Source organism: Triticum urartu, chromosome 7, assembly GCF_003073215.2.
Source record: "Triticum urartu cultivar G1812 chromosome 7, Tu2.1, whole genome shotgun sequence".
Taxonomy (NCBI): domain Eukaryota; kingdom Viridiplantae; phylum Streptophyta; class Magnoliopsida; order Poales; family Poaceae; genus Triticum; species Triticum urartu.
The window spans coordinates 136,381,704-136,453,792 of NC_053028.1; the positions used below are offsets into that span (position 1 = coordinate 136,381,704).

Here is a 72,089-nt window from a genome sequence, read left to right on the forward strand (position 1 = left end):
GAAATAGAACACCCGAACTGGCTGGCAAACCTGGTGATGGTGCCAAAGAAAGACAAATCCTGGCACCTATGCGTCGATTTCAAAGACCTCAATAAGGCTTGCCCCAAGGATCCCTTCCCCCTCACCCGCATCGACCAGATCATTGATGCTACTGCAAGACATGACTCATTGTGTTTCCTTGATGCATATTCCGGATACCATCAAATTAAAATGAAGGAGTCTGATCAAGCCGCAACAGCATTTATTACCCCATATGGGTCATTCCGCTTCAACACCATGCCCTTCGGGCTCAAAAATGTCGGTGCCACCTACCAATGCATGATTCAAACATGCCTGGAGAAACAGATCGGCAAAACAGTTGAAGCATATGTGGATGACGTCGTCATCAAAACTAGGCACGTTGAAACACTCATAGACGATTTACGTCTCACATTCGACAACCTCTATGCATATGACATCAAGCTCAATCCGGAAAAGTGCGTTTTCGGCGTCCCCGCGAGAAAACTACTGAGCTTCATCATTTCAAATAGAGGAATTGAAGCAAATCCAGCCAAAATCCGAGCTTTGTCACAATTGGCTACGCCAACGGACCTTAAACAAGTCCAAAAACTCGCCGGTTGCATGGCAACTTTAAGCCGCTTTATCTCCAGATTGGGAGAAAAGGCATTGCCACTCTATCGCCTTCTGTGGCACACCGATCACTTCGAGTGGACGGATGCGGCAACGGCCGGACTGGAAAAAATAAAAACCCTTCTAGCAAGCAACCCAATCCTGGTTGCGCCTAACATCGGTGAACCTATGTTATTATACATATCGACAACACACCAGGTGGTGAGCGTCGTGCTCATCTTTGAGCGAGAGTAGGACGGACACAAATTTCCGCTTCAGAAGCCGGTATACTATGTATCCACTGTCCTCACACCATGCAAATCCCGGTACCCTCATTATCAAAAGATAGCATACGCGGTCTTCATGGCATCTTGAAAGCTACGACACTACTTCCAGGAGTGTTTGATCACGGAGCTGGGAGCGTCAGCCATGTTGGAATGGATTTTCCTGGCGTGCTCAGAGGATTTTTCCGTGTGGTGCTGAATGGATCTGAGATTCAATCTCTTTAAATAGAGGCTCCTCCTTAATGACCGGGGTGTTATGTGTAAAATCACCCTGACCTCTCGCCTTCGCTCGACATGTGGAAACTAAAGTTGTTGATACACAGAAACCGAGGGGTGCGACATTAACTGGGAGGCCGAACACATCACTCTGAAGTCATCGGAGGAAGAACCTGCCTTGCAATGCCGAAGACAATCTGCGCGCCGCACACCTCGTCATTGAAGCCTGGTTTTGGGGCTAGTGAGGGAGTCATGGACTAAGGGGTCCTCGGGCATCCGGCCTGTTGGACATGGGTCGGACTAATGGGTTGTGAAGACTCAAGACCGAAGACTCTCTTTCGTGTCCGGATGGGATCCTCCTTGGCATGGAAGGCAAGCTTGGCGACCAAATATGAAGATTCCTTTCTCTATAACCGACATTGTACAACCCTAGTCCCCTCCGGTGTCTATATAAACCGGAGGGCTTAGTACGGATCGATGAACAATCATAATCATAGTCATACAGGCTAGACTTCTAGGGTTTATCCATTACGATCTCGTGGTAGATCAACTATTGTAATACTCATATTCATCAAGATTAATCAAGCAGGAAGTAGGGTATTACCTCCATAGAGAGGGCCCGAACCTGGGTAAACATTGTGTCCCCTATCTCCTGTTACCATCGACCTTAGACGCACAGTTTGGGACCCCCTACCCGAGATCCGCCAGTTTTGACACGACAGTAGGGAGTTGTTTCGGGCCGGTGAGGCGGCCGGTGGTGGCTGGCGGCTCAGGGGGGTGTAGGTTGAAGATGAACTGCAGGCCCTCCCTAAACTACATGTGAAGTGCCTCTCTGCTACCATTGCCTTCAGTTTCGACAGTAACATTCAGATTCCACAGTAAATTCCAGTTTCGATAATTAAGTTTAGAGTCAATAGTTTTTACCTCATCTATTGTAGTCAGGTGGTTTTTGGTGGTAATGTATTTTACATCATCTATAGGAGATGCTATTAGAATCCCACTTGAGATTAACGATGTCTGTCTTGTGCTACTTCAGCCTCGACGTCTTATGGCTCACCGGAGCTGCTCCAATGATGGAACGATCCATCACAACAGAGCAGTGCCCTGGACGCCGTCTACGGATTCCTTAGATCTTCCTCCACACCTCCGACAGCCACCTCTACCTCAACTTCTTCAGCGACCAACCCAATGATGCTGAGGTCGACACGGCTACGGTAAAGAGGTTGTACACACTACAAAAAAAGACACATCCGTGACATTTTGGGCCGAACAAAAAAATTGTCATGCTTATGACACTTCTAGGACGATAGTGACAAAACCCGGTATCATCATAGATGTGGTGGGATCCTACTTCCATGACAGAAAATGGGCTTTTCGTCCTGGGCGGGCTTGAGACGCGGCTGTGTGACATTCTTTGGGCCATCCATGACAGAAAAAACCATGCTAGAAGCGAGGGCGAGGAAAATAACGGGGGAGTTCCCGGTTATGGTGGGTGGTCGGGGGCCGAGCGATGTGCATTTCTCTCGTATGTACGCGCATGCGTGCGAGGCGTTGGGCTCTAACTGAACCCGAGCGAGGCGTTGGGCTCTAACTGAACCCGAGCGATTGCACTAGCTACGGTACTGAACCCGAGCGATCGATCCCTTGCTGAGGGAGTCCTGGATTAGGGGGTCTCCGGACAGCCGGACTATCTACATTGGCCGGACTGTTAGACTATGAAGATACAAGATTGAAGACTTCGTCTCGTGTCCGGATGGGACTCTACTTGGCGTGGAAGGCAAGCTAGGCAATATGGATATGGATATCTCCTCCTTTGTAACCGACCTTGTGTAACCCTAACCCTCTCCGGTGTCTATATAAACCGAAGTGTTTTAGTCCGTAGGACAACAACCATAACATACAATCATACCATAGGCTAGCTTCTAGGGTTTAGCCTCTCTGGTCTCGTGGTAGATCTACTCTTGTACTACCCATATCATCAATATTAATCAAGCCGGACGTAGGGTTTTACCTCCATCAAGAGGGCCCGAACCTGGGTAAAACATCGTGTCCCCTGCCTCATGTTACCATCCGGCATAGAGGCACAGTTCGGGACCCCCTACCAGAGATCCGCCGGTTTTGACACCGACATTGGTGCTTTCATTGAGAGTTCCTCTGTGTCGTCGCCTTTGGCTTGATGGCTCCTACTATCATCGATAGTGATGCGGTCCAGGGTGAGACTTTTCTCCCCGGACAGATCTTCGTATTCGTCGGCTTTGCACTGCGGGCTAATTCACTTGACCATCTGGAGCAGATTGAAAGCTACGCCGCTGGCCATCAGGTCAGATTTGGAAGTTTGAACTACACGGCCGACGTCTGCGGAGACTTGATCTTTGACGGATTCGATCCACAGCCGGGCGCGCCGTATTGTCACGATGGGTATGGCCTAGCTCTGTCGCCGAACAGTACCCCAGAGGCCGCACCCGCATCAGCTCTGACCCTTAGCTCGGAGCCAACTGCGTCAATCGAGGATGGATGGTTAGACACTGCCTCAGGGGTTGCAGTCTCAACGGTGATCGAGCCGAACACCAGCCTAACCCTCTGCGCAGCCCATGACTCCAAGGTGTCGGACTCTTCTCCGGACTCCGAACCGCCCGCGCCCCTGCCAATCGAATCCGATTGGGCGCCGATCATGGAATTCACCACCGCGGATATCTTTCAGCACTCGCCCTTCGGCGACATTCTGAATTCACTGAGGTCTCTCTCTTTGTCAGGAGAGCCCTGGCCGGGCTATGGCCAACAGGATTAGGATGCGGACGATGAAGAAATTCGACTCCCACCCACCACCCACTTCGTAGCCACTGTCGATGATTTAACCGACATGCTCGACTTCGACTCCGAAGACATCGACAGTATGGACGACGATGTAGGAGACGAACATGAACCAGCACCTATAGGGCACTGGAAAGCCACCTCGTCATATGACATATACATGGTGGATACACCCAAAGAAGGCAATGGCGACGAGATAGTGGAGGATGACCCCTCCAAGAAGCAACCCAAGCACCGACGTTAGCGGCGCCGCTCTAAGTCCCGCTAAAGCAAAAGTGGTGATACCAGCACAGGAGATAATAACACTCTGGATAGTGCCGAAGACAACAACAATCCCCTCCAGCATGATTTAGAGCAGGAGGATGGAGGAGCCAGCTCTCCTAAGAGAGCGGCATACGGAGAGGAGGAGGATGACAATCACATGCCCCCCTCTGAAGACAAGGCAAGCCTCGGCGACGATGAATTCGCCGTACCAGAGGATCCCATCGAACAAGAGCGCTTCAAGCGCCGGCTTATGGCCACGGCAAATAGCCTGAAGAAAAAGCAGCGGCAGCTTCAAGCTGATCAAGATCTGCTAGCTGACAGATGGACTAAAGTCCTCGCGGCCGAGGAATATAAACTCAAGCGCCCCTCCAAGAGTTACCCAAGGTGCAGGTTACTACCCCGACTAGAGGAAGAAGTGTATGATATGGCTGATCGGCCACCTCATGGCCGCGATAGAGAGGCATTCCAGCCATAACTCAGCCTCCACCCCGACGCCATTCAAATAAAAAGGCATGGGGAGATACGCTAGACCTGCGAGACATATTGGAGGACAAAGCAAAGCATGCAAGATCGATCTACGGATCACGAGGGTGCACTACTCTGCGAGACGATAAACGTCATGCCAGATACAGTAAAAGCAAATCCGACCGGGCCGAACACAGCGGGCAAGACCCATTCGAGCTGCGTCGCGACATAGCCCAATACAGAGGCGCCGCACACCCCTTATGCTTCATAGACGAAGTAATGGAACATCAATTCCCAGAAGGTTTCAAACCTGTAAATATTGAATCATACGATGGCACAACAGATCCCGCAATATGGATCGAGGATTTCCTCCTCCACATCCACATGGCCTGCGGTGATGACTTACACGTCATCAAATACCTCCCACTAAAGCTCAAAGGACCAGCGCGGCATTGGCTTAACAGCTTGCCAGCGGACTCCATTGGTTGTTGGGAAGATCTGGAAGCCGCATTCCTCGACAACTTTCAGGGCACTTATGTGCGACCACCAGACGCCGATGACTTGAGCCACATAATTCAGCAGCCATAAGAGTCGGCCAGGCAATTCTGGACTCGGTTCCTTACAAAGAAAAATCAGATCGTTGACTGTCCGGATGCGGAGGCCTTAGCGGCTTTCAAACATAACATCCGAGACGAGTGGCTAGCCCGGCACCTTGGTCAGGAAAAGCCGAAATCTATGGCAGCTCTCACGATGCTCATGACCCGCTTTTGTGCGGGAGAGGACAACTAGCTGGCTCGCAGTAATAACATATCAAAGAACCATGGTACCCCGGATACCAAGGACGGCAATAGCAGGTCACGTCGCAACAAACATAAGCGCCGTATTAACAGCGAAAATACTGAGGATACGGCAGTTAATGCCGGATTCAAAGGCTCTAAACCCGGTCAATGGAAAAAGGCATTCAAACAAAGTACGCCGGGTCCGTCCATCTTGGACCGTGTACTCGATCGCTCGTGTCAAATACACAGCACCCCAGACAAGCCAGCCAATCACACCAACAGGGATTGTTGGGTGTTCAAGCAGGCCGGCAAGTTAATTACCGAAAACAAGGACAAGGGGCCGCATAGCGATGACGAGGAGGAGCCCCGGCAGCCGCACACTGGAGAACAGAAGAGGTTTCCCCCGCAAGTGCGGACGGTGAACATGATATACGCAACCCACATCCCCAAGAGGGAGCGGAAGCATGCACTCAGGGACGTCTATGCGTTGGAGCCAGTCGCCCCAAAGTTCAACCCTTGGTCCTCCTGTCCGATCACCTTCGATCGCAGGGACCACCCCACTAGCATCCGTCATGGCGGATTTGCCGCACTGGTCCTAGACCCAATCATTGACGGATTCCACCTCACTCGAGTCCTTATGGATGGCGGCAGCAGCCTGAACCTGCTTTATCAGGACACGGTGTGCAAAATGGGTATAGACCCCTCAAGGATCAAACCCACAAAAACGACCTTTAAAGGCGTCATTCCAGGTGTGGAGGCCCATTGCACAGGCACAATTACACTGGAAGTGGTCTTCGGATCCCCGGATAATTTCCGAAGCGAATAGTTAATCTTCGATATAGTCTCGTTCCGCAGTGGTTATCACGCGCTGCTTGGGCGAACCGCATTTGCTAGATTCAATGTGGTACCACATTATGCATACCTCAAGCTCAAGATGCCAGGACCTCGCGGAGTTATTACAGTCAATGGAAACACAGAGCGCTCTCTCCGAACAGAGGAGCACACCGTAGCCCTCGCAGCAGAAGCGCAAAGCAGCCTCTCAAGGCAATCAACCAGTTCGGCGCTTCAAAGCACGGACACCTTCAAGCGCGCTCGGAGCAATCGGCAAATCGACCGCCTGGCGCGATCTAAGCTCGCGTAGCAATGCGGCGCCACCCCAATCCCAGCCCAACGGCGAAACTCGTGCCGCGCGTACATAATTACGCATTAAAAATACCATGGGCACAGGTGGGGAGGGGGGGCACAACTGTGGCACGCCCCAAGACGTGGCTTAAACCGCACTAGGGGCTTCCCGTTTGGTTAATTTTTTTCTCTTTTTTTCAGGACCTTAATCTCTGGAAACACTGTCCGGCAGCGCTATTGCCGAACACATGATGCAGCAACCAAGGAGGCAGACAGTTACGTCGTACCAAGGAATTCCCAGGTGGATTACAGTAACGAGCAAAATATTCGATTTAATATCATTCCTCATCTTGCCCTTTGAAGGGACATAGTCCTACTCTTTGCTTATCGCACTATCTATATCACTCTGCCTTAACGCAATTTTTTGAATAAACAATGCATGACATTACGATTATTATTGCATTCTTGTTATATATATATATATATCTTTGTGTTCATTAATGACGCCTTGCAACCGTACACTTTGGTACGGCCAATACACCAGGGGCTTATGTACCCCACAATGCGGTGTGAAAAGTCCGAACACTTTCACAAGTGCGGCACCCCGAACTTATAGCATTATATGCATTAGCTCCGAATCATGTCTTTGGTCAAATGTTGGGTTTGCCCGGCTCCTATGTTTTGGTACCTTACGTTCCGCTCTATCGGCTAAGGTAGCTCTAGGAGAACTACTGCGATTGTGCCCCGGTTCTGCTGGGTTCAGCACCTCAGTAGAGAAAGCTAAAACTGACTGTCATGATAAGGCGAGAGACTGGTCGCTGTTCGGCGAGGTTTTCAAGTCCCTAAAGACTTATGCCGCTTAGAGCGAGGGGCCGGCCCTGTCCGGCTTAAAGGGGTGTATCGTGCCCCGAATTCGGCCTTCCGAATACCAGGGGCTTGGCCAAAATTTAAAATTATAGAATTCTATGGCTAAGTGAGAGTGATAAAGCATTATTAGTCTGGTTGCCTTGTTCGTTGTGCTGAGCACCTCCCTCGAAGGACCCAAACATGGGAACAAGAGTGCTCAGGTTTATCCTAAACACCCCAGCACTCATGGCATGGGGGCAGAAGCCGAGGACTAGCCATCTCTCAGATTGGATAAACAGCCAAACAGAAGGTAATATTTTAAATTCTAACAAGCGTTGCATAGCGCATATGAAACAAGTTTTCATACATACAGGATAAAACGAGCAAGTCTCATTCAAATATTACATCTTTTGAACACTCGTCCACGATGAGATGGGCACCCGGCAGAACACCCTCGTAGTACATCTCGGGGTGGCGATGCTCCTTGCCCCCCGGTGGCCCCTCCTTGATCAGCTTCACGGCGTCTAGCTTGACCCACTGCAATTTCACACGGGCGAAAGCCCGGCGTGCACCTTCAATGTAGACGGATCGCTTGATGACCTCCAGCCGCGGGCAGGCATCCACAAGCCGCCTCACCAGGCCGAAGAAGTTGTTTGGAAGGGTGTCGCCAGGCCACAGCCAGACTATAAAGCTCTTCATGGCCTGATCGGCCGCCTTATGTAGCTCAACCATCTGCTTTAGTTGGTCACTCATTGGCACCGGGTGTTCGGCCTCAGCATACTGAGACCAGAACAGCTTCTCCGTTGAGCTTCCATCCTCGGCCTGGTAAAATTGTGCGGCATCGGACATGCTGCGGGGCAAATCTGCGAATGCTCCTGGAGAGCTCCGGATTCGGGGAAGTAATCAGTAATTTACTTTTACATGCTTGATTTGCATATAGAAAGCCTTACCCGCCGCTATCTTCTTCATCATGTCGATCTCTTGGAGAGCCTTTTGGGCTTCGACCTTGGCACTTTTTGCGCTCTCGAGGGCCGCGGCAAGCTCAGACTCCCGCGTCTTTGAGTCAAGCTCCAATGCCTCATGCTTCGCCACGAGAGCCTGGAGCTCTTGCTGCACCTCGCCCACCCGAGCCTCGTGCTTCTCTCACTCGGTGCGCTCCTTGGCCGCTTTATCTTCGGCCTTGGTCAGCGCTTGCTTCAGGGTCGCCACCTCAGTCGTGGCCCCTGGCAAATATTCGATGATCCTGTCATTTTGCAATCGCGTCTTCTTTTATATATACATAACTATAGACAGGGTATTACTTACCCTTGTTCTCCTCGAGCTGCCTCTTGGCGAGGCCGAGCTCTTTCCGGGATCCCTCGAGGGCCTGCTTCAGTACGGCGACCTCCGCAGTCAGTGCGGCAGACGCCAGCAGCGAAGCCTGCATATGCATATTGACTCACTTATATTAGACTCCTGCGATGTTATTTGATCCTCTGTTCGGCTTTTCTTTGTGAACACCGAACAAAGCATCAGGGGCTACTGTCTATGCGGTAATATTCCTACTACATTTTAAAACACTTACCTCGAAGCCTGTTAGAAGGCTGGCACAGGCTTCAGTCAATCCGCTCTTGGCGGACTGAACCTTCTGGATCACCGCACTCATGATAGTGCGGTGCTCCTCGTCGATGGAAGCGCTGCGAAGCGCTTCCAGCAGATTGTTCGGTGCCTCTAGATGGACAGAGGTCACCGGCATAGGCGTCTTGCCCCTCCTAGAAGGAGGCCACCTGCCCGAGCCTAGAACCGCTGGAGGTTCCAGCGCGGTGTTCGGCTGAGTGACGAACTCTGAGCTCTCAGGGGCCCCGTCCCCTCGGCTCCCGGAGTCCGGAAGGTCGCCTTGAGGCGCCTCCGGGACTGTCTCCCCTCGATCCGGTGCCTCTTGAGACAACACCTCGGTGTCGTCGGCAGGATGAGGGGAGGTGGCGGTCGGGACTAGATCACTGTCCATGTCCGACGAGCCCAGGGAGCCGTCCGATGATACCTCGATATTGGCTCGTGGCGGCCTGCATAATTATGTTCGGTGTTAGGGAAACCAGTGCGACAAAGGAATCATATGAGTTACTCTGATATCCGAATACTTACGATCTCCCCGGGGGCTTGGCCCTGGGCAACCACTCATCTTCGCCTTCGTCGGCGGCGGTGGAACTGTCCGGAAGGAGAGTCCTTCCCTTCTTGGACACTTCGGCCCCCCCAGTTGGGGCGGCTTTCCTTTTCCTGTCTCCCCCAGTCGGTGGGGGAGCATCTTCTTCTTCTTCTTCCTCGTCTTTGGGGGAAGAGTGCGCCGCAGAGTCATCGGACGGTGAGTCCGGCGACGCCTGGCGTCGGGAACTCTTACAGGTTCCCTTGGCCTTCTTGGTCTTCTCCGACACCGTATAAGGGGCCGGAGTCAACATCTTTATCAGAAGAGCGTCTGCGGGGCCTTTGGGCAAAGGAGCCGGACAGTCGATCTGTCCGGCCATCTTCTACCAGTCCTGTCAAAGGTATGGGAGTTTAGATCCCGCATAGAGTCAATCTATAAAAAAATAAGTATCCTGTGAAAGGTAAAGCAGCTTACCGCACTGGCTTGGCGCTTCGCGCTGAATCCGCGATCCTTAGTAATAGGAGGGGGGACCTTGGCACTTTTGAACAGCACCCTCCAGGCATCTTCATGAGTCATGTCGAAGAGCCTGTTCAGAGTTCGGTGTTGCGCCGGGTCAAACTCCCACAAGTTGAACTCCCGTTGTTGGCACGGGAGGATCCGGTGGATGAGCATAACTTGGACTATGTTGACGAGCTTGAGCTTCTTGCTCGCCATACTCCGGATACATTTCTGGAGTCCATCCAGCTCCACCGACGAACCCCACGACAAGCCCTTCTCTTTCCAAGAAGTGAGCCGCGTAGGGAATCCGGATCGAAACTCGGGGGCTGCCACCCATTTGGCATCGCACGGCTCGGTGATGTAGAACCATGCCGATTGCCATCCCTTTATTGTCTCCACGAAGGAGCCTTCGAGCCATATGACATTGGGCATCTTGCCCACCATGGCTCCGCCGCATTCTGCTTGTTGGCCTCGTACCACCTTCGGCTTGATATTGAAGGTCTTTAACCACAGGCCGAAGTGGGGCCGGATGCGTAGGAAAGCCTCACACACGACCATGAACGCCGAAATGTTGAGGATGAAGTTCGGGCCAGATCATGAAAGTCCAGCCCGTAGTACAACATGAGACCATGGACGAATGGATGGAGGGGAAACCCTAGTCCACGGAGGAAGTGGTGAAGGAAAACTACCCTCTCGTGAGGTTTCGGGGTAGGACGATCTGCCCCGCAACGGGCAGCCGATGTGCGATGTTTGCGGCTAAGTATCCGGCTCCGCGCAGCTTCTTGATGTCTCCCTCCGTGACGGAGGAGACCATCCACCTACCTCCCGCTCCGGACATGGTTGGAGAAGGTTGAGGTGGGAAGTGTGGACTTGGGCACTAGAGCTCGAGTGTGCGAAAACGGATGAGCAAGGGAGGAAGAAGGCGTGGATAGAAAGGTGAATCCTTATCCCTTTATATGGGCGGACGAAACTAAGCGTCCCCACTTGCCTGATAAAACTCGCTTATCCCCCAAGCGCCGTAATTAATGGCGCAGTTGGGTTACCCACGCCCGTATTGATGAGAATCCCATAATAAGGGGACATGATCTCTGCTTTGACAAGACGTGTCGAAAAACTGCCTCGCGTTATGTGCGGGGCTGGTTGAAGGAAACGGTTCGAATAATCATCGGGCCATGACATAACGTCATGCTGCCAAAACAAGCCAGCAAACTAGATCTGCGAAAATATTATTCTCTCTATGGTGGAATGTGGAACTTATTTTGCAGGGTCGGACACTACCCTAGTATTCAAATTCTTCTGTGATGTATTCAGAGAAGGAACCCGCCTTGCAATGCCGAAGACAATACTGCACACCGGACTCATCGTCATTGAAGCCTGGTTCAGGGGCTACTGAGGGAGTCCTAGATTAGGGGGTCTCCGGACAGCCGGACTATCTACATTGGCCGGACTGTTAGACTATGAAGATACAAGATTGAAGACTTCGTCTCGTGTCCGGATGGGACTCTACTTGGCGTGGAAGGCAAGCTAGGCAATACGGATATGGATATCTCCTCCTTTGTAACCGACCTTGTGTAACCCTAACCCTCTTCGGTGTCTATATAAACCGAAGGGTTTTAGTCCGTAGGACAACAACCATAAAATACAATCATACCATAGGCTAGCTTCTAGGGTTTAGCCTCTCTGATCTCGTGGTAGATCTACTCTTGTACTACCCATATCATCAATATTAATCAAGCAGGACGTAGGGTTTTACCTCCATCAAGAGGGCCCGAACCTGGGTAAAACATCGTGTCCCCTGCCTCCTGTTACCATCCGGCCTGGACGCACCGTTCGGGACCCCCTACCCGAGATCCGCCGGTTTTGACACCGACACTTGCTGTTAACTGAACCCGAGTGATTCCTTCGCTGCTACTGCTAACTAAAGTCGATCGATGCTGCCTCTGGATGAACATTGAGCGTTGTTGGGGGGTTGGATGAACAGTTCCCGGTGGGGGATTGGATGAATAGGACCCTGTGGTAGTAGAGGCCGTTGCCGCTGGATGAACAGGACCCCGATCGAGCCGATTGGGGGTGGATGAACAAAACCCCATGGAGGGCTGGATGAACAGGACGACCCCATGGAGGGCTGGTTGGACAGTAGCCGGTGGAGGGCTGGATGAACAGTGTCCCATGGAGGGGTGGTTGAACAGGACCCCATGGAGAGGGATAGTTGAACAGTAGCCGGTGGAGGAGCGCGCGGTGAAGGCTGGATGAACAGGAGCCCGTGGATGAATAGTCATAGGTGGAGGCTAGAGGAGGTCGACGGTGGATGAACAGTAGCCCGTGGAGGCTGGATGAGGTCGACGATGGAGATAAACAGTATCCCATGGAGTCCCGTTTTGTGGTACGCCACACCCCTCCCGGTCAACAGGACCCCCGTTTCGACCATAGCGCTCCAACACAAGTCCATTTCCTCTGTTTTGCGGTACGCCACACCCCTCCCGATCAACAGGACCCCGTTTCGACCGTAGGAGGTCCAAGAGAAGTCTGTTGCCTCTGTTTTGCGGTATGTCGGACCCCTCCCGATGAACAGGATCCCGTTTCGACCGTGGCCGGTCGAACACAAGGACGTTTCCTCCATTCTGCGGTACACCGGGCCTCGTTTCCATTGGCTATTCCATCCAAGCCGGTTGGCTCCCGATGAACAGCACGCGTTCCGTTGCCTCCCGTTGAACACGACGCATTCCGTTGCCTCCCCATGAACACGACGACGCAGTTTCTCCATTCAGACCCAGCCATGTACACGAGCCCTGGCCGTATGTATGCGCAAGTAGGCATTCGAGACCTCACCCGTATGTACATACGTGATCGTATTTTCTTTCTTGCACCCTGGTTGTACGTACGTGTACATGCTACGTGCGCGCCTCTACTACGACACGTGCGCGCCTCTACATCGACCAGTATGTACGTACACGTTCGCGACCAGAATGACAACCCTATGTACGCTTTTACCAGGTGGGTCCCGACTGTCAGGCAGTTCCTTGCATGTGAAGATGTAGCTGGTGGGTCCTAGCAATCAGGGGGGGATGTTTTTTTCACAAAATACGGTGGCTCGTCTGGTGGGTCCCTGCTGTCAGGTGGAGGAATCATTATTTTGCGCATAATGAGGCACTTCCTTGCTGCGGCCGTGGACCCAGCTATCAGCCTCTCCATGTACAATACTCTTCCGATGGAAGTCGTTCCTTGGCCACGTTGACCACGCCGCGCCGAGAGCACTAGGGCGGTAGAGGACGACGAGGCCTAGGAAGGGGATGACGCGGAGCCGGGGAAGACATGGCAATGGATGCCCACGCGGAGAGGAGTACGATGGTTCACTGCTTCGGCTGCGGTGTGAGGCTGCCATCACCGCAAAATAATAGGGGATGTGGGTGAGTAGAGGGATGGCCTGGCCAGCGGTGGGAGTAGTAGGGGCCGGTGAGGCCTCCGTGGCAGCACAGCAGGCCACGGGAGGCAGGAACAGGCGGCACGACCGGCGCTGCTTGGGGCGGCTGGAGCAAGAAGACCAGAGGTTGAAGAAGCACTACGGCCGTTGGATGGACATCGTACGGTCACTAGAGCTAGAATCGTTCATATTGACTAAGTTGACAAAACCCTCCGTCCGCGTCAACTTAGTAGGCCCACAAGTCAGCCTCCCATATGGTGGGTCCTAGCTAGTAGGGGGGTATTCTTTTTTTCTGCGTAATAAGGAAGCACTTCCTTGTGTGCAAAGATATAGCTGGTGGGTCCGAGCTGTCAGCGGCGGGAACATTTTTTTCACGAAATACGAAGGCCCTTCCGGTGGGTCCCAGATGTCAGCAGTGAGACCACGCTCGAGTCACCTCGTACCTATACAAACAAATAAGAACCTCGCAACCAACGCGATAAAGGGGTTGTCAATCCCTTCATAGCCACTTGCAAGAGTGAGATCTGATAGAGATGATAATAATAAGATAAATATTTTTGGTGTTTTTATGATATAGATTGAAAGTAAAGATTGCAAAATAAAATAGATTGGAAACTTATATGATGGAGAATAGACCCGGGGGCCATGGGTTCCACTAGTGGCTTCTCTCAAGATAGCATAAGTATTACGGTGGGTGAACAAATTACTGTCGAGCAATTGACAGAAAAATCGAATAATTATGAGAATATCTAGGCATGATCATGTATATAGGCATCACATCCGAGACAAGTAGACCGAAACGATTCTACATCTACTACTATTACTCCACACATCGACCGCTATCCAGCATGCATCTAGAGTATTAAGTTCATAAGAACAGAGTAACGCCTTAAGCAAGATGACATGATGTAGAGGGATAAACTCAAGCAATATGATGTAAACCCCATCTTTTTATCCTCGATGGCAACAATACAATGCGTGTCGTTTCCCTTTCTGTCACTGGGATCGAGCACCGCAAGATTGAACCCAAAGCTAAGCACTTCTCCCATTGCAAGAAAGATCAATCTAGCAGGCCAAACCAAACTGATAATTCGAAGAGACTTGCAAAGATAAACCAATCATACATAAAAGAATTCAGAGGAGATTCAAATATTGTTCATAGATAAACTTGATCATAAACCCACAATTCATCGGATCTCGACAAACACACCGCAAAAGAAGGTTACATCGAATAGATCTCCAAGAGAATCGAAGAGAACATTGTATTGAGATCCAAAGAGAGAGAAGAAGCCATCTAGCTACTAGCTATGGACCCGAAGGTCTGAAGTAAACTACTCACACATCATCGGAGGGGCCATGGAATTGATGTAGAGGCCCTCCGTGATCAATGCCCCCTCCGGCGGAGCTCCGGAAAAGGCCCCAAGATGGGATCTCTTGGGTACAGAAGGTTGCGGCGGTGGAAATAGGGTTTCGTGGTGCTCCTGGATATTCTCGGGGTATATGAATATATATATATAGGAGGAAGAAGTAGGTCGGTGGAGCAATGAGGGGCCCACGAGGGTGGAGGGCGCGTCTAGGGGGGTAGGCGCGCCCCCTGCCTCGTGGACTCCTCGATTGTTTCTTGACGTCCACTCCAAGTCCCCTAGATCACGTTTGTTCCAAAAATAACGCTCCCAAAGGTTTCATTCCGTTTGGACTCCGTTTGATATTCCTTTTCGGCGAAACACTAAAATATGCAAAAAAAAACAGCAATTTGGGTTGGGCCTCCGGTTAATAGGTTAGTCCCAAAAATAATATAAAAGTGTAAAAATAAGCCCACTAACATCCAAAACAGATAATATAATAGCATGGAACAATCAAAAATTATAGATACGTTGGAGACGTATCAAGCATCCCCAAGCTTAATTCATGCTCGTCCTCGAGTAGGTAAATGATAAAAATAGAATTTTTGATGTGGAATGCTTCCTAACATATTTCTCAATGTAATTTTTCTTTATTGTGGCATGAATGTTCGGATCCGAAAAATTCAAGATAAAAGTTTAATATTGACATAAAAATAATAATACTTCAAGCATACTAACTAAGAAATTATGTCTTCTCAAAATAACATGGCCAAAGAAAGTTATCCCTACAAAATCATATAGTCTGGCTATGCTCTATCTTCACCACACAAAATATTTAAATCATACACAACCCCGATGACAAGCCAAGCAATTGTTTCATACTTTTGATGTTCTCAAACTTAATTTTCACGCAATACATGAGCGTGAGCCATGGACATAGCACTATGTGGAATAGAATGGTGGTTGTGGAGAAGACAAAAGGGAGAAGATAGTCTCACATCAACTAGGCGTATCAATGGGCTATGGAGATGCCCATCAATAGATATCAATGTGAGTGAGTAGGGATTGCCATGCAACAGGTGCACTAGAGCTATAAGTGTATGAAAGCTCAACAAAAGAAACTAAGTGGGTGTGCATCCAACTTGCTTACTCACGAAGACCTAGGGCAATTTGAGGAAGCCCATCATTGGAATATACAAGTCAAGTTCTATAATGTAAAATTCCCACTAGTTTATGAAAGTGACAACATATGAGACTCTCTATCATGAAGATCATGGTGCTACTTTGAAGCACAAGTGTGGTAAAAGGATAGTAACATTGTCCCTTCTCTCATTTTTTTCTATTTGGGCCTTCTTCTTTTTCTGGCCTCTTTTCTCTTTATTCGTCCGGAGTCTCATCCTGACTTGTGGGGGAATCATAGTATCCATCATCCTTTCCTCAATGGGACAATGCTCTAATAATGATGATCATCACACTTCTTTTTACTTACAACTCAATACTTAGAACAAAATATGACTCTATGTGAATGCCTCCGGCGGTGTACCGGGATATGCAATGAATCAAGAGTGACATGTATGAAAAAATATGAACGGTGGCTTTGCCACAAATACGATGTCAACTACATGATCACGCATGGCAATATGACAATGACGAAGCATGTCATAAAAAACGGAACGGTGGAAAGTTGCATGGCAATATATCTCGGAATGGCTATGGAAATCCCATAATAGGTAGGTATGGTGGCTGTTTTGAGGAAGGTATATGATGGGTTTATGGTACCGACGAAAGTTGTGCGGTACTAGAGAGGCTAGCAATGGTGGAAGGGTGAGAGTGCGTATAATCCATGGACTCAACATTAGTCATAAAGAACTCACATACTTATTGCAAAAATCTATTAGTTATCAAAACAAAGTACTACGCGCATGCTTCTAGGGGGATAGATTGGTAGGAAAATACCATCGCCCGTCCCCGACCGCCACTCATAAGGAAGGCAATCAATAAATAAATCATGCTCCGACTTCATCACATAACGGTTCACCATGCGTTCATGCTATGGGAATCACAAACTTCAACACAAGTATTTCTCAAAATCACAACTACTCAACTAGCATGACTCTAATATCGCCATCTCCATATCTCAAAACAATTATCAAGTATCAAACTTCTCTTAGTATTCAATGCACTTATATGAAAGTTTTTATCATGCCTAAAAGCAAATTGCCATGTTGTGCTAAAGGACTCTCAAAATAATATAAGTGAAGCATGAAAGATCAATTATTTCTATAAAATAAAACCACCACCGTGCTCTAAAAGATATAAGTGAAGCACTAGAGCAAAAACTTTATAGCTCAAAAGATATAAGTGAAGCACATAGAGTATTCTAATAAATTCCGACTCATGTGTGTCTCTCTCAAAAGGTGTGTACAGCAAGGATAATTGTGTTAAACTGAAAAGAAAAGACTCAAATCATACAAGACGCTCCAAGCAAAACACATATCATGTGGTGAATAAAAATATAGCTCCAAGTAAAGTTACCGATGAACGAAGACAAAAGAGAGGATGCCTTCCGGAGCATCCCCAAGCCTAGGCTTTTTGGTGTCCTTGGATTTACCTTGGGGTGCCTTGGTCATCCCCAAGCTTAGGCTCTTGCCACTCCTTGTTCCATAATCCATCAAATCTTTACCCAAAACTTGAAAACTTCACAACACAAAACTTAAAATAAAGTCTTCGTGAGCTCCATTAGCGAAAGAAAACAAAACACCACTTCAAGGTACTGTAATGAACTCATTCTTTATTTATATTGGTTTTAAACCTACTGTATTCCAACTTCTCTATGGTTTATAAACTCTTTTACTAGCCATAGATTCATCAAAATAAGCAAACAACACACGAAAAACAGAATCTGTCAAAAACAGAACAGTCTGTAGTAATCTATAACCAACGCAAACTTCTGAAACCCCAAAAATTCTAAAATAAATTTATGGACGTTAGAAATTTATCTATTAATCATCTGAAAATAATAATTAACTAAATAGCACTCTCCAATAAAAAATGGCAGCAATTCTCGTGAGCGCTAAAGTTTCTGTTTTTTACAGCAAGATCAAAAAGACTTTCCCCAAGTCTTCCCAACGGTTCTACTTGACACAAACACTAATTAAACACAAAAACACAACCAAAACATAGGCTAGATAAATTATTTATTACTAAACAGGAGCAAAAAGCAATGAATAAAAATAAACTTGGGTTGCCTCCCAACAAGCGCTATCGTTTAACGCCCCTAGCTAGGCATAAAAGCAAGGATAGATCTAGGTATTGCCATCTTTGGTAGGCAATTCTTCAATAAGACACTTATAACTCCTAGGAGTTTCTTTATTTTTATTAATTATTAAACTCCTAGGCACGAAATCGAGAAAATATTTGTAGCAAAAGGTTCCTTAAGGATAGTGAGAAAGTTGGGGTGAGCACTTATGGATTTGAGGTCCGCATTTTCCTTACTAGAAGTTTCACCCTTATTTTTAGGAACATACATCAAATTGGCAATCTTAGCATTAGAATGAGTATTTTTTACGGAAGAAAAGGCAGACCCTAGGTTGGTAATAATATCCTCAATTTTATCAATTCTAGTGGGATCTTGATCTATCTTTTCATTAACCATAGGTTCCTTTTCTTTAAAAAATTTAAGAGCAACTCCTACCTTAGATCCGTATTGGGTAATTTGGTTATGGATATTTCTATCCAAATTTTCAATCAACACTACGGTGGCAACTTTATTTTTAATAATTTCAAGCCGTTGCATCACATGTTCCAAAGTTAAAATAGTTCCATTAACCAAAAGAGGTGGTGGGCCAAAAAAATCTATCATAGCATTATAAGAATCAAAAGTATGGCTACCCAATAAATTTCCTCCGGTAATGGTATCAAGAATATATCTATTCCAAGGAGTGATGCCTACATAAAAATTGCGAAGAAGAACAGAAGTAGATTGCTTTCTAGTAGATATATTTTGCGCATTGCAAATTCTGTACCAAGCATCTTTTAGATTTTCTCCCTCCCTTTGTTTAAAATTAAGAACTTCAATCTCGGGGGACAAAGGAGTAGATAAAGGACTAGCCATAATGACGGAGCAAGCGGAAAAGGGGCGAACGGAAAAGAGGGCGAATAAAACGACAAGGGTGATGTGGGGAAGAGGAAAACGAGAGGCAAATGGCAAATAATGTAATGCGAAGGATAAGAGTTGTGATGCGTACTTGGTATGTATTGACTTGGCGTAGATCTCCCCGGCAACGGTGCTACAAATCCTTCTTGCTACCTCTTGAGCATTGCGTTGGTTTTCCCTTGAAGAGGAAAGGGTGATGCAGTAAAGCAGCCACTAGTAGAAAACAGAGCTTTAGTGCCGGTTCGTAAGGGCCTTTAGTGCCGGTTCCATAACCGGCACTAAAGGGTGGGCACTAAAGCCCCCCCCTTAGTACCGGTTCGGCACGAACCGGCACTAAAGTGCCACCACGTGGCGTGAGCTCGCGCCCTGGTATGGGGGACCTTTAGTACCGGTTGGTGTTACCAACCGGTACTAAAGGTTTTTTTTTGAATTTTTTTTTGAAAATTTTGGAAAAAAATGATTTTTAATTTTTTTGAATTATTTGATGATTTAGTCTCTAATCACCTCTCTTAACTGCTCAAGTGTGGATCACTCATTCCAAATCATCTAACTTCCCGACCGGTCACCCATCCCTCTCACTACTCCAGCCCAAGCACGCTTAACTTTCGGGTTCTATTCTCCTTCGTTTCCGAGTCTGCACTTGTTGTTTTCCTGACAATAGTAAGATGTCAATCCTATTAACCCTCAGGAGTTTGGCTTGAGCATGAAGTCACACATTTCACCGTTTGAGTTTGAAACTATTATTCTAAAAAACAGTAATTATTTAGTAACGCTAATATTTCTTCAATAAGTTTGACCATAGTTTGACTAGATTTGACCAAAATTCAAAAAATTGAAATAATTATTTAGTAACACTAATATTCTTGAATAATTATGTAGTAACATTAATACTTCTTGAATAAGTAGTTTGACCAGATTTAACCAAATTTTTTTAAACAAACAGAAATTTGACCATATCTTTTTTTCCTTTTGGAATTGAGGATCTAAAAAATTCCAAACAGGCCATAGGCCGTCTCCATCGGATGCGGATTTTCGTGCTGAATTTTTTAATATATTATATGTTTTTTTCCGACATCGTATGCAAAAGTTATAGCCGTTTTACATTTTCCCTACACTTTTTGCAAAACATGTCCAAATTGTAGTTTTTAAATTTTCCTAACTAGTAGATGTAGTAATATAACTACCTCTCGAAGGATTTTATTTTTTGAAGTTTTTATTATTTTCTTTTGATTTTTTCAGAACTGAAATGGCGACACACGGGGGGGTAGAGTTTGAAAATTGCCCTATAGTGCCGATTTGTGTCACAAACCGGTACTATAGGTCAGACCCCTTTAGTACCGGTTCATGGCACGAACCGGTACTAAAGGTTACCGGTTCATGACACGAACCGGTACTAAAGGTGATCGTGGGGCCCCGGCCTGACGCCAGCCTGCCACCACCCCTTTAGTACCGGTTCGTGCCACGAACCGGTACTAAAGGTTCAACACGAACCGGCATTAATGCAAATCTGTTCGAACTGGCACTAATGGTACCATTAGTACCGGGCCAAAATCAAACCGGCACTAATGTGCTTCACGTTTGACCCTTTTTCTACTAGTGAGCGTAAGTATTTCCCTCATTTTTTGAGAACCAAGGTATCAATCCATTAGGAGACCACGCTCGAGTCACCTCGTACCTACACAAACAAATAATAACCTCGCAACCAACGTGATAAAGGGGTTGTCAATCCCTTCACGGCCACTTGCAAGAGTGAGATCTGATAGAGATGATAATAATAGGATAAATATTTTTGGTATTTTTATGATATAGATTGAAAGTAAAGATTGCAAAATAAAATAGATTGGAAACTTATATGATGGAGAATAGACCTGGGGGCCATAGGTTTCACTAGTGGCTTCTCTCAAGATAGCATAAGTATTACGGTGGGTGAACAAATTAGTGTTGAGCAATTGATAGAAAAGCGAATAATTATGAGAATATCTAGGCATGATCATGTATATAGGCATCACGTCCGAGACAAGTAGACCGAAACGATTCTACATCTACTACTATTACTCCACACATCGACCGCTATCCAGCATGCATCTAGAGTATTAAGTTCATAAGAACAGAGTAATGCCTTAAGCAAGATGACATGATGTAGAGAGATAAACTCATGCAATATGATGTAAACCCCACCTTTTTATCCTCGATGGCAACAATACAATACGTGTCGTTTCCCTTTCTGTCACTGGGATCGAGCACCGCAAGATTGAACCCAAAGCTAAGCACTTCTCCCATTGCAAGAAAGATCAATCTATTTGGCCAAACCAAACTGATAATTCGAAGAGACTTGCAAAGATAAACCAATCATACATAAAAGAATTCAGAGGAGGTTCAAATATTGTTCATAGATAAACTTGATCATAAACCCACAATTCATCGGATCTCGACAAACAATCCGCAAAAGAAGGTTACATCGCATAGATCTCAAAGAGAATCGAGGAGAACTTTGTATTGAGATCCAAAGAGAGAGAAGAAGCCATCCAGCTACTAGCTATGGACCCGAAGGTCTGAAGTAAACTACTCACACATCATTGGAGGGGCCATGGAGTTGATGTAGAGGCCCTCCGTGATCAATGCCCCCTCTGGCGGAGCTCTGGAAAAGGCCCCAAGATGGGATCTCTTGGGTACAGAAGGTTGCGGCGGTGGAAATAGGGTTTTGTGGTGCTCCTGGATATTCTCGGGGTATATGGATATATATAGGAGGAATAAGTAGGTCGGTGGAGTAACGAGGGGCCCACGAGGGTTGAGGCGCGTCTAGGGGGTAGGTGCACCCCCTGCCTCGTGGCCTCCTCGATTGTTTCTTGATGTCCACTCCAAGTCCCCTGGATCACGTTTGTTCCAAAAATAATGCTCCCGAAGGTTTCATTCCGTTTGGACTCCGTTTGATATTCCTTTTCGGCGAAACACTAAAATAGGCAAAAAAACAGCAATTTGGGTTGGGCCTCCGGTTAATAGGTTAGTCCCAAAAATAATATAAAAGTGTAAAAATAAGTCCATTAACATCCAAAACAGATAATATAATAGCATGGAACAATCAAAAATTATAGATACGTTGGAGACGTATCAGCTATGCATGAATGTTGATCAGCATGATGTTAAGTGGCTGGTAGTTCCATTTTCGACCATGAATAAAACTTCCAACATGATGTTATCCCTGTTTGAAAAGGACGTGTTAATATAAATGCTCTGCCTCTGAAAGTTGCAGTTTCTTATCTGAAACTGAACTTGCGGTTTCTTCTCTGAGAATCACATTGTCTGCACTTTTATGCTCCTATGAAACTACATTTTTAAGTGCTAAAAATAGATCTCTAGAATTCATAAAATACTTCATATGTTCAATACTGCAAATCTGAAATTCAAAATACATTCATATCTGAAAGTACTCTAAAAATACACAACACAATTCACAACCTGCAAATACTGACAACCCTAAGCTCCTTCTGAAAATTCATAACCTGCCTGACTATTGGGCTGGGGGGCAGTCGCCTCCTATTCCTCGGCGGTAGACAGTCGCCCCGTGAGATGATGTGAACGGCGAGGGAGAGGATGGTAGGGAAGCGTCGTCGGGCCAACTGCTTTTCTCCTCTTGCAGTTGGGTTCGGTTGACGAAGACTCCACCGGCTCGCTCTGGCACGACACCCTCACAAACGGCACCCTGTAGATGCTCGATCCTTCAATCTCTGGTGGATGCTCCATCTGGGATCGATACTCCCACCCCCGCTCCCTCATGATCGGATTTGGTGAATCTATTTGCTCCATGGCCCAGTGGAGCAGCTCTATGTACTCCCGCGTGACTCCCTTCGGGAGTATCGCCGCCTTTTCGCTCTGTTGCAGATATTTGGCCATGGATGTCGCCGTCGCTGCTAGTTGGTCCTTGTTGTCAAACCAAGACTGTATCTCCAACATCCTAGCTAGCTTCACAGGGTCGTCGTCTGTGATCCTCACGTATCGGTTGTACTCCTCCATCGATCTACTTCTCCACAACACCTTCACTCGTCGACGGTGGTTTTTGAATGGAAGAGGAGAGGAGCAGCGCTGGTTTTGGATTAGAACGGGAGAGGAGCGACGCTGGTTTTGGATTGGAATAGGAGAGGAGGGGTGGTGGTTTTGAAATTGAAGAGGAGAGGAGCGACGCTGGATTTAGATTGGAACAGGAGAGGAGCGGCGGTGGTTTAAGAGGAGAGGATTGGCGCTGGTCTTGGAAGTATTTTTTTGTTTTGTGTATTTTAGGTCAAAGTTTGACCACGTACTGTATTTTACAAGCAAAATGTGAATGCATGTGTATCGTTTGGTTCGTATCTGAATGTACTTTCAAAATATATTATTTTTGCAACGTATAACATATATTTTATTTGTGAAAATCATGGTCAATTATGACCCATAATAAAAGGGAGACTAGTTAATGTGGGGTCGCTTTCTTAATTGAAGGGTAAATTGATTTTGATTTTGATTTTGATCCAGTCACAGCGCGTCGGCCCTCTCGTCCAATCCTAAATCATTGTTGCACGCTCCTCTCCCTCTTCTCCATTGCAAAACCACCTCCTCTCCTCTCCATCGTCTCCATTCCAAAACCACCGTCTCACCTCTCCCTCCTCTCCATTGCAAAACCACCCCCTCTCCTCTCCATCATCTCCATTCGAAAACCATCGTCTCGCCTCTCCCTCTTCTCTATTGCAAGACCACCGTCTCTCCTCCCATCTTCCAAAGCTAGCACCGGACCACTCAGAAGGACATCTATGGAAAGGATGCAGCAGCGAAGGCAGATCGCCAGCGGCGACCAGGCAAAGTTAGCCAGGTTGAATGAGATGCTTACTTGGTTTGACAATGAGTGGGAGATTTCGAGGACGGTGAGGGCCATGTGGCAATATATTCTCCAGAAGATTTTGACCTCGACAAAGACTTTGAATTACTACCCGAGTTCTTTTTTGAAAACTGATTCTTTTTCAGAAACTGATTCTTTTTCGGAAACTGGTTCTTTTTCGGGCAGCATTGCAAATGCTTAGTTATCTGCACAAGATCTTTGTTGATGCTATTAGGGTCATCAGAATCTTCATCAACATTATTTTCAGCGTCTGAAGAAGAATCGGCAGCAGCTTTGAGAGCATGATTCTTTCGGTAGCGAGCGCCATACAGATCTCTTTTCTCTTCTTGTTGTTCTTCATGGATGTTTATCCTCTCCATAACATCAGCATCATCGAGACTTTTGAAGTCACGATTTTCCTTGATAATCAGCCCAAGGGTATTCAAAGAACTATTTAGGGACCGAAGCAACTTCTTCACAATCTCATGATCGGTAATGTCTTCAGCACCAAGACCTTGCAACTCATTTGCGATATCATTTAGACGATCAAAGGTTTCTTGAAAGTTTTCATTCTCGAGCCTCTTGAAGCGGTTGTACATGGCCCAAAGAATATCGATTTGTGTTTCTTTTTGAGTTGAAACACCTTCATTGATCTTCTCTAATCTGTCCCAGATTTCTTTCTCTATTTCAAGTCTTATGTACTAAAGGAATTGCGACCTGGAGAGATGATTGCAAATTATATCCTTTGCTTGTGCATCCTACCGAGTATTTCTTTCAACATCAAATGAAGAGTAGATGAACATACAAACAAACAACCTTAAATACCGTGAAAGCAAATATGCAATACAATATTGTCACAGTACTGAAAAGAATGCTTGGAAGATAAAGAATCGCAGATAGATATCTATCGGCAACAAAGAGCACCAAAAATAAATTACCGAAAGAAATGCAGTAGGATAGAAATGACCGGTGGTGCTTGATGACGACAGATGATTTGGTAGACCAATTCACTCTTCTACTAAAGAGCTACGTCTTGTTGGAGGGACTTGTGATTGAACACAGAAGATAAATTCTCTTTGTCCTATTCTCCTCAACGTGAAGTTCCTCGAACTTTAGTTGATTTCACTCATGGTAGATTCTTTTTGGAAATCTCCAAACCTTCAACGGACTTTGTCTTCGGTGACCACAATTACTCTTGGCCACTCTTCACAAACCACAACGACTCTTAGTTGTTGAAGACTTTGACTTGGAAACGACAATTACTCTTCGTCACTCGAGCTGACACCTATCCGTCTAGAGAGTATTCAACTCTCAAGACTAATAGGTACAAGAACTCTTAACTCAGATCTACTGTGATGCTCAACCACTCTCTAAGTTTTGGCTCTTGATTTTCTCGGAGAGGGGTGCTCAATCAATCTTCTCAGAATCTCAAGCGGAGTAGCCAACAAACGACGTTGGAGTGGGATGTCTATTTATAGTCATAGCCTTTCCGGATGGGCAATGACCATTTTGGAACACGCGGTCCAGCTAATGGCCAACCGACATGTTTCCAACAGTCAGATTTTGAGCACAACGGTAACATTACTTGAGGAACAAGTAATGCTAACTCCTCAGTTCGAATCAAATATCTTGCATCTCCGAAGAACGTCTCTGGCTGACAAGTATTTATTCGAAACACAAAGAGATTTATCTCAAACTCTCATAGGTTTTGGTTAAGCATCATAATAGTCAAAAGTCTTGAATACTTATACCCCTCTTAATAGTACGATGGTCCTACGACTCAAACAAGAGAAAGAAGAACAAAAAAACAAATGTTATGTCTTCGCTTTGTATTCAATCTTCTCGACTACAGTCAGTCTTCTTCGGACACACCGAATGAAAATTGCTTCGTTTCAGCAATAAAAATTTTCAGGGCCATCTCTGGCATGCAATATTCTTGATAACAAACACTTTGAGACATGACATTTTTTTCTACAGTGCAGGTAACCTTCGAGGAAGTTTATAGCAAACTTCTCGGAAGTCACAATCTTCTTGATAGTAAGCCTCTTGAAGCATATCAATTTCTCTATTGTGCAGATAACTTTCTTAGAAGTTTATAGCAAACTTCTCGAAGCAGCATACTTTTCGGTAGCAAGCCTTTTTATAGCAAACCTTTCGGTAGCAAACCTTTCAATAGCAAACTTCTCGGGAGATTATAGCAATCTTCTCGGTAGCAAATCTTTTGGAAGTTTATAGCAATCTTCTCGGTAGATCTTTCGGAAGATTATAGCAATCTTCTCGGTAGCAAATCTTTCGGAAGATTATGGTAATCCTCTCGATACTCGAGGGACAATTTCTCTCTGTGTGAACTAGCAAACACATCAGTCACAAACTGTTTCTGACAACAATCTCCAAAACACAAGGGGCAAGTAATTGCACCAATAGGTTGATTATATGGGTCCCTTAATTTTTTTGCTTTTTATAGGGGCTGTTGTAGCTATTTTTTGGCCCAACTTTCCGTAAAGGAAAATTATTCATGGCGAAAAGAAATTGTTGGTGATACTAAGTCGGGTTCCCGTCGCCCGCTCATATGTGTGACACTGGTGCAAATTGCTTGTGTGGCATACCACGTCATCGAAATTAGCTCATCTCGGCCAAATTTTATGCCAATTTGCACCCGCTAAACAAGTTCATGAACTAAACTAAGTGCTATTTTTTGTCTTTGTCTAAAAGAACACAATGGCCAGTTTTTTCTACCTCAAAAGAAGTGCTATGTGTTTTTATCGATTAGTGTCCCAAAGTGCACATTTCGTAGAAAAATAAAAGATGTTTTAAAATGCATATCTATAATAAATTGATGTGTGTACGTGAATTATTTTCTCAAGGCTACGGGCAAGGTCGCCGACCACAAAACCCAGCTGCCACCCATCGCCTACCCCTCTCGCCGCGCCGACGCTAGCTACGAGGTCCTTATCGGGGCGGCTTGCCGTGAAGGTGCTAGAGTGTTGTTACGACTGCGAAGGAGATGGTGCTCGAGCGGCGGTCTTCACCAGGCGGTGCGCGATGGCAATGTTGGTGAAGGCGGCGGCTGTTGGATGGACCCAACATGACGCTCTTCATCGCTAGCTCGGCCTGACTAGATTATCGGAGAAGAGGGCATGGATGCATGGCTTTGCACGGCGACGAGCATGACATCAGACCCGAATCTATTATACAACAAGATGGGTGTTATTTTCCAGGTTTTCTTTATGGATATTCAGTTTTGGTTTAGGACGGTGTTGCCCGGGGTAGGAATAATGTTTTTCCCATCCTATCACCACTCTGTGGGTCTGCTTTCTGCTGGCGAAGGGTGTGTCAAGCCGTGTCTTTGATGGATCTTTCAGGATCCGATCAGTTTATGCTTCTGGTGGATTCATTTAAATTCGAACGGTTTACGTGGGCTTCAACTACATGTCCTTAACGACATTTCTCTCTCTCTCTTTAAGGGTGTGTTTATAAGCGCTTGTGATATGGTCTCAGCCCTTTTCGAAACAAAACAAAAAAAGCTGTTGTATGTGCAGCGTTATTAATCTATTTAAAAATGCTGTCGACACACACAATAGTCGCCACTCAGCAGCAGGTAGGCGAAGACAGCTATTTTCCCACTACAGCTCGAGGATAAATATAGTTTTCCGCGGGGGACGTATCTGCGAAAACACCGAGGAATCCCACTCCCCTCTTCTCTCTCTCCCTCTCTTCCTCCCTCCCTACCCTCGAGACGCCCGTCTCGTCGCTTTGCTCCCCACGAAAGAATTCTAAATTCTTGCTTAACAAAACGAGAAAGCGGATCCTATCCTTCGTGGGATCCGCATCGGTTCTTGCCCTCGCCGCGCCGAATCCGGCAGCTTTTCTTTCCTCCCCTGAATCCCTCCGCCCTGCCGTCCGCCGTCCACTGAGCCGCCGGTTGTTGGGATCTTGCGTCGGGGGGCGATCCGGCCGGGGGAGATGGCCGGCGGGAAGGAGCCGATCGAGGTGAAGTTCCGCCTCTTCGACGGCACGGACATCGGGCCCAACAAGTACGACCCCGCCACCACCGTCACCGCGCTCAAGGAGTTCGTCCTCGCTCGGTGGCCGCAGGGTGAGGCCGATCGACCTCCCTCCCCCTCCCTTTCCTCCGCGTACATATATATACACGCCTCCGCTTTTGATGCCATGTGTTTCGGGGCGGTTGCTTGCGCGGTCGTCTCGCCCCTCGTGTCCTCTCCATCGGTTTCTTGATCCGGTATGAGAATCCCTGTGCAGATGGTTCGGTCCGGATCTGGGAGCCATCCCCGCCTTTCCCTTTCGCGATAAAACACAGTGATTTGATCAGGTTGCTCCGCGGGTTGCGTGATTCTTCTGTTCTTTGGCCAGTTAGGTAACACGCGTCCAGGTTTCCAACTAACTGAGGCTTTTAGAAGTCTCCTTGCCCGTAGTAGCCAACACTACGTTGACAGGCAGAGAATAGATATGTCAGTACATCTACAAGTTCTTGCATTTTCTTAAACGGGCAGACAGAGGACATATTTTTGCGGTGATGACATTTGTTGCTACTCGTTAGTGCTCCCAAAGAATTTTGGATCTCTGTATCTTACGATGCATGCTGAAACATGTGATGACGGATGACAGGACCATTTGAGGAGGCTGTTTGTATGCCTTCTTATCCTGTTGGTGTCCTTGGATACTATCCTGATATTTAGTGGTCCAGTCTCAGTTCTGAACTACTGGGTGTGAAGTCCAGTCAGTGCTTTTATAGGGGCAAATCTGGCTGGGTTACGCTCGTAACTGTAAATTTGGAGAGTGTTTTTAAGCACGAGTCTGGACTGTAATGTAGGCGCATGGGAAGTACCAAAATACTAACAGCCGAAGCGGCAGATTAGTTATGATGCACACTTTTTTAATTGTTTGTTTGGTAATCAAACAAGAAACACTAATTTGGATCGGAGGCAGTAGCTGTTTCTGCAGAAATTGTCCTTTGGTTAAGTTTCCTCAAAACCCGACGGCAAGGAAAGGAGGAATTAGTGGCAGCAGGAAGCTCCAGTTCTTATTTGCCTGCACAGATTAATAATAGGAACTGAGCTAGCTCGCATGGGTGAAGTGGATGTACAATCCCACTACTCAGGTTTAAGTCCTCATGAACGTGATTTTTGTTCCTGTTTTGTCTCTGTTCTTCCTCCGACATGTTCATTTAGTGTCTAAGAAAACATGGATTAATTGATCACTGTGACATGTTCACAGTAGAGAAGGAAATAGATGTTTCCCTTTTGCAACATATGCAAGTGTGTCCTTTGAGGATAAGGCCGCAAAATGGTCCATAACATGTCGATGACCATGCTTCAGAAGGAGAGTTTACCTTGTGATGAGATATTTTGAGTTTGCACTTCCAGGGCTTTGCCCTTTTCTTTTCAGGGGAATGGTATACAGCTTTTGCAAGTGCTTCAAATTCTCTGAATACTGCTGTTGATCATTTCAGTCTTGTAGAAGCTTTATGGAATATATCATTATCTGTGTTAAGAGTGCCTTTTTGACAATGTTTTTGACAGACAAAGACATTATTCCAAAAACTCTCAATGACGTGAAGCTCATCAATGCTGGAAGGATACTTGAGAATAACAAAACTCTTGCCGAGTCTCGAGTCCCAGTAGGAGAAGTTCCAGGAGGTGTGATCACGATGCATGTTGTTGTACGCCCTCCCCAAAGTGACAAAAGTGGTATTGCTTTGATTTCCCTCTTATTTATTCAAAGTCCCATCTCTTTATATGTTTGATGACCTCACTTGGTTTAAGATCCGAAGGGTTGAACTTCTATTATGTGTGACCTGAATGAGAATTCTGACTATTGTCTGTCCGAAGAAGTTGGCATCCACCTTTTTGCCATTCTAACAGTCCTACTCCTAAAAAATTAAGACTTAAGAGTGCACACATTGTACTGTATATCTCTAGGTGTACATTTTTTCTATGCTGGTCGTAACATTGTTTTCGCCTCGTTTAGTTGATCCATTACCCGATGCTCAGTTCTGTCAGCAACTTTGCCATTGAATTAAACTAGCAGTTTATGCTTCCGACTCTTTTTTCTCATTGTCAGAATGCGATTAGATGACTTGTTGTTGCATGCTATTCGCATTGCGGCCGCTATCTGATCTCTTGTAAATGGAACCATTTTATTGTGATAATCCAGAGTATGTTGATGTTAATTTAAAGGGTAACTATGTGGACAAGCATATTGCACTCCAGCATTTACACATTTGTTTAATTTGCTTTAGCATCGTAGTTCCGTCTGATTTGTTTCTGATCTTAATGTGCCACCATCCTTTTTCTTTCCAGATAAACACCTCTCGAATTCTCCCAAGCAGAACAGATGTGGGTGCACGATATTGTGACGCTTTCGATTCAGCCCGCGTTGTGTATTTCTGTATATTGGTGCCATCCATGCTCACAACGATTGCAAGTTCACCCTAACACTTGATTCTTGCAAGCCATTCTTGAATGAAATGCCTAGAGACGGTAACTTAACACCCATATATATTTCATCTCTGCTCGACAGTAAAGTTTGGTTACAGCGGGGGGGCCTTCCATACATCATATGTAAGCTGTAACGGGTATGCAGGAAGTCAAGAGCTGGGATGCTTGCTGTTGTTTTAAGATGTAGACATTGTGTAGTGACGTCGGAAATGAGGTTCCACTTCTTTTTTTTTTGCTTCTACATATATATACTCGTCGTATAGTATTTGTCGAGATTTTTTCCCCCAAGTTGCCACTACATATTATATCTATATATATGTAATAGGGAAGTGATTTCTGTCCAGAAGTGTAAAGGGAATATGTTTGGACTGACGGAAGGCAGTTTGTATGTGTGTTTTGGTTCTTCTGCTCGTAGCTTTGCAGTTGCAGCTGTGGTGTGCTCGGAGCAGTTGCCTTGTCAGCTTGTGCTGGACCGCGCCGGTGGCAGCCACTGGTCGGGCTGTCGACCATGGCGTCGGTTTGGCCGTCACGTCGGCCAGCTACCATCTGACTGAGCAAAGAATTGTGACAGGGTGGCTGACGACGCCAGGGATGATAACATGGCCAGTTTTCTTGTTACTTCGGCTATCCATTTTTAATGGTCATGAATTAGGAAAAGGTTGAAAGTGGGTAGCAGGTAGTACCTTTTTTAGTCTTCAACCACTACGCAACACTGGAGGCCCGTCTGGGTCGAAGGAATTTCCTAACCACTCAATATTCAGTCCATGGAAGTTCGGCGAACTCATTTGGTTAAGACAAAATGCAACCTCCAAAGATTAATAAACAAGGAACTGGAACTGACATCTCATCGCTCCTCCAAAGAACCTATACAAAATCCAGAAATGTTCATATATGACAGCTACATTGCTCAACAGTGAATGCATTGCAAGATTGAACAATGCATAAAACTGTTAATATATGACAACTTGGGTAAGCATTAAAAAATTGAACAGTAAATCTATCTTTTCTCAAACGAAAAGAAGGAAAAATAATAAACACCGCACATGCCAATGCAAGGCATCAGCGAACAAAACATCTGCAGGCAACAACTGAGTGCCAGCAATACCGAAGGCAACATAACATCTGCAGGCAACAATAATTGAGCAGTCCCAGGAACAGAGATATGATAATCAACATGCGCCCATTTAGTCAAATGAACGGAACATGGTTGATTGGCGGCCATCCAGTTCGCTACAAATCCACAATACATGAAAATTCTTTAGTGCACCTGACTTCGCAAAAAAGAAACTGGGTACACCGGTAGTTCTTCCACAAATCTTTGGGCAACATGTATACTAGCTATAAGGAAAAAAACGTTTGTATAATCCTGGCTGCAGCTAGATGTTCAAGCTCCAGTCATAAGGCTGATACGAGACCTTCAGTTGAGTGTTTGCGAGCAGCTCCAAGAATTGCTCCGACGCTGCAGGCTCCAGATAATTTGCTGCATGCTTCAGTACTTCTGTCTCATTCTTACCGAAGTCGGCGTTATACCTGCAAACAATTCAGAACAAGAGTTTTTGAGCTGTATCTCATTTTACCAAAATCTGTGTACTTATACCTTAAAATCATTTGGACCATGAGTTTCCAAGTTAATATTTGGTAACTGATGCTCAACTTCTTGCCACTGTTATAATTTCATCACAGTGCATATCAGGTAAAATTAACCAAGTTAATATTTGGGACTTGCACTCTAGCAATATAACTGTGTAACAAATGTATGATCATCCGCCAATCTGTCAAGTAGTAACATGGTAATGCATTTGTTGTTATCTCACGCAGAATAAATGGCCGATGTCACATCATCAACGAACTCATTGAAACCACATTCCCTTAATTTGCTGGGCACTGTGCAGTTCCAGTTGTATTTCTAGTGACCACAGACTAAATGCGGGTCATAACCACCTCACATACCGTTACGGCCTTCAAATTATTGGATAAAGCGATATCACTAAGCATATTTTAATTATTCTTCATTAGTTATAACCCTAATAGGGCAAAGCACACAAATCCATATCTATAAAAATTATCAGCATCCTGCTATATTCCAGTTGAAATTACACGCAAAGTAATCATAAAAGGCCACATGAGTGTTAATGCACCACACAGAGCGCTACAAGCTTGGTTGACCCTTTTTGAAGCACTACTCATCATATATTCATTCATATCCAACTTAACCAAGGGCGAATTCAAGTAACAAAAACCAAGCAAACATTAGAGGACTATGTCACTATGACACACAAGAATAGCACCATATCAGACTGGTATTCTACTTTGTCTCCAACTACAAGACTGAAAAAGCTAGATCACCTAGCAATAAACTTATCTAGCTTATGTTTCGAGCAGCTCTAGGGCTGTAACTTATACCTAGAGTAAACTGTTTTTTGAAGTCAGTAGTACTATTGAACATGTCAATGTGCTAGATGTTCAGGTAAATAGCTCTATTAGATGCATTGTCATTGTTATACTACAAATTCTGGTACCGAACAGTCACACACTACTAAGCAAGAACGGTAAATACTCAAGAGCACATTGGTAAAGCAAGAATATCAATCATTCTATTGTCTTACCATCGTAAGATCTTGCTTGCAGATGCAACCTTTGCTTCAGGATCAACAATCAGTCCTCCATTCCTTACGAAATCTCGTGCAGCTTCCATTAACTCTTTATCAATATTTCCCGGCGAGTAACACCGAAGTGCAGGCCCAGATTTGGTACCACATACCAAAGCAAAGTGAACAAGAGGTTCAGGGTATGATAGGGCCACCTGCAATTACAAACAAGGAAAAAAAGGCAGTGAGAATTTATATCACTGAAAAATTAGCATCACTTAAGAACAAGGTTTACGAGTTGACGAGTCGTTCCAAGGTTGAGACTCATAGACTAATCGTGACTAGTCTAGACTATTGCTGGACTAGTCGACATGGTACTGTAACACAAACCTTGCAGTAATCAATTACTAAAACCTAGTATCAGTCTGTAGTATATACACTACATAGCAGTAGCACAGTACAGTATAAATACAAACTGAATGCATGAGAAGTGGATAAATACAAATTTTCCCTCCCACGGGTTGCGGGCTGGGCAGCTGGCTCACTTATTCCCTCCCAATCCCTAAAAAAAATTAAAAAATTGAGTCGAACGACTCAAAGTGCATGACTAGTCCAGACTAGTCCCTCCACGAACTAGTCTACCCGAATTTTCTAGTCGACATCCAGAATGCGACTCATAGACTAGTCTATCGACTAGTTTCGATTAGTCGCTCGACTCGTAATGCTTGCTTAAGAACCAAGGAATTTAGTAGTTCAAAATGACGGTGTTTTAAATAGGACGTCACACTAATATCGTAGTGCTGCTATAGCATGCTAACGGTTGTGTGCATTATGTGGCTGATTTGGCAAGTAGGTACAGTTATGGGATCCCAGTGCGCTAAAACAAGTGGTACAATGCAGATCAGCTGGCGCCCAGTTTCTATATATAGTCGTTTTGCCTTCCCTTGGCAGCCCTTTATTGCATAGACGACCTTTTCAAAAAGGTTTTCACATATCTTCAATCTGACTTTCTAGAACCATAGAAAACAGGTAAACATATAATGGAAACACAGTAGGCCTTGCCTTCTATATTCCTTCGGATTTCCGGGAACTGATTACGCCCTAGGCCCAACATACTAGGTAAGTTTCAATCATTTCTTCCGGAAAAAAAAGGAACATCCATAGAACTAGTTCTGCCTTCTATATGACCGGTATATGCCATCTGATGTAAAAGGACTTCGACCATACACTAGTACGCACTGTGCTAGATAATACTCACTCACATGTACCCTTGCACACATGCAAACCGATATTATGCTGCACCGGATATTAAATTATATCAACATGCATTTATGAGAAAAGAGACCCATGTTATTTGTTTGAAATAGTAGGTCAAGATAAGTTGAGTTTATTTCTTGCACGCAATAGGCAAGTTTGAAATAATCTCCACCACACTAATGTTTGGCAATTTTTACAGGCACCAACACAGATCAAGCATGTTTCCTTTAAGCTGCCCTTTCTATGAAGAACCACGGATAGATTGTATACCCTAGAGTCTAAACAAGAAAAACACATTCACGAGTTTAATTGTTGGAACACATCTTACTGAATATGTGCTTTGCTGCATGCATATACTCCCTCCATTCCCTACTATAAGACATTTTAGCTTTTTCTTGATTCGTATGTATCCAAACACATTTTAGAATGTATGTTCACTCATTTTAGTATGTATGTAGTCAATATTTTGAAATAGCTAAAAGGTCTTATATTAGGGAACGGGGGGAGTACTTAAAGAAGCATAACTGATATAATAAAAGTATATAACACGAAAGCTTCAAGACAAGGAACATGAGTCCAGGTATCATCAAGAGTTCATGACAGGACAGATTTTTAGTAAACAGAAACATATAGGTTCCCCTTTTTCGGAGTGGATCTGCTTTGTTCACCTTGGATCTTTGGTCTTTCTGTCCGAAAGGTTTCACAAGATTGTATGGTGGCCTTTGGTTGGCACGCAGAATGCCATTTTCAATAGCTGACAGTGAATAGGCACATCCACCAATGACATACTTAAAGTCTCCAAAGAACTTTTTCCTGTCCAATGGTCCAGCAGGATGACCACATGTCACTAACGCATGGATAGCCATCATATTGTACAGATTTATGAAGAAAGCAAGCTTTTCTTCACGTGACAGGTCACTAGTTTCCACCCTCTGAAGCTCCTCAGTTGTTCTAATATACCTGTGCAAGGAATATGAGCTTCAGATAAGTGTACCGATCACCTATGGCATTAGGGCAATCAAGAGATGAGAACCAGGTTATCAATTATCAGTCTACTTACAGCACGTGCTACTATAAATTTATAACACACAACATAAAATATATAGAGATATACTCAGGTAGAAAATTGGAGTTTACTGATCAAATTATGAACTTGAACATATGTATCGACTAAAAGATTATCAGAAGTAGTCAGAACAAGCAATTCATTTTAGTATCTGCACATAAATTATACATGGATTATGCAGTTCCATGTCTTTTGCATATACTTAAGTATGTACATGTGCTAACCTTTTAAATTCCTCACAACCCTGGATGCTTCTGTAGTCAACATGCCTACCATCTTCAGATACATAAGCCTCGAAAATGGCACAAGACAACTTTCTCAACCTTGATGCGATTTCCGCCATGGGTTTTGGTGCAACATCAATGATGCCCCTAGGGATGTTGTAACACTGTGTCATAATAACGGGATCATGATCTAGGAAACGGTAAGGCTGATTTCCATCTTCAAAGACATTTTCACTGCAATACAAGCAGTGTATTAATAATAATAACCTCCAAATATTCCAACCAACGGAGACATAAATAATAGAAATAAGAATAATATCGTAAGATCATTTCAAGAGCTTACTCTAGAACATGACGAAAGAAGTGTTTGCTTGCAAGCTTTCTTCCAAATTCCACTGCCTGCATGGATAATATGTATCCACAAAATGTTAAGGAAGGTAACAGTACAGTAGGGAACATACAAAACAGATGTGCGCTTTCCTAAATGTGAAATCCTTTCCAAAGATCTGCTATAAATAATGCAAACTTGCCATATATACCTAAATTAAAATAGCCTCAAAAGTCAGACAAAACCAAGAGTCGTGTTGTTTAAAATCCACATGGAAGTACTATATATAGCATGGCTCAAAAAATTGTCAATAGTAAACATTTTACCTCATCTCTCTCCAAATACTGATCTTCTGATATAAAATCCACAGCCTCACTGCCAGGAAAGCAGTTACTAAATCTTCTCATTTTGTAAAACCTATCCTTCGGTGTAATCGACTCTCTCATTTTTCTGACGATGGTTGCCAACTCATCCATCTTCCCACATCCAGATTCGTCATCTTCTCCGGGTAAAGGAGGCAAAGGAGCAGCAGAGGAGGGCTCATCATTGAAAAGAGCACCAGTTTTCTCATTGAGTATGCCAGACTCCTCCATTTTCTTCAATTCAGTTAAGCCTCCAATCAGCAGGTCATTGAAATACACTTTGGGTACTATGGATGACCCAGTATTCTTTTCCAACTCCAACTTCCTACTAGGGAATATATCAATGTTAATCTCAACATACTTGAGCCTTTGCTGATGCATGAACAACCGAACCATTTTGCAATCTTCACATCCCAGTTTTGTGTATACGATAATCCTTCCTTTTGCTATTGGTTGCTCTGTCAAACCAGGCACATTTGCATCCCCAGCTTCCCCAGTTGTAGAAGTAACAATATCTCCTCCAACTTTAATCAAGTTCAGTGGATTCCATGTGCTTCTTTCCTCGGATTTCTTCTGTACCTCTTTTGGCTTAATTTCAGAATCTGAGATGGTCTTCTCACCATTGCCACTTGCTGAAACATCATTCTTGTCAACTTCAACAGGAAGATCATTCTCATCCTTTCTGCCAGATAGGCGGCGTATAAATGTTGACACTACAATGGCTCCCTTTTCCTTAACAAAATTCCCGATTGCAGCAGCTCTTTCATTGATCACAGACCCTTGCTGAGCTTTTGAATCAAGCTCCACAGATTGATCAGAAGAACGCCTCATTGGTTCCATTTCAGGAATCTCAGTTCCATCAAAAACTGGCTCTTCAGATTTTTCTTCTTCAAGAATCTCTTTCACAGTCTGGTCTGAATCTACAGGTTTCATGGCATCAGGGCTTCTGCTTTTATCCATCTGCTCATTGAGATCCTTTTCTGGGTTATCTCTCCCATGGAACTGCCCTTTTACCTCATCGCTTGAATTCTCACTCGTTGAATTTACTGTTTCTTTTACGCTCAATATTTCTGTTTTCCTTGACAAATCCCCTTCATCTTCACCCTTTTCTCCAGTATTAGGGGACTCTTCACTGACAGAAGTTTTTACCACATCCTTTTCTCCAGGATTAGGGGACTCTTCACTGACAGAAGTTTTTATCACATCCTTTTCTCCAGGATTAGGGGACTCTTCACTGACAGAAGTTTTTATCACATCCTTGTCCCCATCCTCCATGTCGCGAGGAAAGCTTACCAATCTGCAAAAATAGCCTTAAGTAAGAAGCTTGTGCATGCAAGGTACTGTAAACTTGCAAACTAAAAATGGCATGGAATGGATGGAAATAAAATTCTGCTGGATATTCTTCAATTAACAAGCCAAATAAAGGAGAATATCAAAGACATGTGGCACAGTGATCTCTACCATATGACGAAAATTTCATGCAGTGAGGGAATGCTCGCATTTGTCATATGTCGACCAACACGACACATATGTCAGAATGGAATGAACTGTTATGCAAGTTAAATTTGCATAGAGGGCATTTCTTTATTCATTTAGCTACAAAAAGAATCGCATGGCATGATTAGTACCAATCAGCAACTCATATGGGTATGGAGGTGAAAGCTTTTAGACTTTTATAATGGCATAAACGAACTAGATAGGGTAAATATGCATTGATACAGATTTGTCACTCGCTATCTCAAGAAACGGATACTGAATCGAAGGGTGCACAGTGAAAAGCCTCTGTTGTGCATGATGAACTGCTAGATATGCACGCGATCGGCAATCAGAAGCAGCATCCACAAATGCTCTGCCCGCAGGACGACGAACCATGAAGCCTGGGCAAATAGTACCTGACTGATTGACGCCCCAAATGCAAACACGTTGCATCCAATAAACCACGGGGCCAACCAAGCACCAGTACATCAACATTATCAATCTGGCATGGCAAAGCTGTCATTAGCCAGTACTAATCCGCGCAATCACCAAACCTCTGGCCATATGCACGGTGCTAGGCATGTGCGCACTCAAACGCATTTACAGGTTGAGTGAGATCTTACGCGAGACAAACCCCCGGGTTAATCGCACGCGGAAACGCACGGTCGCGGTGTTTGCATTTCCGACAATAAACCCGCACCTCACCTCACCGCCCACAAACCGGATGAACACACTGAACCAAAACAACCAATCGGCGCATAACCAACCGGACCCAGCTCGCGGATGAAGCGCCACGAGATCCCACTCCCAGCCCCCGACATCGCTATGCGATAAACCCTAGAGAAACCTCCCGCCGAACCGCGGCGGGCGCGAGCAGGGAACCGGCCGGGGGCATAACCCCTCGCTGGATTCATCGCCGATTCGAACCGCACGGCGAACAAAATCTCAGGACACGACAGCGGAAAAAACGGGGGAAGCGGATGCGAACCTGAGCCCTGGAGATCTCGGGCCGACGAAGACGGCGACGGGTATTAATTGCTGCCGAGACTAAGCGAGGACGGAGGAGATTGAGCGGCCGGGCGAGGCGAGGCGAGGAGGGAGGGAGGGAGCGGGCGGCGTGAGCGGGGGTTTAGCGGTGGCGTGGAGAGCGAGAGGAGGTGGATTTTGACTGGGGCGAGAGGAGGGGGAGACGGGAATGGAAACGGAAATGGGCAGCGGCGGTGGAGAGGAGACCCGGGGGAGGGGGGCTGTGCGGGTGTGTGTAGGAAGCGGGAACACCGGAAACTGACGAGCCGAGCCGAGGCGGAGGGGGGAAGGAAAGAAAAGCGGAAAAGGCTGCCCGGGCGGACGCTTCTGACCACGTGGGTCGGTCGACGCAGCAGTCTGTGGACCGGGCGGGGGCTTTGACCGTGGGCGTGGCGTGGCGGCCCACGGACGCCCCACGGATACTCTCTGTGTTGCGGTCGTGCTAGAACGGGGTCTGGTTTTGTTTTGGGGGGGGGGGGGAAGACTTTTTGAGGAATTTTTATCTTTTTTTAGGATGAAAATTAGGGGATGGTGGCTTGATTTTAAGCGTGAGCGTCAACTCTATCCAAAAAAATTATTTTTAAAGGATGACAATTAGGGGATGGTGGCTTGATTTTAAGCATAAGCGTCAACTCTATCCAAAAAGCTCTAGATACGAATGAATTTAACGCTAAAACGTGTCTAGACACGTTCGTATCTACACGAATCTAACACAGATTTTTTGGGACGGCGGGAATATGTAAAAGAAAACACATTTATATTATGGTGTTTAGCATCATTGGAGGGCTTGTGAAGGTGTGTCTTCGGCGAATTTCGTGGATTTAGTCGGTGGTTATCTTTGATGGGTCTGTTTGGATCCAGTCTTTGTTCATATGTCTTCAGGTTGGATCTTTTCGATCTGAGCTTTTTCTCATCGGCGACGGTTGCTGTTCTGGTGCGTTGGTCTTATGAGGGCTTAGCACGACGACTTTCCGACTATCTGCTACAACAAGTTGTGTCCGGCTCTGACGAGGGAGGGGCGATGACGGCGGCGCGTCTTCGGCTCGCTTCAGTGTTTGTAGTCGTCGCTAGGTGGTCTATGACTATGAATGTAATTTCCATTTTTTTATGATGTTCATTGTACTGTTATGATTGAAGATGAATAGGACGGCAGTTTCTCGGAAAAGGTAATAGGAGCATTTTTTTTCTCATTGGTAGAAGTTTTTTTTTTATTTTGCTTTAATAGCTAGCATCATCGAGCATTCAGACTACAGAGAGTGATGCTACGCGGACGATAACCTTTGCCCAATCTGTTCATGGACGACCATATCAATCACACCATCCATGGACACACAATTTTTATGGAGATTTGTGATGCACTTTCTTCTATGTCTGCATTGAAACAAAATAAAAAGTGTTGCGCATGTTTTTAACTAAATATGACTATTCATGGCTTCGTGGATGGTCCTTTGGGACACGTGCAAAAAGATTTTTTGACTGTCATCAATAAGGTCAGGCCGGTTTCAGTATGAGAATGATGACAACAATGTGTCGACGATTTGTTCTGACAATAACAATGGTCTTTCGTTGATTCATTAACCTTAATATTATTTTATGTTTGTGATGCTTTGTAGTTCCCATGAGATTTTATAATAAATATGAGTCATTTTCAAAGTACAAATATAAATAGAGTCATGAGTAGCATTCTGCTTAGCCAAACCTGGTCTTTGGCTATTACCCAGCACCTACGTCGCACTCATTTCTTGGACCAGAAAAAACGCTTAGCCAAACCTGATCTTTGGCTATTGCCGTACAATCGCACTCATTTGTTGGACAAAAAATAAATAAAAATGTATCGGATATTTGTTCGGGATTGAACCCTACGTGAATCGAACACGCAACCTTCTGATCTGGAGTCAGACGCGCTACCATTGCGCCAAGGATCCGATGTAATGTGTTGCTATAATTAACATTTTTAACACATAGCCTAGGATTTAAATTATAATACAAGAAAAGAAAAAAAGAAACGGATATTTGTTCGGGATTTTGAACCCTACGTGAATCGAACACGCAACCTTCTGATCTGGAGTCAGACGCGCTACCATTGCGCCAAGGATCCATGTGATATCCTCCTACAGCAAATTCTGAAATACATATGTCGTTCTTTTTTTTTTGGAAAGACAACGCTGAAATTTTTCTTTTGGGTGACGATGCCGCATGGAAACCACGGCGTGGATTATTATGGCAAAATTTTCATTTTAAGGCTAGCATTGGAGCATACAGGGGCACTTGCCGTTTGGGCCTCTGGTGCACCCCAGGTATGCACAAGTCTTCAGAACATCAGGCAAATGAGCTGCTGAAACCACACAGAACCAACAAAACGGCAGGCAGAGCAACCACAGGGCTTCAGCTCAAACCAAAGAGAAACCAAAGGAGCTAGACGTGTAATCAGCAATCAGAGGAACCATGCTTGGGCTTTGGCTGACGCGTGTGGATATATCCTGTCATAGTTGCTACAGCTTGGCTGGAAGAAACATACCCATATATCGACTGAAATCGACGAACCTGTGTGCAATATACTCCGGCTTGAGAATGACTAGGAGCTTCAGGCGAGCAAAAATCCACAGGAACTAAGTCCTCTAGACAGAACAATCTTCTCAGTACAGGATATATACCATACAAGACAACGATGCAGCTCTCTCTTCTTGATGTGCAGCAGGTACACCATGATGTTCTCAGGTTTGCACATGAGCAGAGACATGCTCAACAATATTTTCGGAACCGAACGGGGATTCACAAAGTTTCCAATGGAGGAAGTTCAGAACTACACCTTTGGTGGTAATGCTGATGGTGTGGACGGCAGAGGACCCCAACCCAGAAGCTCCGGTGACGCCCTATACCTTGCTCAAAGTTCTAATTCCTCACGAATCCTGATCAGATCAACCAAGTTTTGTGCGGCAAAATCAAAGAAAAAGTCAAAGGCACCACATTCATTTCCCTCCCTCCCTCTCAACCTCCCAAATTTCACAAAAAAGTTTTATACCCAATAAACAGTCGCAATGCTATCTAGTGAGCAACATACAGATTCACGGCGTTTGCCGAGAGCCATCGATTTTCAGCGCCAAACAGCGAATACAACATTTAATTTCATGATGTTATACCACAATTTCGTCTAATTCACTTGCTTCATAGATATCAACAACAAAACTGTAAGAGATGGCAACAAAATCAAAATCTTAACCATTTCATATGTTTCAGCAAACGGAACTTGTCGCGGCGGTCAATAAGATTAGTGGCAGTTCAGTTTCAGTCAGAATGCTAAAATGAAGAAGATACAAAGACAACAGCAGTGCTATGTGAATAGCTACGGCCATGAGGAAATATATTGACCTTCAATATCCCTAAAATGTGTCAAGGTTGGAGGTGAGGAGGTATTTTCCCTGCACGAGCCGCGGCATACACATCTGCAAGCTCAGGAACACTCTCCTTGTAAGAGTCGATAAACCTTGAATTGAAGTACCTCTCGCTCGCAGCAATCACTGAGCAATAGTCAGAACTCAGAAGTCCCTTGCCCTGCAGTATCTTCATGACAATATACCGAGGCACATGCCTCGTCTTCAGGCTGTAAGTGATCAGCGCGGGCCTGCGCACGATGTACTCTGGCTCAAGACCAACCTTGTTGATCAGGAACTCTACCGTGCTGCGCAGGTTGTCCTCAGATGATCTTAGGAGGCTTGGGTGCTTGACGACCGCAATCTTCAGCATGTCATCAGAGCAGCCGAGGGTCTTCTTCAGTAACTCCATTCTTGCAGCAAGCTTCTCTTGGGTCACGCAGGAGACGGTGGTGAGCGCATACATGAATTGGCCTGAGCCGCGTGGTACCCCGAGCTCATCTGCGCGTGCGACCAGTACCTGGAGCTTTTCTGGGCTGCAGACGATCACCCACGTCCCACTGAGGCCAGTCTTGGCGAGATGGGGGATTTTTAACCCGCAGCGCAGAAGTAGCTCGACGTTGGGCTTGACCACTGTGTCAATGTCACGCCTTAGGAGGGCACCACCTCCCAGAGCTCCCCTCGACACGGCATTGACCAACTCGTCGAAGGAGCCGAACAATGGGATCCAGAACTGAAGCCTGCTGGCGACGTCGCAGGAGCGCAACGCGGGGGCGCCGATCAAGACGAGGCGCGCGATCTTGGAAGGGGATAGCCCGAGATCGCGGAGCTTGGCGACGCGGGGGGCGAGGGTCCCGTCCACCTTGGAGCAGAGGAACTTCGGGTCGGCGGCGACGACGGCGGCGATGTCGGAGCTGGAGAGGCCGAGGCCCGAGAGGAAGGCGCGGACGGCATCGGGGTTGGAGGGGGACCTGAGATGGGAGATGGACCTGGACGCCTTGAGGGATTGCGCCCGGGTGAGGCCGCAGGTGTTGACGAGGTAATCCTGGACGGAGAAAGGGGACTCGGTGGAGGTGGTCGCGGTGGCGGTGGCGGTGGCGGTGGCGCAGAGGTGGCGGTGGAGGGAGGTGAGGGGGGAGGTGGGGAGAGGGGAGGCGCCGCCGTCACGGAGGAGAGAGAGGAACCGCTTTTGGAGGCGGAGCATGGCGGCGGCGGCGTAATGCTCGCTCGGCGGGGTTTGTGGTAGGGTTTGGCGATGGCCTAGGGAGCCAGTGGAGTTCGGTGTGGGTCTGAGCAGTTAATTTGATGCCATAGTCTGGGGCAGTTTCGTCATTTCATATGAGCACTTCAAAGGTACTAGTAGGGAAATTTTACTGATCTGGTCTATTCAAGACGCGTCTCGTAATTTCCGGAAAGATCGATCTCGCACACAGGCGAAAGAAGGCGACCGCGTTCCCTTTGAGTGTCGTCGGCGTCACCGCAAGTTCCCTCTCCCTCTGTCGGCCCCTTCGACGGCGGGAGGGTGGGGAACCTTAAAGTTGTGCATCGGGTGGGTTCTCATTAGGCTTAGGGGGTGAGGGAAACGATGTCTGAATAAATTTTCTCGAACTATGTTCACGGTTAGGTGGGGCTCTTGCCTTCATCTTGGAGCCAACAGGGGCGGGGATCTCCGGATATCGTTGAGGTCGTAGGCTACATTGTTTGAATGTCGACCGACACTTGGCGGTTCGGTCCTCGGATGGGCGGTAATTGTGTGGAGACGGAGATTTTTCTTCCTTCTCGTGAGTGTGTTTTTTCTACCGTTGTTTTCTCTCTTTCTTTGTGATGTTGCTGGAAAAATGTCCTGCTTTGCCTAGGCAGTTGACCTGGCCGCGGCGTCGGAACTGGATCCTAGCTCTCTTCCACCCGGAAGGGGCACATGATAGCGATACTCAAAGCCACAGATGGTGAAGGCCAGTGCAAGCGTGCTGGATGCACATGTGTGTCCCTGTCTTTTCGGCGTCAGGGCAAAGAAAAAGGGGACTAGCATGGCGGTGATTATGCCATGGTTGAATATGATGACCTGGTTGGGTCTGGTTGCATATTCTTGTGTGGCATGGTCTTCTCGCAAGGTTCAGGGATAATGACACGGAGCTCCGGAGATCTTCGTATTTTATTGGTTGTTAGGGTGCTCTTCATTTTTCATGTTCTTTGTGTGTGTAGGGTGTGCTTGTACGGGTCAAGGACTTTGTATTATTTTGTGATTTGAATATAAGGTATTATCTCAAAAAAAGTCGGTGTTGGTAAAAAATTTAAAAAAAGTATTATGCTACATGTGCTGAAATTGAACAAGCACGCACCAGCACAAGTGGATAAATACCACACAATGAAACATCATCATGGAAACAATGCCATGCATATAAACATAGGTCCCTTTTGAACCTCTTAGCATCAGTAACTGCAGTGACGGTGAATGGATGCCAACTATATAATAAAAAAGTGGAGATCATTGTGTATATGAATTAGTTCTATAGGCTTGAAAGTCATTGGGAATTGTTTTATGACGAAGTGGTATAGGTACATGAGTAATTTGGTCCCCTCATCCTCCACGGCTTTTGGAGTACCTCGGCGTCAATATTCAAATTTGTTGTTATGATATGACCGACCTTACTCCAAAACAATGCTCGATTAGGCATACTTAGGATTTTCATACTTGAATATGACCAAGCTTACTCCAAATCAATGCTCGATTAGGCATACTTAGGATTTTCATATAATCCAGCCCTGCGGATTTTCATATTTAGCTAAGTTGTTCGTGATGTGAATTGCTATTACTCGTGTACATGTGGGTGCAATACATGTTAACATACTAAAGTTGAGTAACTGATTTATGAGTATCTTTTTTTGTTGCTATATTCTAGATTATAAAAGAGCAGCTTTAACTACCGCTATTCATGATACTAGATGGTACAACATGCTCCACTACGCTCGGATATAAGTGCATCTAAAATACATGCGCTCAACTTCAAAAGAAATATAAACAAATTGGTTGGACAAAAAGATAAAACACAACGAAGATGTGAATCCCAACCCACAAAAGACCAAATTTACTCGCACCATAGCTGCAAGTTTCACTTTAAGCAGTACCATCTCTTTCCGTCCTTCATCCCGTATCCCATGTATAGTAAAAGAACACAACCTTGTTAACGACCAAACTGAAACATCCTTCCTATTATTTGTGGTAATTCTAGACATAAAACTCTTAGTTGTGAACTATGCATGAAATTTAGATATATTTTTTCTTCAAAGTAGCTGAGCACCGCGATTTCACCACAAGCAATATTGCCAACCATAGAGAAGAGAGCAATCGTGTGTATTATTTGTAACATAAAATATAATACTACAATAAACTATTATCCTAAATCTTATGCTCATGCATTATCAAACTGATGCTTTGAACTCTGGAATGACAATGGTGTCCATGCCATCTACTAATCCATTCACCACCAGTCACATGTTTTTTGTGATGTCGCATTATCTTTGAGGTGGAGTTGAATCATTTGATTCAATGGACATAACTAAAAATGTGCGAGTTCAACTCGTAGTAAAAAACAAAAACTATAGAAAGTGTTTAAGAACCAATTCCAACTAGTAGATACTATTATCCATGTCTACAAGATGCTAATCAAATATATGTCACATGAACGCATTATCCATCATGGCATCTACTTACTTATGATGCACCCGTCCTATAACTCAATGGATGATTATGCTAATGTACACACATAAGGGACATTTGCAAACAAAGATACATAGAAAATCCATGTTGAATGTCTTTATTAACGTATATACCATACTCCTCACCTCATTTTCCTTTACCCCGACTATCACCTAGAGTTTCCACTAGGGTTAATGATGATGGCTAGGGAGCCACTTTGGTGTTGTTAAGGTCGAGCTTGACCAATTAATCAACTCCAAAGTTTGAGGTTGGTTTCATCAATTTAGACCAAGAAAAAAATGCACAATAGTCGCCAATGTTATTACAGGATCAGAACAAATCACTGATATCATCAATTTCGCTTAACACCCTAAATTCAAAAGGAGTTTTTTTCCTCTGAAAATTAGTACTTGAATACTAGCTTCCATGAACTTTATGTTGTAAGTAATTGAAAAATGCTATGATCGTACACATCCTTGTGAAAACAAATAGGTACATTTGAATATCTTACGGTTCACTGTTTAAGTTGAACAAAAATTCCAGGGATAGCTTGATGTGCATTGATAACTTTTTCCTAATAACGTTTCTCTAAAATGAGAAGAAAGTTTTTTGAATATAGGTTGCTAATGTAGTCAACTGAAATCAACCATCTACTTTGGTAGCCCATTTGACATCTTCCTCAATCTTCTCCGTCAACCCAATTTGCACATTTGCTATTTTTGTGAACTCAATCTGAACATGTCATCATCTTATAGGGAAACTAAAAATATATAGTTTGTTGAACTACATTGACGCCCTCCAACCTGCCATGGTGAAGCCCAACAACATACAAAAGGTAAGGCACCCAGAGGGCATGAGGGCATTGAACCACTGGATTTTATCAGCGATCAAGGAGGAGTTGGTTCGGAGAATGTGTGTGGATGGCGGCTGCCGGATGTGCATTGGATCAAACTTATCCTTGATGTACCTTTTTTCTTCGCTACAAGTCAAGCTATTGTGGATTTTATAGCTCATGATCATTTAGGGGTAGTGGTCTTCTCAACATGGAGCCAAATGGAGTGGTGCCACGATGTGGAGGAGATAAATCTCTACCCTATATTGTAGGTGTTCATGCATGTGTCGACTTCATCCAAGTTCGTGGCGGTGGTGGTGGGCGACTATTTAGGCATCGTGGCAGCCCTATGTCCACCAACAGAGGATCGTTCAAGATGTCGTGGGATTTGCCAAGGGATAAAGGCGTGTCTAAGGTAGATGGTGAACTTTAAAAGTCATCGGCAAGTCCCATGAGGGAGCAATGTTGTCAGATATGACCTTGCTGCTCATCCCAAGCAGTGTGTTCAAGTGAGGTGTGGCACTCACAAGTTACCCCGACAATTTTTTTCGTCCATTTATTTTTCTTTTTTCTTTGCATATGAGTTGTAAGAACTTTATGATTCGTTAACCCTAAAAAGGAAAAAAAATAGCAAATAATTCATACTAACTCTACTTAGAAAACATGCTTTCTATAAAGTGTGGCCTCAAACTATATCCATGGTTATTTTTTTATTTTTTTTATTTCTGAGTCATCTGAGAAATAACTATTTCTAAGTCACCATAAAGAACCATCCGATCTAACAATTGAGATATGCGTAGAAAATGCTCATGAGAGAGAGAGAGAGAGAGTTGAGCACAACATTTATATTTTTGCATAAGGGTGAGGCGAAGCTCATGTGAAAAAATGCCACAATAGCAACATTGTTTAGAGCATTAAATGAAAAAAGAAATAAAATGTGAACATCGCGCATAGGCCCAAGACCGAGCTAGCACGAATGCATCACACAATCATACATTTTTTAACAACAAGGTTTAGCTATTCTTATAGTCGAATCGAGATGATACAACCATAAAAGAGTATAACTTGATCCATGTTGAAGATACAAACGGCCAAATCACATAAATTATATAACTCAGATGGAAACACTGACACAATGAGTTCCCACAAGATGCACAAGTGGTCATCGTGTCATGGAACATAACCGGTGCCATTTTCACCAGCAGAGTTCACCCCTTGTTAGAAATATATTTTTAGTGTAACATATTTCCGTTATACGCTTGTCATCTCACCTCTTGAAGGCCACTTTTGTTGAACAGGAACCAATGTGGCAAAGGAGCAAAGATATGTAAATTCGAGACTCATTGTCGTTCAGATTATCAAGCAAGTAGTTGCCTTATCAAACAATTAATTTGCATTTCTTCGATAAAATATTAAATTCTAATTATTTTTAACCCCTCCGAGGCTACACCTGAAACACGTAAAGATATCCAACACACAAATTACCACTACTTACAAGACTGGATAAAAAAATTGACGCACCCGCAACCTTGATTTTCCATAAGTTTGTTTCTAAGTCGTGCATGGCAATATAACTCAAGATCTTATTTAGGAGGTTAAGACAGATTTTGAGACGGAGATAACATAAGTTTGTTTTTAGTTAGCAATTATTATTATGTTGGCGATTAGATTCTTAAGAGGATGTCAGTCTTTTGTGTAAAAGAGACATCATGTAGTGATCCATAATTAATCCGTGAATTAGTTCAAAGACACAAATTAAAGCTTCGGAGTCTACAATCACGCCAGAACTAGGCCCTCACGGCAGCTAAATGAGGATGAGTGCCAATCCCCCGTGGCAAGATCTTTACGAATTTTAGCACATGGCATTCGACGTGCAATTGTATCAAATGCATGTGAGCCACAAGTACGACACATGAGAACAAATGATTCTTCCATAAAGGAGAAGATAGCAAATCAGAATCGACTATAGTAGTTGTATTTGCTGAAGAAGCAGGTATCCAATCAAGTTAGTAAATGCAGTGCACTGGATCATTTTCACGACAACAATGTTCAACATATAAGCAATGCCCTTTCGAAGCCTAATCTAGCAATGGTGAATGCAGACCGTCCATATACCCAGAGAGTAGATATTGTGTTGTATATAGGCTTGAGAGGCACCGGAAATCATTTTATAGCCAAGCAGCGAGTCTATGCGACAGAATACGTCAATTCAACATTATTAACTGGATCCAGATGAGCACCACGTGCAAACTTGCCATGTCAACCAGCACGACCATGTACCAAGGGACGCCATGTCACTCTAGAATGGTAGCAGTGCCATGCAATCCAACCCCCAGCTTGAGCACCAAAAGGTTGCATAGATGTTACTATCAACGCTACTGCTGCCCCAGAGTTGCTCGTGGTGTACATTTGTGATCACCTAGGTGCTGGATGCTCTCAATCAGATTTGGCATACATGAGTTGAGCAGGAGTTTCATGAGTATCTTTGTTAGTCTATCTATGTTCTTCATCGCTAATGGCAAGGGAATCTTCAACATCTAGTCCATGTTAAATTAATCTCAAGTCGAACGGGCACAAAAATAAATCCCAGGAGAGCACTCTACGGAGTTCATATACATATGCTCAATATAACCTTGGGTGTATTCTTGTGCTTCCATGTCTGAGATTCCACTAAAATCTGCTATCATCAGGGATCCTAAACTTCATACAAGACTGAGACATGGAACAAAATCATTGAACTAGCGAGATTTCACCCACGGTATGCTACATGTGCAAAACAAACAACCTGAGTAATACATAGAGCTGACACCAGAGCTAACTCCAATAGGAACAGAAGAGGTTCCTGAAAAACAAAGCATGTAAACTTTCAATTTCAAACTAGACATGGATTAGCCAGCCGCTGATCACACAACGAAGACTATTTTTACACACCACAAGCCTCACAAATTTATATACGCACACACAAATATATGATCTACAAAATGCAGATGTCGTAGTTAACTTCAATTTTTTTCTTAATATTTACTGAGATGGTACAAACCATAATTTTCATGTTTTGGCAAATTAGGACTGAAGTATCCCCGGCCTCATATCTCTACAATAAAGAACAAGATAGCATATCATAACTCACTCGAAGAGAGTACCACATGACCTAAAACTGAAAAGAAGGGTCCGTTCATATAAGTAAATAAACGCAACGCAACGAGGCACCTTCACAGCAACAACACACAACAAACAAACATACATACGTTTCAAGCCCCTTAGCTCCAGTTACTCCAACAATGATACACAGAGCTCGTTTGTATATTCAAAGAGTGGAGATCGACGTTTTATGTAAATGATTTGTGTATGCTTGAGAGGCACCGGGAAACGTTTTACTGCAACTTCCTCCTCAATCGGAATCATTTTATGCAGCTGGGTAGCCCGCCCACATGTATGAGTAATTTAGTCCATTCGCAATCATGGTTCAATCAAAGTTGCATCAAAATGATGGCTTGGACTCCATATTGCTAGCGATCCTGTCACAACTTTGATCTTTGGGAGCGTAATCTGCAAGGGAGGATAGATTAGGATCAACACGCGGGAGTGCTTGAGAGCAGTGGAAGGGCAGATGCAGGCCCTAGGTGCAGATGTTGTGAGTGAGGGCAGGGAAAGAAGGAGCATCTTCTAATTCTTTGCTTGATCCAGTCTCATGGTCGCTATCTCATTGTATAGAGAATCTTTTACAAAACTGACTCTGACTCCATTTCTAACAAGAACTGGGCTATGGTCTATTCAACACGGACTAACATGTAGCTTTCGTCTCAATAGCAATTATACCTAAACAAGGTTGCAGTAGCAATTCCCCCATCAGTAGGAATTCTACTTGATGAAACCTTCCATCTTCAGCGGCTCCATCTTGTATTGGTGTTACTCCCTCCGGTCCTTTTTACTCTGCATATTAGGTTTGTCTGAAGTCAATCTCATCCAACTTTGACCAAGTTTATATAAAAAATTATAGACATTCACATAACAACACCAATATCATTAGATTCATCTTGGAATATATTTTCATATTATATTTATTAGATATTGTAGATGATAATAATTTCTAATATAAATTTGGTCAAACTTAGCAAAGTTTGACTTTCGGCAAATCCAATGTGCAGAGTAAAAGGGACCGGAGGAAGTACCTCAGAACTAGGCTGCAGAGGCACCTAGCAGCGCCAGAATGATTAGATGTCTGCCCCCACAAAACAGATCCACACTAGAAGAGTGTGTGTTAATGTCATTCCACATATTTTCTAAAATGGGGTGAATTAGTTGATTCCATCGACAAAACCAAAGAAGTTTTTTAGTTTAATTTCTAGTCCTAAAATCATAGAAAATGTTTGATGCCCAATTCCAACTGGTAGCTGTTCTTATCTGGGCCTACAACATGCTAATCGAACAGATGTCACGTGAATGAATGATCCATCATGGCATCTACCGAGTAATGCTGTACCCAGCCTACCACCCGATGGCCGATCTTAATAGTGCACAGTGTACACACATAAGGGACATTTCGCAAACAAAGATAAAAAGAAATCCATATTGAATATCCATATTAATTTCTATACCACACACCCATGGTCTTGGTCTTTTGAACATGGCATGCATATATACAAATATACTGTCAGCATTGAAGCAAACCATACTACTGATTGCCTCATTTTCCCTTGCCAAATCCTGTTACCAGCCAACTGCTAAATGGACCTGTGTGACATTCATTTCTTCTGGATATACAACTTTATTCAGGGCAAGCATTTTACTTAACAACAAATGAGTACACATACCATCTTGCTCAAGCTCAAGCTGCTCCAGCATATTTACAAACAACCTAAAATCAATGAGTAATGCATCAAAGTTTCCAAAAACAGAAACATATTTCTTCTACCCTACATTTTACTATTTCGGAAATACTTACTATTTTGTATGCCTATTTTAGCCAAGAAATATAAGCAAAAATCAGGAGATGGATGACTTTAGTAGCATGGAGGGGAGTTATCTCATTTTTGTGATGGCACTGAACATATTATTGTTTTAAAACGTATACTAATACAAATAAACATTTTTGTAATATATACCATGTCCTGTAAGCTTTGTACGACAGAATTTTTATCGGGGCTCTGAAGTCGGTGCCCATGTGAGCCCCAGCCCACGAAGAGCACCTAGAGCCACCAAATTAGTTCATAAACAGGCAGGAAATTTTGGTTGCTCCTTAGAACACCAATATTATTCTAAAAGTGCTTGATAAGAAAACCCTTCTCTGTAGTGACTCTTGCCACTATCTACAAGCCCATTAGTCAAGCCTTAATGGTGTAATGGACAGATAAAACAACAGTTGGAATGGGAGTGATCCATTAGCTAAAAACAAATGACAACGCCTCAAAGAAGCAGCAGTGACTAGCCAGTGATGTAAACTTCAGTCAGAAACAAAAACAGTATGAGCAGATGAGAGAAAAGAGGCAGCTAATCTGTCAATACTCCGGTGACCATTTTGTAAAAGAAGATTCCAACTAAAGCATAACCTTGAGCCGTGTGGCAGGGATAAGTACTGGCTAGCAGGCATGAGCAATAAGGCAATAAGACAATCTAGTTCCTTCGTACCACATATCCAAAATTTGAACATGGACTGTAATCGATTCCTCAAAAAAAAAAACACAAATTGTTTTTGTAGCAATCGGATAACTAGTTGTTAAATTGCTGAGACTAAGAACTAAGAGTGTTTGCACAATGGACAGTAACTAATGGGTAGGATCTGCAGTGTTACCATCTGAACATGTACTACACTGAAGGATACAACAAGTCTTCAATATCTTAAAATGACAAAGTTGGACTCGGGAGGCAACCTCCCCAGCACAAGCTGCGTATACATATCAGCGAGCTCAGAGACACTGTCCTTCTGAAAATCAATGAACTTTGATTTCTTAGTCTCCACAGAACGAGCAATTAATGAGTAAAAACTAAAGTTGCACAACAATCTATCTGTTGGCAGGACCTTTCATGATACCGGGAACCAGACACTTCTTCATGCAGTACATGAACTGTACAGACTTTTTATCAATTCACAGTGCACTCTGACTCCGAACCGATCTCACCGATCAAAAACTCAGTCTTGTGGCCAAAAAACTCCTCGGATAATTTCAAAATGAACGGATTCTCGCACACCACAGTTTCAGTGTTATAGCCGAGCACTTCCTTCTGGTGCTTTCCCATGACATGCAGAGGCATACTCATCAACTAGGCCTGGAACACTATCCTTATAAGGATCCACAAAATTCTGCACAAACTTCTTCTCAGCCAGCGATGCCATGCTATAATAGTCCAATTCCACGTCCAGTAATCCCTTCTGCCTGAGAAGCTTAAGCAGGGAGTACCGGGGCAACAACCGCCTCTCAACGCTATACATGATCAGCGCTGGCCTTCGAGCAATGTACGAAGCCTGCAGACCGACCTCCTTCATCAAGAACTCCACAGATCGCTGGATCTTTTTATCAGATAAAGCCAGGACAAGTGCCGCCTTCTTGGCGATATTCACCAAATCATCCTGTGAAAACCCCAGCGAATGTAAAAATTGTATTTTCCTGGCAAGAACGTCCTTGTGCATGAAGGCGAGTGCAGCGAGTGCACGACGGAACATCCATGAGCTTCGCTGCACACCTAACTCCTCGACCCGCGCCACGGCGTCCACCAGAAACTTGGGTTTCACGGTGAACAGCCGACAGGAGTACAAGCTTAAACCTGCAATATCACGAGCACTTATCCCACATTCTTGGAGGGTGGTCAGGTTCGGCTTGATCACCTTCTCGAGGCTGGCGCTGAGGAGCTCGCGGTTTGACTTTGCGAGAAAGAGCAGCTTGGGGTAGGAGTCGAAGATCCCGAACCAGAACAGGAGGTTGCCGCGGAGAGCGCCCGTGCGGCGGATCGAGAGGATGGCCACGATCTGCGAAGGCGAGAAGCCGAGTTCGGTAAGCTCGGCGAAGCGGGGGGCGAGGACCACCCCCACGCTGGCGTACAGGAGGGACGGATCGGCGACCACGGCGGCGGCGATGTCGGAGCGGGGGACGCCGCGGCCCAAGAGAAAAGCCACCGTGGCCTCGGGCTTGGAGAGGGAGGTGAGGTTGGAGAGCCTTCTGGAGGCCTTGAGTGCTTGTGCTCGGGTGAGGCCGCAGTCGGCGACGAGGAAGTCCTTGGCGGAGAAAGGTTTGGGGGAGATGGATGCGGTGGTGGAGAGGAGGCAGTGGAGGGGAACGAGGTGGGAGGCGGGGAGATGGGATGGTGGGTAGCGGAGGAGGAGAGAAAGGACGCGCGTTCGGAGGTGGTGGATCATGGCGTGGCGGCGGCGCCGGCGGCGGTCAGCGGAAACGTACGCGGCGGCAGGGCAGCGGAACGTGGGTACAATTTTTTTTTAGGGAAGGGTACAATTGTACACATGCGGTGGATCAAAGGCCGGCCCATATCTGTACTGGGGTAGATATCCACTTATCCAGTGCTCTGTCATGCTCCAAATTTTCAAAAATCACATGAAGTGTTTCAAAATTCCCCTAAAAAATCCTTCAAAAAAGTCCCCTTAAAAACATGTAATAAGTGTTCAAAAACTCCGAAAACATTTTTGGATGTTGACATCACATTTTGAATTTTGATTTGAATTTTTTGGGGATTGTACATACAACTAGTGTATTTCAAATTTTGATTTGAAACTTTTAGGAATTGTACATGTACACTCATGTGATGTGAACATCCACAATTGTTTTTTGGAATTTTTTGAAATCTATAAATGTGCATTTTGAAAACTGGTAGCATGGGAGCACCAAAGAGATGGGAGCACCTGATATTCTCCCATCTATACTGGATCTATCTATACAGGCCTGATCTCTGGGCTGCATGTCCTAAGATCAGTTGACTTTTCTCAATATTCATGAGGGTAGAAGTAGAAATTTTAAATATCATTATTTTGCTAAGCATGCTTTAACATTAGATGTTGGCTGCCACATTTGGTTGGGGGTGCCACATGATCTTGTAATGATGCCTATGAACATTGCTCAACAATGAAGTGGGCCTAAGTTTCCACAGAAATTGAATTTTCTCAAAAGGGAAAAATGATCGGTTGACTTAGCACTATAGCTACCCGCAAAAAAAAGACTTAGCACTATAGCAGTGAAATACTTTACCTCCCCATGATTCTCGAAAGAAATTGAATTTTGCCGTGGAGTTTAACAATGGTTGCCAACTAAAGAACCAGCTTATATTTCTTAGAGACTTTTATTTGAATCGGTGTTCAAAGCTAAAACAATTTTGTAGTGCTTGTGAAATAGTGTTTTCCACAATATAAGCCTTGAAATGTGGACATATACCGAAAACATTTTCATTTTGCTCACGCAAGTTGCACATATAATTGAAATGGGTGTAAAAAACTATTTATACACTCCTACATGAACCAAACTTGGATGATAAAACTGTACACCCAACCCTACGCCTAAGATAAGATAGATGACTTTAGACAAAGTCCATTATCCCAGGAACTTTTGGAGAATCAATACGAAGTATTTTCTCATAGTCAAAATCGTTGTTGCAAATGCCACGAAGAGACGGATGTGGTGTCTCTTTAGAGTTGTAAGCAGGGTGCAACATGGTGGCAAATTGTTTAAAAGTCATAACAACAATGAAAGATGTTGGACATTCGGCTGGTGTGGCGGCAACAATCTTAGATGACTACTATCATCTATCATGTCATTTTCCTCATATTTTGAGCATTGTCCTAGGGAGGTCAACTGTGCAGCTTATGAATTTTCAAAAATGGTTACAAGTTCTATTTGTAGCGGGGGATTGCATGAAGCTCCTAGGGTTATACTCCCCCTCTTTAACAATGATGTAACGATTATCACCAATGAATAAAAGAGGATTGAGATGTAAAAAGGGCGATTAATGATTGGAAGGCGGTTTAAATCAAAGACACACAACAAAATTTCTCAACATACAAAACTGAAAACATATTTAATTTTCTTACGTCAGTACTTCATTTGTCGCATCATGTATCTTCCTCAAATATGTTACCTACATTTCCAAGTACGAGCAAGACATATATGCAAATGATTGGAATAAAGAAACTTTTGGTTGAGTTCTACATTTAACTCCAATGTCACATGCATTTGCTCTTGAGTATGCATGAGCTACCAATAGACCCTGCTTGGCCACTCCCATTTCTTAGGTCTATTTGATTCAAATGATTCTTATAGGAATATTGAAGGTCAAAACCACTACAAATATTTTCAACATGGATGGTTTGGTTTGTCGCATCAAATTCTATAAAAAACTAAGGATTTGTTACACTATGTAAATGCTTGGTCTGAGGTTAAATTTTACTTACCATTGTTTGGGTTAAGCCAAAAATTGGCTACTAATTGTTGGGTTACCAAATTGCCCAGTCTCTCAATATAATTTGCCCGCTTTTGGGAAGTTTTGACATTTCCAACTATCAATATGCCAAAAAAATGGCTACCCAATTTGGGTAGAAAATCAGGCATGCCCTATACTCAAAGGAGTTTGTCCATTCTCTCAAAACTTTTAGGAAATGTCTTTGTTTTTCATGTTATGCAAACAAACAAAATCTTGTAGGGTTTTTGGTTTATATGAGTATGACATTGTGATCATGAGTTTTTTTTCCTATTCATGCACTTTTTTGGAATTATGTGAATCGGAGAGGCCCTGAAATGAAATACTAGGCAATTCAAGTTGGCCGGGAAAGTATATTCCCATATCAATGATGTAAACTTAAGGTGCATACAATCACACGTAAATGTGGTAAAATGTTACCTCAAAATCATATGATTGCATATTTTAGGAAATAGAATTCCAAAGCTACAATGACATATACTCTCTCCATTTGGAAAAAAGTGGTGTGGTTTTAGTTCAAATTTGAACTAAAACAACACCACTTATTTTCGAACGGAGGGAGTATTTGGTTATTGTGGGAGTATATGACTAACATTGGCTACAACCATAGTATTAGTTCCGCTATCATTACATATACCACAAATTTCAAGAACTATACAAAACATACCCAATAAAGCCATAAAGGGTACAATAGAATTAACACATGAACAAAAAATAGATCAACTAAAGACAAAAAGATCATTTCCATAGTTCAAACCAATGATGCATAGTTGCTGTAAATCATAGACTCCTTTGATGTTCATACTCACATAGGTGTTTGGGCTCCCAAATTGTTTTTTCTCATTTGATACCATTATTTCCAGTCAATCGGTAAGTCCTAAATGTCCATTTTGTAGTACAAACACAACAGTTACCTCTACTTTCTAGATTGTGGATTAAAAATATGCACCGTCTAATTTGACCACATAATCAACGACCATCCTTTTTGAAGGGTAAGGAAGCATAAAAAAATCCTACGAACACCCAAGATCTAATCTAGGAGATGCAAGGCAACGAGAGGGGAGTGTGTCTACATACCCTTGTAGACCGAAAGCGGAAGCGGATATAATGTGGTTGATGTAGTCGTACTCTTCGCGATCCAATCATGATCCAATCTGATCTAGTGTCGAACAGACGACACCTCCGAGATTAGCACACGTTCAGATCGATGGCGTTCTCTCCTTGATCTAGCAAGCAAGGGAGAGGAGGCAGATGAGATCAGAACTAGCACGGCGGTATGGTGGTGGTGGCAGCGGAATTCCGACAGGGCTTCGTCAAGCACGTACCGGAGAAATGTGGGAGGAGTTGGGAGAGGCAATGGGCAAGGGTGAAGGGTTGGCTGCCCCGATGCGCCTCCCCCCTCTATATATAAGCTAGGGGCAGGGGAGGGTGTCCAAAACCCTCCTAGGGCTGGCCACATGTGAGAAATCCCTTTAAACTTGGAGATAACATCTTATCTCTAGATTCAACCCTTTAAATTTAGAGATAAGACCTTATCTCTAGATTTAAACGACATATGCGTTCGGGAATGGTGTAGCCAGCACATGTGGGTTATAGCCCCACCCCTCGGTCCATGTGGTCCCTTCCTGGGTCATCGGGCCCCATGGTGGAACCCTGGGAACCTTCTAGAACCTTCCCGGTACTCTACCGAAAATTCCCGAACTTTTTCAGACCCTGAATATGACTTCCATATATAAATCTTTACCTCCGGACCATTCTAGAGCTCCTCATGATGTCCTGGATCACATACGAGACTCTGAACTACTTTCATACTTTCCACTATTAATATCTCAACATTACCCTAGCGCTACTGAACATTAAGTGTGCGACCCTACGGGTTCGGGAATCATATAAACATGACCGAGACACCTCTCGGGTCAATAAACAATGGCGGGACCAGGATGCCCATATTGATTCCTACGTATTCCTACGTATTCCACAAAGATCTTTATCGGTTGAACCACGATGTCGAGGATTCAAATAACCCCGTATGCAATTCCCTTTGTCCGGTGATATATTACTTGCCCGAGATTTGATCATCGGTATCTCCATACCTGGTTCAATCTCGTTACCGGCAAGTCTCTTTACTCGTTCCGTAATACAAGATCCCATGACTAAACTCATTAGTCACATGCAGCTTCTTGTGATGTTGTATTACCGAGAGAGCCTAGAGATATCTCTCTGTCACACGAAGCTACAAATCTCAATCTCGATCCATGCAACCCAACTGACACCTTTGGAGATACCTGTAGAGTAATTTATGATCACCCAGTTACGAAGTGACGTTTGATAGCACACAAAGTATTCCCCAGGTATTCAGGAGTGGCATGATCTCATGTCTGAGGAACTGATGCTTGACATGAAGAAAGTTGTAGCAAATAACTAAGCGATACAATCTGTTGCTAAGCTTATAGTTGGGTCTGTCCATCACATCATTCTCCTAATGATGTGATCCCATTATAAAATGACAACTCTTGTCTATGGTTTGTAAACATTAACCATCTTTGATCAACGAGCTAGTCCAGTAGAGGCCTACTAGGGACACGGTGTTGTTTATGTATTCACACATGTATATAAGTTTCCGGCCAATACAATTCTAGCATGAATAATAAACATTTATCATGAACAAGGAAATATGATAGTAACCAATTTATTATTGCCTCTAGGGCATATTTCCAACCCTTTTGTAATCCACTCATTTTTATTAGGTTGTTATTGGAATTAGAATCATTGTCATGGCATGGGCCCAACCCCAAGCTCAAGCTATGGACAGATTAGTGGTCATGTCAATGGAAGCATGCAATACCACAACACAACAATGTCATATAATCAAATAAAGATATTAGATCTTATTTAAGGTGTTAAATACAGAGATAGAAATAGTTAGAAAACTAGAGATAGCTAGGGACAGGTCTAGTTTCTTACAATTCAAGAATATTTCTTGTATGTTAGGACTAGTTTCTTAGGGATCAATTCAAAAGTATTTTCAATAAAATAGACACCATGCATTGATTTATAATTAAGCAACGAGTTGGTCAGAAGACACAAACTAAAGCATGGGAGCCTCTTTGAATCACACCTATGATTAGGCACTCTTTGAATCACGCATATGATCAACCTACGGCTAGATGTGATTAAGCATCATATCCCTGGTCTTTGGATCTTATCAACTTTAGATATGACAATCCTCATGTAGGTGAAGTCGTATCAAAGGCATGTGAGCCTATGACACAAATTTTCTTTCACAATAATAGGCAAAGATGGCAAATCAAATCTGGCTACAAGAGAGTACGACATGTGTTGAAATTTAATAAGAGTGCATCCACTCAAGCCAATACATGCAATGCAATGTACTATCTTCACTTCATGCAACAACGCGCAACACAAAAACATGTGTCCATCCAAGCCTCTCAGTTCCACATACTCTAGTGATGTGGAACAGAGATCAAAGAGTAGATACATAACTTGCTAGGCTTGAAAGACATCAAGAATCATTTTATTACTTGAGCACTTCTAGGGATGTCATCACCTAGTCCCATCAGGCTAGGCGTCATATCCATACTCACTACCCGGATTTTCTAGCCTTACATCAAATTGATTTCATAGGACCCCACAATGCTAGTCATGTCCATGGAATCCACACCCATTTTGATCACCAAAGTTTTCCTTGATGTTGCTATCCCTACGACCGATGAGCTGAGTTCCTCGTGGTGTGATCATGGTATTGTCACTACAGTAGGCATCACTGTTGTACCATAATTTAGATGGCCTCATCTTGACATAATAGAGCTGAGAAGGAGATTCATTAGTAACTTTGTTAGATCATTTATTATTGATAATCAAATGTAAGAGAATGCCTGTCATTAACAACAACTTAAAATTCTAGATTTGTTAAGCTGGTAGGCATAAATCTCGAGAGAACACTCTATGAAGTGGCATATGCACAAATATACTCCTAGATCCTTTTGGTGGTTTCAGTATACCCTTAGATCCACTATTGTGCTTTCATCTTCGATATAAGATATTTTCATAATATATAGTCGACCAGGATCCTCAAGCTTCATGCAAAGTGGAGACCTATAACAAATGCATTAAACTACATAGAATTTTTTTTTGACAGGTTGAGATATGGAGACTTTGCCTAGTCCTACATTGAAAAACCAACACCTGAGTAATCCATGGAAACCTAAAACCAGGAATAACTCTATAAAAACATAAAACTTGTTGGAAAACAAGGTGAATGTTCATTTTTCAAATTGGATTTGGACTATTCATCCACCACATAATTTGTTTATTTTGCAAATGTCACACATGGCTTGGAAGGAAACAAGCTTATAATGATAACTATTTTTATGCCTGCCCCAAGTTTTTGATAGTTAGTAATTAGACGCAAGTTGCGGACATAAAGTCATTGGTGCTGCCAAGAGATCACATAGGGCCATCTGGCAACCCTGCCCCATCTTAGCTGAAGTCAGCTCGCGTCGGTTCATGACATGTCATAGAGCATATAGGCAGGAATTGGCAGGGAGGCTTTGTTAGGGCCCGATCACCCGCCATCCGCTACCGTGTGTGGTACTCGCGCCATGGACTGGGATGGGAGGGTTCGCATGTTTTGCCCGATTGAAGTGGCTCATATAACATATTCTGAGATGGTATGCGTAAATGCAAGTTTATTTCAGTTTTTTTTTCTCTTCTCGAAAATTAGGCCCTGTGAGCTGTTACATGAGGGTGAGTAACATATCCCTAGTCTCTGGATCTTTAATAGCTCTAGCACATGACAACTGACATGCGACCTTATCAAATGTGTGTGAGCTTATGACATATGGAAAAAAAGTATGGTTTTACAATAATGGCAGATAGCAACTGACAAGAATAGAGTATTGTATGTGCTAAAAATGAAGAAGTGTACATTCACACTAGCCGATAAAATGCAATGTAGTGAAGCATCTCGCGACAACAATGCCCAATATATAAACATATGTCATGTCCAAGCCTCTTTATATTCGAGTTGGATAGTCTAGTGATGATGAATGGAGATCATTCTTATATGAAGATAGTAGAGATCAGGTTGTATTTAAGTGAGTTGTTAGGCTTGAAAGTCAACATGAATTATTTTACGGTTGGGAAATTAATGCGTGCGATTGATTAATTTGGTATTGTTAGTCTAAGCACAACTTTTGGGGCACCATGTCAAAGGGATCCACCTCCATCTCGAGAGCAAAAGGTTTGCCTTCATGTTGGAATCCCCGCCACTGCATGTTGCTTGTAGTGTGATTAGTTGTACTTGCAACAACAATGACACCTCTACCCTAGTTGAGAATATCTCAATTTGGGTTAACATTGTACATCTAGGAACTAATCACAAGAAAGTTTGTTAGCTCATATGTCCTTGAAAGTGCAACTATCCCTAGGTGGTTTTGGTAATTCATAACAACATATAGCTCATTGAGCTAATGCTATTCCAAGATGATTATTTCAGGAAAGCTCAATGATTGGCATGGCATGGATGTGGAAGTGGAACCCTCAAAATGCTAAGGACAAAGGATTGGCTCAAGCTCAAAAGCTCAAGACTCTTCATTTTATATTTTAGTGATCCAAGATCACATTGAGTCTTTAGGAAAAGCCAATACTATCTAAGGAGGGATGAGGTGTTGCTTAATGAGCCTCTTGCTTCATGTGCTTAGTGATATGCTCCAAAACCCTCAACTACTTTCCCATATCCACATATGACCTAAACCCTAAGCCAAACTCGGTCCTACCGATTCTTCCTATCCGGCGCCACCGAGTTTCACTTGTCATAAGCCACTGCCAAACCCTAGCAATTCGGTTCTACCGATAGGGATCTCGGTCTCACCGAGATGGGATTGCAAACTCTCTGTTTCCCTTTCGTAACTTTTCGGTCTCACCGAAAGAGCGAATCGGTCCCACCGAGATTGCAATGTAAATTCAGTGTTTCCCCTTTGTAACTTTTCGGTCTCACCGAAAGAGCAAATCGGTCCCAACGAGTTTGCCTGACCAACTCTCTGGTTAGCTAATTACCAAATTCGGTCTCACCGAGTTTGTGTAATCGGTCTCACCGAGATTACGTTATGCCCAAACCCTAACCATATCGGTCCTACCGAGTTGCATGTCAGTCCCACCGAAAATCTCTAACGGTCACTAGGTTTACCTTTTCGGTCCGACCGAGTTTGTTGATTCGGTCCCACCGAGATTGGAAAACTGTGTGTAACGGTTGGATTTTGTGTGGAGGCTATATATACCCCTCCACCTCCTCTTCATTCGTGGAGAGAGCCATCAGAACACATACACAATTCCAACTCATATGTTCTGAGAGAGAACCACCTACTCATGTGTTGAGACCAAGACATTCCATTCCTACCATATGAATCTTGATCTCTAGCCTTCCCAAGTTGCTTTCCACTCAAATCTTCTTTCCACAAAATCCAAATCCTATGAGAGAGAGTTGAGTGTTGGGGAGACTATCATTTGAAGCACAAGAGCAAGGAGTTCATTACCTACACACCATTTGTTACTTCTTGGAGAGTGGTGTCTCCTAGATTGGCTAGGTGTCACTTGGGAGCCTCCGACAAGATTGTGGAGTTGAACCAAGGAGTTTGTAAGGGCAAGGAGATCGCCTACTTCGTGAAGATCTACCGCTAGTGAGGCAAGTCCTGTGTGGGCGATGGCCATGGTGGGATAGACAAGGTTGCTTCTTCGTGGACCCTTTGTGGGTGGTTGCTTCTTCGTGGACCCTTCGTGGGTGGAGCCCTGTGTGGACTCGCGCAACCGTTACCCTTTGTGGGTGGAGCCCTCCGTGGACTCTCGCAACCGTTACCCTTTGTGGGTTGAAGTCTCCATCAACGTGGATGTAGGATAGCACCACCTATCCGAACCACGGGAAAAACATCCGTGTCTCCAATTGCGTTTGAAATCTCCAAACCCTTCCCTTTATATTCTTGCAAGTTGCATGCTTTACTTTCCGCTGCCAATATACTCTTTGCATGCTTGCTTGAATTATGTGATGATTGCTTGACTTGTCCTAAAATAGCTAAAATCTACCAAGAACTAAAATTGGGAAAAGGTTAAGTTTTTATTTGGTCAAGTAGTCTAATCACCCCCCCTCTAGACATACTTCCGATCCTACAAGTGGTATCAGAGCTTTGGTCTCCATTTGCTTGATCTCCATAGCTTTTGGTGGTCATAGCCTTGGTTTCACAACCTAGGAGGGTATGGCGTCTAGCGAGGGAAATTATCACCGTAGAGGTCCTTACTTTGATGGTACTAATTTTGCTAGTTGGAAGCATAAAATGAAAATGCATATTCTTAGACATAACCCCGCCGTTTGGGCTATTGTGTGTGTTGGCTTGCAAGGTGACTTCTTTGATGGGAGAGAACTGTTGGGGAACGTTGCAGAAAACAAAAAATCTACGGTTTCACCAAGATCCATCTATGAGTTCATCTAGCAACGAGTGATCGGATGCATCTACGTACCTTTGTAGATCGCGAGCGGAAGCGTTCAAAGAACGGGGATGAGGTAGTCGAACACGACGTGATCCAAATCACCGGAGATCCTAGCACCGAACGGACGGCACCTCCGCGTTCAACACACGTACGGTCAGCGTAACGTCTCCTTCTTCTTGATCCAGCAAGAGGGAAGGAGAGGTTGAGGAAGATGGCTCCAGCAGCAGCACGACGGCGTGGTGGTGATGGAGCTGCAGTACTCCGTCAGGGCTTCGCCAAGCGCTATGGAGGAGGAGGAGGTGTTGGAGAGGGAGAAGGAGGCAACCAAAGGCGTGGATGAAAAGCCCTCCTTCCCCCACTATATATAGGAGGGCCAAGGGGGGGGGGCGCCGGCCCTAGGAGATCCAATCTCCTAGGGGGTGCGGCCAAGGGGGAGGAATCCCTCCTCCCCAAGGCACCTAGGAGGTGCCTTCCCCTCCTAGGACTCTTCCTCCTTGAAACCCTAGGCGCATGGGCCTCTTGGGGCTGGTGCCCTTGGCCCATGTAGGCCAAGGCGCACCCCCTACAGCCCATGTGGCCCCCCGGGACAGGTGGCCCCACCCGGTGGACCCCCGGGACCCTTCCGGTGGTCCCGGTACAATACCGGTGACCCCGAAACTTGTCCCGATGCCCGAAATAGCACTTCCTATATATAATTCTTTACCTCCGGACCATTCCGAAACTCCTCGTGACGTCCGGGATCTCATCCGGGACTCCGAACAACATTCGGGTTACTGCATATACATATCCCTACAACCCTAGCGTCACCGAACCTTAAGTGTGTAGACCCTACGGGTTCGGGAGACATGTAGACATGACCGAGACGACTCTCCGGTCAATAACCAACAGCGGGATCTGGATACCCATGTTGGCTCCCACATGCTCCTCGAATGATCTCATCGGATGAACCACGATGTCGAGGATTCAAGCAACCCCGTATGCAATTCCCTTTGTCAATCGATATGTTACTTGCCCGAGATTCGATCGTCGGTATCCCAATACCTCGTTCAATCTCGTTACCGGCAAGTCACTTTACTCGTACCGTAATGCATGATCCCGTGACCAGACACTTGGTCACTTTGAGCTCATTATGATGATGCATTACCGAGTGGGCCCAGTGATACCTCTCCGTCATACGGAGTGACAAATCCCAGTCGTGATCCATGTCAACCCAACAGACACTTTCGGAGATACCCGTAGTATACCTTTATAGTCACCCAGTTACGTTGTGACGTTTGGTATACCCAAAGCACTCCTACGGTATTCGGGAGTTACACGATCTCATGGTCTAAGGAAAAGATACTTTGACATTGGAAAACTCTAGCAAACGAACTATACGATCTTGTGCTATGTTTAGGATTGGGTCTAGTCCATCACATCATTCTCCTAATGATGTGATCTCCGTTATCAATGACATCCAATGTCCATAGTCAGGAAACCATGACTATCTGTTGATCAACGAGCTAGTCAACTAGAGGCTTACTAGGGACATGTTGGTGTCTGTTATTCACACATGTATTACGATTTCCGGATAATACAATTATAGCATGAATAAAGACAATTATCATGAACAAGGAAATATAATAATAATGCTTTTATTATTGCCTCTAGGGCATATTTCCAACAGTCTCCCACTTGCACTAGAGTCAATAATCTAGTTACATTGTGATGAATCGAACACCCATGGAATTCTGGTGTTGATCATGTTTTGCCCTAGGGAGAGGTTTAGTCAACGGATCTGCTACATTCAGGTCCGTATGCACTTTACAAATATCTATGTCTCCATCTTGAACATTTTCACGAATGGAGTTGAAGTGACGCTTGATGTGCCTTGTCTTCTTGTGAAACCTGGGCTCCTTGGCAAGTGCAATAGCTCCAGTGTTGTCATAGAAGAGTTTGATTGGGCCCGACGCATTGGGTATGACTCCTAGGTCGGTGATGAACTCCTTCACCCATATTGCTTCATGTGCTGCTTCCGAGGCTGCCATGTACTCCGCTTCACATGTAGATCCCGCCACGACGCTCTGCTTGCAACTGCACCAGCTTACTGCCCCACCATTCAAAATATACACGTATCCGGTCTGTGACTTAGAGTCATTCAGATCTGTGTCGAAGCTAGCGTCGACGTAACCCTTTACGACGAGCTCTTCGTCACCTCCATAAACGAGAAACATTTCCTTAGTCCTTTTCAGGTACTTCAGGATATTCTTGACCGCTGTCCAGTGTTCCTTGCCGGGATTACTTTGGTACCTTCCTACCAAACTTACGGCAAGGTTTACACCAGGTCTGGTACACAGAATGGCATACATAATAGAACCTATGGCTGAGGCATAGGGGATGACACTCATCTCTTCTATATCTTCTGCCGTGGTCGGACATTGAGCTGAGCTCAATTTCATACCTTGTAACACAGGCAAGAACCCCTTCTTAGATTGATCCATATTGAACTTATTCAATATCTTATCAAGGTATGTGCTTTGTGAAAGACCTATGAGGCGTCTTGATCTATCTCTATAGATCTTGATGTCTAATATATAAGCAGCTTCACCAAGGTCCTTCATTGAAAAACTCTTATTCAAGTAGGCCTTGATGCTATCCAAGAGTTCTATATCATTTCCCATCAAAAGTATGTCATCTACATATAGTATGAGAAATGCTACAGAGCTCCCACTCACTTTCTTGTAAACGCAGGCTTCTCCATAAGTCTGCGTAAACCCAAACGCTTTGATCATCTCATCAAAGCAAATGTTCCAACTCCGAAATGCTTGCACCAGCCCATAAATCGAGCGTTGGAGCTTGCACACCTTGTTAGCATTCTTAGGATTGAAAAAACCTTCCGGCTGCATCATATACAATTCTTCCTTAAGGAAACCATTAAGGAATGCCGTTTTGACGTCCATTTTCCATATTTCATAATCGTAGAATGCGGCAATTGCTAACATGATTCGGACGGACTTTAGCTTCGCTACCGGTGAGAAAGTCTCATCGTAGTCAACCCCTTGAACTTGTCGATAACCCTTAGCGACAAGCCTAGCTTTATAGATGGTCACATTACCATCTGCGTCTGTCTTCTTCTTAAAGATCCATTTATTTTCTATGGCTCTCCGTTCAACGGGCAAGTCAGTCAAAGTCCATACTTCGTTTTCATACATGGATCCTATCTTGGATTTCATGGCTTCTAGCCATTTGTCGGAATCCGGGCCCGCCATCGCTTCTTCATAGTTCGAAGGTTCACCGTTGTCTAACAACATGATCTCCAAGACAGGGTTGCCGTACCACTCTGGTGCGGAACGTGTTCTTGTGGACCTTCGAATTTCAGTAGGAGCTTGATCAGAAGTATCTTGATCATTATCATTAACTTCCTCTCTAGTCGGTGCAGGCACCTCAGGAACATTTTCTTGAGTTGCGCCATTTTCCGGTTCAAGAGGTAATACTTCATCAAGTTCTACTTTCCTCCCACTTACTTCTTTCGAGAGAAACTCTTTCTCTAGAAAGGACCCATTCTTGGCAACAAAGATCTTGCCTTCGGATCTGAGGTAGAAGGTATACCCAATAGTTTCTTTAGGGTATCCTATGAAGACGCATTTTTCCGATTTGGGTTCGAGCTTTTCAGGTTGAAGTTTCTTGACATAAGCATCGCATCCCCAAACTTTTAGAAACGACAACTTAGGTTTCTTACCAAACCATAATTCAAACGGTGTCGTCTCAACGGATTTCGACGGAGCCCTATTTAAAGTGAATGCGGCAGTCTCTAAAGCATAGCCCCAAAAAGATAGCGGTAAATCGGTAAGAGACATCATAGATCGCACCATATCTAATAGAGTGCGATTACGACGTTCGGACACACCATTACGCTGAGGTGTTCCAGGCGGCGTGAGTTGTGAAACTATTCCACGTTTTCTTAAGTGTGTGCCAAATTCGTGACTCAAGTATTCTCCTCCACGATCTGATCGTAGAAACTTGATTTTCCTGTCACGTTGATTCTCAACTTCACTCTAAAATTCCTTGAACTTTTCAAAGGTTTCATACTTGTGTTTCATTAAGTAGACATACCCATATCTACTCAAGTCATCAGTGAGGGTGAGAACATAACGATAGCCACCGCGAGCCTCAACACTCATTGGACCGCACACATCAGTATGTATGATTTCCAATAAGTTGGTTGCTCGCTCCATTGTTCCTGAGAACGGAGTCTTGGCCATTTAACCCATGAGGCATGGTTCGCACGTGTCAAATGATTCATAATCAAGAGACTCTAAAAGTCCATCTGCATGGAGCTTCTTCATGCGTTTGACACCTATGTGACCAAGGCGGCAGTGCCACAAGTATGTGGGACTATCATTATCGACCTTACATCTTTTGGTACTCACACTATGAATATGTGTAGCATTACGCTCGAGATTCATTAAGAATAAACCATTCACCATAGGAGCATGACCACAAAACATATCTCTCATATAAATGGAACAACCATTATTCTCGGATTTAAATGAGTAGCCATCTCGAATTAAACGAGATCCCGATACAATGTTCATGCTCAAAGCTGGCACTAAATAACAATTATTGAGGTTTAAAACTAATCCCGTAGGTAAATGTAGAGGCAGCGTGCCGACGGTGATCACATCGACCTTGGAACCATTCCCGACGCGCATCGTCACCTCGTCCTTCGCCAGTCTCCGCTTATTCCGCAGCTCCTGCTTTGAGTTACAAATGTGAGCAACTGCACCGGTATCAAATACCCAAGAGCTACTACGAGTACTGGTAAGGTACACATCAATTACATGTATATCACATATACCTTTTGTTTTGCCGGCCTTCTTGTCCGCTAAGTATTTGGGGCAGTTCCGCTTCCAGTGACCACTTCCCTTGCAATAAAAGCACTCAGTCTTGGGCTTGGGTCCATTCTTTGGCTTCTTCCCGGCAGCTTTCTTGCCAGGCGCGGCAACTTCCTTGCCGTCCTTCTTTGAGTTCTTTTTACCCTTGCCCTTCTTGAACTTAGTGGTTTTATTCACCATCAACACTTGATGTTCCTTCTTGACTTCTACCTCTACTGATTTCAGCATAGCAAATACTTCAGGAATGGTCTTTTCCATCCCCTGCATATTGAAGTTCATCACAAAGCTCTTGTAGCTCGGTGGAAGCGACTGGAGGATTCTGTCAATGACCGCGTCATCCGGGAGATTAACTCCCAGCTTAGTCAAGCGGTTATGTAACCCAGACATAGTGAGTATGTGCTCACTGACAGAACTATTTTCCTCCATCTTACAGCTGAAGAACTTGTCGGAGACCTCATATCTCTCGATTCGGGCATGAGCTTGAAAAACCATTTTCAGCTCTTCGAACATCTCATATGCTCCATGTCTCTCAAAACGCTTTTGGAGCCCCGGCTCTAAGCTGTAAAGCATGCCGCACTGAACGAGGGAGTAGTCATCAGCACGTGTCTGCCAAGCGTTCATAACGTCTTGGTTCTGTGAGACGGGTGGATCACCTAGCGGTGCTTGTAGGACATAATCTTTCTTGGCAGCTATGAGGATGATCCTCAGGTTCCGGACCCAGTCCGTATAGTTGCTGCCATCGTCTTTCAGCTTGGTTTTCTCTAGGAACGCGTTGAAGTTGAGGACTACGTTGGCCATTTGATCTACAAGACATATTGTAAAGATTTTAGACTAAGTTCATGATAATTAAGTTCATCTAATCAAATTATTCAATGAACTCCCACTTAGATAGACATCCCTCTTCTAGTCATCTAAGTATAACATGATCCGAGTCAACTAGGCCGTGTCCGATCATCACGTGAGATGGACTAGTCAACGTCGGTGAACATCTTCATGTTGATCGTATCTTCTATACGACTCATGCTCGACCTTTCGGTCTTCTGTGTTCCGAGGCCATGTCCATACACATGCTAGGCTCGTCAAGTCAACCTAAGTGTTTGCATGTGTAAATCTGTCTTACACCCGTTGTATGTGAACATTAGAATCTATCACACCCGATCATCACGTGGTGCTTCGAAACAACGAACTGTTGCAATGGTGCACAGTTAGGGGGAACACTTTCTTGAAATTATTATGAGGGGTCATCTTATTTACTACCGTCGTTCTAAGCAAACAAGATGAAAAACATGATAAACATCACATGCAATCAAATAATAATAGTGACATGATATGGCCAATATCACATAGCTCCTTTGATCTCCATCTTGGGGCTCCATGATCATCTTGTCACCGGCATGACACCATGATCTCCATCATCATGATCTCCATCATTGTGTCTCCATGAAGTTGCTCGCCAACTATTACTTCTACTACTATGGCTAACGTGTTTAGCAATAAAGTAAAGTAATTTACATGGCGTTTCTCAATGACACGCAGGTCATACAAAAAATAAAGACAACTCCTATGGCTCCTGCCGGTTGTCATACTCATCGACATGCAAGTCGTGATTCCTATTACAATAGCATGAACATCTCATACATCACATATAGATCATTCATCATTCATCACAACTTTGGCCATATCATATCACGAAGCACTTGCTGCAAAAACAAGTTAGACGTCCTCTAATTGTTGTTGCAAGTTTTACGTGGCTGAAGTAGGGTTCTAGCAAGAACGTTTTCTTACCTACGTGAAAGCCACAACGTGATTTGTTAACTTCTATTTACCCGTCATAAGGACCCTTTTCATCGAATCCGCTCCAACTAAAGTAGGAGAGACAGACACCCGCCAGCCACCTTATGCAACTTGCGCATGTTAGTCGGTGGAACCGGTCTCACGTAAGCGTACGTGTAAGGTTGGTCCGGGCCGCTTCATCCCACAATACCGTTGAAGTAAGATAAGACTAGTAGCGGCAAGAAAGTTGACAACATCAACACCCACAACAAATTGTGTTTTCTACTCGCGCAAGAAGAACTACGCATAGACCTAGCTCATGATGCCACTGTTGGGGAACGTTGCAGAAAACAAAAAATTTCCTACGGTTTCACCAAGATCCATCTATGAGTTCATATAGCAATGAGTGATCGGATGCATCTACGTACCTTTGTAGATCGTGAGCGGAAGCGTTCAAAGAACGGGGATGAGGTAGTCGAACACAACGTGATCCAAATCACCGGAGATCCTAGCACCGAACGGATGGCACCTCCGCGTTCAACACACGCACGGTCAGCGTAACGTCTCCTTCTTCTTGATCCAGCAAGAGGGAAGGAGAGGTTGAGGAAGATGGCTCCAGCAGCAGCACGGCGGCGTGGTGGTGATGGAGCTGCAGTACTCCGTCAGGGCTTCGCCAAGCGCTATGGAGGAAGAGGAGGTGTTGGAGAGGGAGAAGGAGGCAACCAAAGGCGTGGATCAAAAGCCCTCCTTCCCCCACTATATATAGGAGGGCCAAGGGGGGGGCGCCGGCCCTAGGAGATCCAATCTCCTAGGGGGCGGCGGCCAAGGGAGGTTTCCCTCCCCCCAAGGCACCTAGGAGGTGCCTTCCACTAGTGGGACTCTTCCCTTTTGTGAACCCTAGGCGCATGGGCCTCTTGGGGCTTGTGCCCTTGGCCCATGTAGGCCAAGGCGCACCCCCTTCAGCCCATGTGGCCCCCCGGGGCAGGTGGCCCCACCCGGTGGACCCCCGGGACCCTTCCGGTGGTCCCGGTATAATACCGATGACCCCGAAACTTGTCCCGATGGCCGAAACAGGACTTCCCATATATAAATATTTACCTCCGGACCATTCCGGAACTCCTCGTGACGTCCGGGATCTCATCCGGGACTCCGAACAACATTCGGGTTACTGCATATACATATCCCTACAACCCTAGCGTCACCGAACCTTAAGTGTGTAGACCCTACGGGTTCGGGAGACATGTAGACATGACCGAGACGACTCTCCGGTCAATAACCAACAGCGGGATCTGGATACCCATGTTGGCTCCCACATGCTCCTCGATGATCTCATCGGATGAACCACGATGTCGAGGATTCAAGCAACCCCGTATACAATTCCCTTTGTCAATTGATATGTTACTTGCCCGAGATTCGATCGTCGGTATCCCAATACCTCGTTCAATCTCGTTACCGGCAAGTCACTTTACTTGTACCGTAATGCATGATCCCGTGACCAGACACTTGGTCAATTTGAGCCCATTATGATGATGCATTACCGAGTGGGCCCAGTGATACCTCTCCGTCATACGGAGTGACAAATCCCAGTCTTGATCCGTGTCAACCCAACAGACACTTTCGGAGATACCCGTAGTATACCTTTATAGTCACCCAGTTACGTTGTGACGTTTGGTATACCCAAAGCACTCCTACGGTATCCGGGAGTTACACGATCTCATGGTCTAAGGAAAGGATACTTGACATTGGAAAACTATAGCAAACGAACTATACGATCTTTAAGCTATGTTTAGGATTGGGTCTTGTCCATCACATCATTCTCCTAATGATGTGATCTCGTTATCAATGACATCCAATGTCCATAGTCAGGAAACCATGACTATCTGTTGATCAACGAGCTAGTCAACTAGAGGCTTACTAGGGACATGTTGGTGTCTGTTATTCACACATGTATTACGATTTCCGGATAATACAATTATAGCATGAATAAAGACAATTATCATGAACAAGGAAATATAATAATAATGCTTTTATTATTGCCTCTAGGGCATATTTCCAACAAGAACC

General features: G+C 44.5%; 4 protein-coding genes and 2 non-coding genes across 6 annotated transcripts; 1 reads left to right on the top strand and 5 right to left on the bottom strand.

Annotated features, from left to right (window-relative positions):
- The first annotated feature begins 27,441 nt into the window (after nucleotides 1-27,441).
- LOC125523197 (membrane-anchored ubiquitin-fold protein 3-like) lies at nucleotides 27,442-30,641 on the top strand. The gene is made up of 3 exons (XM_048688248.1): nucleotides 27,442-27,875; nucleotides 29,320-29,487; nucleotides 30,100-30,641. Exons 1-3 carry the CDS (start codon nucleotides 27,743-27,745, stop codon nucleotides 30,153-30,155), a joined length of 357 nt encoding a protein of 118 aa, XP_048544205.1. The 5' UTR covers nucleotides 27,442-27,742; the 3' UTR covers nucleotides 30,156-30,641.
- A 734-nt stretch (nucleotides 30,642-31,375) lies between these two features.
- Nucleotides 31,376-38,828, bottom strand: LOC125523196. Its single transcript, XM_048688247.1, has 7 exons — nucleotides 38,527-38,828; nucleotides 36,027-37,359; nucleotides 35,716-35,771; nucleotides 35,373-35,606; nucleotides 34,751-35,042; nucleotides 32,844-33,040; nucleotides 31,376-31,767 (listed from the first exon to the last, which is right to left on the bottom strand). Exons 2-7 carry the CDS (start codon nucleotides 37,335-37,337, stop codon nucleotides 31,614-31,616), a joined length of 2,244 nt encoding a protein of 747 aa, XP_048544204.1. The 5' UTR covers nucleotides 37,338-37,359; nucleotides 38,527-38,828; the 3' UTR covers nucleotides 31,376-31,613.
- A 1,589-nt stretch (nucleotides 38,829-40,417) lies between these two features.
- On the bottom strand, nucleotides 40,418-40,489 carry TRNAW-CCA. Its single transcript has one exon. It is a non-coding gene; the product is annotated as a tRNA-Trp (tRNA).
- Nucleotides 40,490-40,590: 101 nt separating this feature from the next.
- Nucleotides 40,591-40,662, bottom strand: TRNAW-CCA. Its single transcript has one exon. It is a non-coding gene; the product is annotated as a tRNA-Trp (tRNA).
- A 1,106-nt stretch (nucleotides 40,663-41,768) lies between these two features.
- On the bottom strand, nucleotides 41,769-43,221 carry LOC125520351. The gene has a single exon (XM_048685246.1). It carries the CDS (start codon nucleotides 43,137-43,139, stop codon nucleotides 41,955-41,957), a length of 1,185 nt encoding a protein of 394 aa, XP_048541203.1. The 5' UTR covers nucleotides 43,140-43,221; the 3' UTR covers nucleotides 41,769-41,954.
- A 7,283-nt stretch (nucleotides 43,222-50,504) lies between these two features.
- Nucleotides 50,505-53,955, bottom strand: LOC125523993 (transcription termination factor MTERF15, mitochondrial-like). The gene is made up of 2 exons (XM_048689073.1): nucleotides 52,484-53,955; nucleotides 50,505-52,387 (listed from the first exon to the last, which is right to left on the bottom strand). Exon 1 carries the CDS (start codon nucleotides 53,813-53,815, stop codon nucleotides 52,667-52,669), a length of 1,149 nt encoding a protein of 382 aa, XP_048545030.1. The 5' UTR covers nucleotides 53,816-53,955; the 3' UTR covers nucleotides 50,505-52,387; nucleotides 52,484-52,666.
- Between the last annotated feature and the right edge of the window lie 18,134 nt (nucleotides 53,956-72,089).

Bases quoted from the DNA above. Each gene is read 5' to 3' on its own strand.
- LOC125523993 (XM_048689073.1), bottom strand. From the start codon at position 53,815: ATGATCCACCACCTCCGAACGCGCGTCCTTTCTCTCCTCCTCCGCTAC.
- LOC125520351 (XM_048685246.1), bottom strand. From the start codon at position 43,139: ATGCTCCGCCTCCAAAAGCGGTTCCTCTCTCTCCTCCGTGACGGCGGC.
- LOC125523196 (XM_048688247.1), bottom strand. From the start codon at position 37,337: ATGGAGGATGGGGACAAGGATGTGATAAAAACTTCTGTCAGTGAAGAG. The intron at 35,043-35,372 runs GTTAGCACATGT...TTCCTTGCACAG, and splicing joins GGTTGTGAGGAATTTAAAAG to GTATATTAGAACAACTGAGG. The intron at 31,768-32,843 runs GTAAGACAATAG...AATTGTTTGCAG, and splicing joins GCAAGCAAGATCTTACGATG to GTATAACGCCGACTTCGGTA.
- LOC125523197 (XM_048688248.1), top strand. From the start codon at position 27,743: ATGGCCGGCGGGAAGGAGCCGATCGAGGTGAAGTTCCGCCTCTTCGAC. The intron at 27,876-29,319 runs GTGAGGCCGATC...TGTTTTTGACAG, and splicing joins CCTCGCTCGGTGGCCGCAGG to ACAAAGACATTATTCCAAAA. The intron at 29,488-30,099 runs GTATTGCTTTGA...TTTTCTTTCCAG, and splicing joins TCCCCAAAGTGACAAAAGTG to ATAAACACCTCTCGAATTCT.